The sequence below is a fragment of the Microchirus variegatus genome (genome assembly GCF_963457635.1).
Source record: "Microchirus variegatus genome assembly, chromosome: 3".
Classification (NCBI taxonomy): domain Eukaryota; kingdom Metazoa; phylum Chordata; class Actinopteri; order Pleuronectiformes; family Soleidae; genus Microchirus; species Microchirus variegatus.
In genome coordinates, this window is record NC_139804.1 from 29383552 (window position 1) to 29446824 (window position 63273).

The window sequence follows — 63273 nt, forward strand, 5'->3', positions numbered from 1 at the left end:
CTGAACTCACCAACAAAACTAGTAAAAAAAAAAATATTTGCATTAAAAAAATATTTTCCGCACCGGAAAGTTTGTTTATGTTTTGAAATTATGTTTTGGCATGATGATGCGCCATCTACCAATCATAGCAGTCAGTAGAGTCTCAGCTGCTGGGTTGCCAGTTACGTAGCTACAATTGAAATGAAACGAAAGAAAATCCAAAAGACCTTGGTATGAATGTCAAAAACGCCAAGATAAAGTTTGCGGCAAAGCGAGGGTCTATATATACGGAAGAGGATTAGGGCCACGGAGGAAAAAAAAAATTGAGTTCTGACTTTATTCTCAGAATTCTGACTTTATTCTCAGAATTCTGACTTTAATCTCAGAATTCTGACTTTAATCTCAGAATTCTGACTTTATTCTCAGAATTTCTGACTTTAATCTCAGAATTCTGACTTTATTCTCAGAATTCTGACTTTATTCTCAGAATTCTGACTTTATTCTCAGAATTCTGACTTTAATCTCAGAATTTTGACTTTATTCTCAGAATTCTGACTTTAATCTCAGAATTCTGACTTTAATCTCAGAATTCTGACTTTATTCTCAGAATTCTGACTTTAATCTCAGAATTCTGACTTTATTCTCAGAATTCTGACTTTAAAGTCAGAACTACGGGTACACCGTAAGGACCACTTCGCGGTAGAGTCCCTTTTCATGCAGGTGGGAGAAACACAGGGTGGCAGAAGATGTCCATCGGCGACTTTTTGCGTGTTCGGGGGGTCCCAGAGGAAGCTATTTCTTTAATGGAAGACCAAAAGGTGAGTGAAAATGAAATACTTGTTGTTTAGGTGTTCGGAGTAGCACGCCCAGGTTATCACCCGCTTACACATTAATGATGTTAGAAACAGTAAAGACCCGACGCGTTTCGTACGCTGCGGTAGTCGGCTAATTTCGTCTTTGTGCAGTCAATTGATAATAATGCATCTATTTTGCATACGGACCAAAACAACATAATGGCATGGTCACGTTCATGTAGCAATAACATACTATCCACCACTTGTAGCTTAGCTTCCGAAGCTACTACTCCCGTTTGCCAACATAAACAAACGGATATAAACTAAGAAAACACAAAATCGTGTGGCGCGTATGTACTTTTCTCAACTAAGATCTTAGTGATAAAGTAGTGATTTGTAGCGTTTGCTGGGCTGCGGTCAGTGCCGCTTACGGTAACACTGCTGTGTTAATTTCTTCTTTGTGTGGTCTACTACAGCGTCCGTCACTCATATTTCACAGCCACTACTGCCCCCTATTGGCGGAAAACGGTATAGCACTAGTTATTTCAGGAGATTGCAGGGGAGTTTCAAATACTAGAAATGTGACAGAAACCCGTTTGAATAAGAACAAAACTATACATATACAAAATACCGTTCATCTGTTTATCTAAATAATTACACAGGCATGCCCCTCCTTACAATCAATTGGCCTGTCAATTTGTTGTTTGATCCAATAACAGAACATTGTTTCGGTGTGTTAAAGTTTTATTTAGAATGATCCAGCCATTTAGCTCCATTCACCCTAATTCTCTCAGGTACCAGAGGGCTGGTCAAATAGCCATGGATTTCCCACTATGAAATGGTTTGACAGAAATAAATTAGATAATATCAGGTCTGATTGCAGTATTCAGATACTCATAATAAGTCAGTGAATGTGTAGTCTCACATTGAAAGGGTTATCACTACCTAGCTTGACACCAGTGTACTGATTTAAGGGGCTTAACCTCAACATTATGTTTGCAATGTGTACGTAGAAGAAAATAATTGTCTTTTATTCATTCTTCTTCACAGATTGACAGTGACGTCATTGCACTGATGGATGATGTGACTCTGGTTGACCCATGACTGGAGACCAAATTGCCCTCTCATGATTATTAGATAGATAACAATGCCTGCAATGACAGAATTGGATAACTTGATTAAAATGGAAGTGTACTCCCAAAGGCCAGCTTACATGTGATGAGACTGTTTTTGAACTGTGTTGTTTGCTGATGGAAGAGAAGAAGGGATGGGATGCTCCAGCAGATCCTCTATCTGCAACTGAACTATACATCATGTTAAGAGAGGAACTACTGAAAATTATTTGATCAATGGACAAATTCAATTTTAACGAAATACAACTTTAGCCCCAGTGATATAATTTAATAGTATTTGTCTTATCTTGTCAGTATGGACAAGTATGGCTATACTGCAGGTGTTTTAAGAATGTGAAGTAATAGTAATTAAGTAATAAAGTAATGCATTTTGGGTGCAATCAAACACAATGCCTCCTTTTTGTTTTATCATCTTTCACTATTGTTTTTCAATCCAGCTGACAATGAAATAATTTGTAACATTCTATTAACACTGTATTTTAAACCTTATTTACCCCATCACTTTTTACAAATGGATAGGGAGCTTCATCAACATTCAACTGAAGAACTTGATACAAATGTGATTGAAAAAGCACTAACCCTAACCCAAAATTTTTTATTAACATTAAAGTAACATTCCAATGCATAAAGTAACATTTTACAGTCAACGAGGCTTTACTAGAGATCTCAACTAAAGTAATAGTCATGAGCTAAAAGCAGTTACTGAGTGAAAAGCATACAATTTAATTTTGATGGAAAAAACTTAAAACTTTAGCCTTAGAGAGTCTCATGTAGCCTCTTTTTCATAAAATATCTTCTACATCAATGACCTAATGTAACATATTAACATTTCAGGTAATACCAGCTACTCAACTAGGGTCTGTAGTATCACAAAATACCTCCCATTTCATCCATAAACATGGTGTAGAATAAAGGCAAGTGTTAATGTGTAAGAAGATGTGCATACAGCTATACTAAAGCTATACTCCAGACTTGCTTATAGCAACAAGGAAATACTTTCTGTTATTGTAATGATAACAAAACACCTGAAAATATGACAATGTGGAACAAGGAAGACTCAACAATTACAGCACCTGCTATTATCAAATTGGTTGACACATTAAGTGTGTAATATAAGAACACAAAATTATCAAACTGAATTGTTTAGTGCTTGTGCAATAACAATCATATTGTCCAAAATTAGAAGAGATTACATCAGTTTGTGGTCTGTTAATATGAGATCACGACCAATAAGGACAGATGCAGAGTAGCTATATCTTCATAAGATTCAACTGAGACGTGGTGTCACAAGATACTGTAAGACCATCATCATTTTGGTTGATGAACGAACATGTGGTACCAAGAAAATATGACATATACATCAGAATAGCTTCAGTATTTACTATATACACTAATTTGCTTTTGCTATCTAGTGATATTTTAGCAGTCATCAGCTAAAGTACCTGCATGAAAAGGGACTCTCCCGCGAAGTGGTCCTTATGGTGTACCCGTAGTTCTGACTTTAAAGTCAGAATTCTGAGAATAAAGTCAGAATTCTGAGAATAAAGTCAGAATTCTGAGAATAATGTCAGAATTCTGAGATTAAAGTCAGAATTCTGAGAATAAAGTCAGAATTCTGAGAATAAAGTCAGAAATTCTGAGAATAAAGTCAGAATTCTGAGATTAAAGTCAGAATTCTGAGTTTAAAGTCAGAATTCTGAGAATAAAGTCAGAATTCTGAGATTAAAGTCAGAATTTCTGAGATTAAAGTCAGAATTCTGAGAATAAAGTCAGAATTCTGAGATTAAAGTCAGAATTCTGAGAATAAAGTCAGAATTCTGAGAATAAAGTCAGAAATTCTGAGAATAAAGTCAGAATTCTGAGATTAAAGTCAGAATTCTGAGTTTAAAGTCAGAATTCTGAGAATAAAGTCAGAATTTCTGAGATTAAAGTCAGAATTCTGAGAATAAAGTCAGAATTCTGAGATTAAAGTCAGAATTCTGAGTTTAAAGTCAGAACTCAATTTTTTTTTTTTTCCGTGGCCCTAATCCTCTTCCGTATATATAGGACATGCTTTTGAACGGTGGAGAGAGTTTAAAGCGGAGAGGAAGAATGGGCTCTTATCCCAGACAGGTAAGTTCAGCTTGGCTAACTAAGTTAGCATCATAGCTCGACTGTCGAGTTCTGTGTTTTGAACTGTTCCCTCGGTTCCCTGGGTATGGCAGGTTCTGCCCGGAGCCACAACCCCCGCCGAACTGCTTCCAAACAATTCACGCTTCAAATAAAACTCTTGTTGAGTAATAATATAGCGGCCAGTCACATTAAATTATTTCAATGACGAGCCGCTGTAGGCTAAACACTAAGGGAGCCATAATGATTCTCTGTGGTTCTCTTTTATTATACACGCTGCACATTAGACTCCACACCATTCCGATTGTACTCCTAACAAAACGGGAAATAATACACAAAACACTAAAATACGCATTGATGCTGTAAATAAAATATTTCGCTCCTCTCTGCTCACCCTTGGGTGAACTGGGGACGTAAGTCAGTTCGGTAAAGTTGGAAAGATATTCACAGATTCGGACTATAAACACAAGCGTAGTCTCTTCTCAATCAGAATTGTGTACTTAATGAGCTACAGTAACATTTTCATCCAACAGACCTGAATTCCGGGCTGGAAGAATAACATTATTCTCTATGCGCAGCGACAGCGAGACGAGTGTGAGGCGAGTGCCCAGGGACCGTCTACAAATTGCAACACAAGAGCAAGATGCTGCAAACAAAAATCAATAACTCCTCATGGTCATACTACAACAGCTTTTTTGTCAAAATGTGCATTTTTAAAATTTTAGTGATTTTTTATTGGTATAAATTGTTAATATTTACCAATATTAATCAATAGCTCCACTGTTATACAGTACAGAGACTCCAAAATCACTACACAAACCAAGGGTCGTCCCATAGTCATACTACAACAGCTTTTTTGTCAAAATGTGCATTTTTAAAATTTTAGTGATTTTTTATTGGTATAAATCAGTAATATCTAACAATATTAATCAATAGCTCCACTGTTATACAGTACAGAGACTCCAAAATCACTACACACACCAAGGGTCTTCTCATGGTCACACTACAACAGCTGTTTTGTCAAAATGTGCATTTTTAAAATTTTGGTGATTTTTTATTGGTATAAATCAGTAATATCTAACAATATTAATCAATAGCTCCACTGTTATACAGTACAGAGACTCCAAAATCACTACACACACCAAGGGTCTCCCCATGGTCATACTACAACAGCTGTTTTGTCAAAATGTGCCTTTTTATAATTTTTGTGATTTTTTTATTGGTATAAATCATTAATATCTAACAATATTAATCAATAGCTCCACTGTTATACAGTACAGAGACTCCAAAATCACTACACACACCAAGGGTCTCCCCATGGTCATACTACAACAGCTGTTTTGTCAAAATGTGCGTTTTTAAAATTTTGGGGATTTTTTTTATGTGAAATAATTTTCAAAAAGTTTGCTACTGTACATTGAAGAGATACATGTGTGGCTTTTTTTATGTATGAACTAATATTACCAAATTACATTGAACGAGCAGTCATCATATCACCTAAAAAAACTGTAAATGGCTTTTTAGGGATGGGGTGGTCAATATTCAGTCAATATTCATTGTTAAAAGAGGACCACTACAAATTACCAGCTGTTTGTAAAAATGAGTGGCAACATGTAATCATTACAGGGTTGACAGTCAGCTTACCCAGCTTCGTAATTGACAGTTTATGGCTGTACTAATTTAAATGAATAAACAAATTCAATTTCTGTGCTTTTTGATATAAAATGACCCATGGGTACAACTACATTATCTGTACTTACAGTATATTACACCAACAACCACACTGAACATGGACAGAGACAAAAACACTTTTATAGACTGATAATGGTTTTGGCAATGCATTTCATTATTTTTAACGCATGGGAATGCAAGTCCAAAAGGCTGCAAAAGATTGAGGCACAACCATACCATCCTCTTCACTGTATGATTTAAGCAGGACCCATGCATGCTAACCAGACCACAGACCTTCCTGGGGCATATGTACAAGGACAAAAAAAATGATTATGATTCATTTTGTCCAAAATAAGAGGTGTAGTGTGACCACGGGAAGGTCATCTATGACTGATGTGAGTTTGGTGACTCTACAATGTACAGTAGCAAAGTTATTGAAAAAGATTTCACATAGATTTCACCAAAACTTTAAAAAGGCACATTTTGACAAAACAGCTGTTGTAGTATGACCATGAGGAGACCCTTGGTTTGTGTAGTGATTTTGGAGTCTCTGTACTGTATAACAGTGGAGCTATTGATTAATATTGGTAAATATTAACAATTTATACCAATAAAAAATCACCAAAATTATAAAAAGGCACATTTTGACAAAACAGCTGTTGTAGTATGACCATGAGGAGACCCTTGGTGTGTGTAGTGATGTTGGAGTCTCTGTACTGTATAACAGTGGAGCTATTGATTAATATTGTTAGATATTACTGATTTATACCAATAAAAAATCACTAAAATTTTAAAAATGCACATTTTGACAAAAAAGCTGTTGTAGTATGACTATGGGACGACCCTTGGTGTGTGTAGTGATTTTGGAGTCTCTGTACTGTATAACAGTGGAGCTATTGATTATTATTGGTAGATATTAACAATTTATACCAATAAAAAAATCACCAAAATTTAAAAAAGGCACATTTTGACAAAACAGCTGTTGTAGTATGACTATGGGACGACCCTTGGCGTGTGTAGTGATTTTGGAGTCTCTGTACTGTATAACAGTGGAGTTATTGATTAATATTGGTAGATATTAATGATTTATACAGATAAAAAATCACTTTATTCAAAAAAGGCACATTTTGACAAAACAGCTGTTGTAGTATGACCATGAGGAGACCCTTGGTGTGTGTAGTGATTTTGGAGTCTCTGCAATGTATAACAGCAGAGTTATTGATTTTTGTTTGCAGCATCTTGCTCTTGTATTGCAATTTGTAGACGGTCCCTGGGCACTCGCCTCACACTCGTCTCGCTGCCGCTGCGCATAGAGACTCATGTTTCTCTTCCAGCCCGGAATTCAGGTCTGTTGGATGAAAATGTTACTGTAGCTCATTGAGTACACAATTCTGATTCGGAAGAGACTATGCTTGTGTTTATAGAACGTTTCGTTTACAAGCTATTGAACTCGAAAGTCCGAATCTGTGAATATCTTTCCAACTTTACCGAAGTACAGAAGTTCCGGTAGTGACACACCCATCACCAATGTGCCAATCCCAAGTGCGCACCAATTCCGGCATCAATCAACACAAATGAATAAGCAAAAACTTGCATATATGGCTCCTACAGTGATACTGCAGTAACAGTACTACTGTCATGCCTAAAACACTCTTAAAAAGACACGTTTTAAGAGAAAAAGAGCCTGCTGCAACAGGCTGCCACACGGGAGGCGCCACGAGATGGCTGAGCATTGTTTTTGCTGATAACTGAAATAAATGAGCTTTAAAAAAATCAGCAGCCGTTTAAACCCAATGGTCGATGTTTTAAATACTAAAACTCCCAATAAACTTTTTGGATGTGGTTTTATTCTTGCTGATAATTTTAAAAAAGAAATTCAAAAGATGTCAGCAGATGACGCTCTGTGCACTATACTAGGCGTTTGCTGACACTAGCAAAATGGGTAATTCATTCGCTGTGCACGCGTGCGCTTTAAGAAGGGTTACCCGGTCACAAGATCACAGAGCAGGAGCAACGTGGGTGGGTGCGTCGGTGGGTGGGTGGAGGCATGGTTCTGGGGTGTAATAAGAGGAGACTGTCACATGTGACAAGCAGGTTTAGCCGAGGGTTCCTCACGCTGGAGGTGTGTTCTTTCTCTGAATCTGACTGTGTTGGTGATGACGTGCTGTCTCTTCAACACTATATAAGCCTTGGACCCAAGAACTGGATGAGTTGCTTACCTGACCACAAACTCCCACACGGTGACTGATTTATTTGAGCAACACTGTGTGCCTTTGTATGTAACCACCATGGCGTTTTCAGGTTACAGGCTGTCAGTGTGGCTGATGTTCATCATTATGTGTGGTAAGTACATGGGTAATTCATTTGTCTTGATCAATTGATTGGAAACGTCTTTCTTTCTTTCATTCTTTCATTTTTCTTTCTTTCTTTCAATGCATGTGTCCAATCCAATATAAGTCCAGGTCCAGCCTAAAATCTCAAAAACGAGTGCACGTTTTGTAAAAATCTCCATTTAAGTTTTACACATATGCGCATCTTGTTCAGAGAAAGAACATGTGGAACAATGCATAGAAAGGTTTAGGTCCGGTGATCAGTTTTAAAGGTCATTTCTGACTAACTATTTTCTGCAAACATCTGTGCTCAGATCTCCTCCATGACTCATCTTTGATTTACTGTGTCCTTGACAGTGTCTGCCACGGATCCTAATGAGGCGTGTGGCCACCAGTGAGTTTGCTCTGACCCACATTCTTTGTTTTTATTTTGCAAATGATATCACCTTCATAAAGAGACTAGTGTTATAATAACTACTGTGTAATTTACACAACCCTATACGGGGCTTCCCTGCTTTACATTCCCTGTTCGACTTCTTGTTGCAATGGAAAATGTTTACAATTGTATATCAATAAGATGTGCTCTGTTCTATAAAAAAGGAAGAGCGTTTCACCTGTTTAGTAGTGTTTATGCAAACAACCAACAGAGGGCAGTATTGTAAATGGGTGATCTGTATGGTATCACAGGTATTTTGTTTTATTTCTTCTCTGTTTCTTGCAGAAGAAACTGTCAGGGAATAGTGTATGACCCACGTGAGTTTGTATGCTGTGGGAATACACTTCATCAAGGAACGGGACTGTCATGTTGCGGGCAACAACCTTTCAACCCCGATGCAGCTACTTGTTGTGAAGAGGGACAAGGAAGCACATTGACAGGTAATGATCACACATTTCTGTCAAAGTCATTTGAAATAAGATCACAAAGACTTTATTTGTTTCCTGAATGTGTGTGGTTGTATGGATCAGTTGTTGGAATGGAAGTTTGCTAGCTAAAAGTAAAGGCAAAGGTAAAGGTGCTGGAAATATTTGACTGCATTTTGGTATGCATTAACCCATGATATTCAAACAATGGTTGATAGGTATTAATTGGTATTATCCCCACACACTGCCAGGAGCCTGGGCTGTCAAACCTGAATGACTCTGCTGCTTTTCCACAACTCGACGCAACCCAACTCGGCACGGCTCGGCTTTTATTGCTTTTTCCATTAGCGATAGTACCTGGTACGCATATAGTACCGAGACGATACTATGTGCGACGTCATCAGACTGCCGGGCCACTGATTGGTCAGAGTGTCGTCACGGGTAGAGTCGAGTAGAGTCCGACACAAGAATGAAACTTAACAATGCCGGACTCTCGCTCAATTAAAAGGACTTGAAAATCCTGAAAACGTGCGTTAATCTCTGACATGTCTAAAACCTCACTATTTTACAGAGGAGTCTGGTGTTTAGTCTGGTGTATTAGTGACAGCGCAGCTGGAAGCCTGAGATCACAAGAGCATGGCGAGCCGCTTCACAACCCCTGCCCCTGTATTTCAGTTCAGTGACTGTGTGAGACAAGAAGGATCAATTATTCTACATGTTATGGTTATAGGAAATATAAAGCCTTCAGAAGCAACTTGGGGTGAAGAGTCTTGACTCATTAGCATCAAGAGATTTTACTCTTGGGTCTCTTATTCTTCAGTCAAGCTTTGTTTGATGCTCAACTAAGAAGTTTATTTGAACTACCGTCTACTCTTGTACCGTCTGTCACAGTATCCATTAAAGCACTGGCGGAATCTGAATCAGAACAACTTTGGTCCCCGGGGGGAAATTGCTTCCTTCCAGCTTATTAGCTTTTTCCATGTTTCATTGCTGTTGCTTTATTCATCTGTGTTCCTAGTTAGAGAGCTTGTCTGGGACGGAGAGGGCTGTGATGAATTAAACAATATGAGTGAATTTGCAGTAGACCGACCAGACGCAGTAGCAAAAATGATATCAGCCGTGTTGTGACAGACTATGTGCATGGAGCATTAATTACAACTTCCACCAAAACTCCTTTACATCTGGTCAGTTTTCCTTAAGGAGAAACTTTGACTTTGTAAAGGTAATCTTAGCGATTCAAATTTCTGATATGGATCAAAACTGTTGCAATAGCCGGGCCACACGGTTGGTGTAGTGGTTAGCACTCTTGCCTTTGCAGCAAGAAGACCTAAGTGCGCATGTGTGCATGGATGACCTCAGGTGTGAGAGTGTGTGAATGGTTGTTTGTCTGTCTCTATGTGACCCTGTGATGGACTGGCAATCTGTCCAGGGTAAACCCCGCCAATCGCCCTATATCAGCTGAGATTGGCACAGCGAGGTAGAAAATGGATGGATGGATTCTAATGATTCAGTACATCGAAAATATCTGCTTTACAAGTCACTAGTTTGTGTGTCACATATAAACGGAAGTCACAAGCTGTGCTATAATGACTCCGCCCACATTGAAGAGGTACTATAATATTGTAATGGGAAACTAGATAGATAGATAGATAGATAGATAGATAGATAGATAGATAGATAGATAGATAGATAGATAGATAGATAGATAGATAGATAGATAGATAGATAGATAGATAGATAGATAGATAGATAATTATTGTTTGGATGCATGTGTATGATGATGTCATCTCTGTTATTACAGCAACTGTTACATTGGATCTTAGTGAAAGAGTGTCTGTTTGCTGTGGACTGAAGGCCTACAACCCACTCAGTGAAATATGCTGCCAGTCAAGAGTTTTAGCCAAACCTGTGGCAATGGCACAATGCTGTGGCAATGGTGAGCACTATCTAAACTCATGTATTTAAATAATCATATTCACATGATGTATTAAACTACAAACAAACCAATTCCAGTGAGGTTGGGGTGGTGTGTAAAACATGAATAAAAACAGAATACAATGATTTTGACCTATATTCAATTGAATACACGATGAAGACATTATTTGATGTTCAAACTTATAAACTTTGTTTTTTTTTATGCCTGCAACGTGCAACACGTTCCAAAAAGCTAGGATGGGGAAGTGTACCACTGTGTTACATCACCTTTCCTTTTAACAACAAGTGTACGACTTCTGCTGCTCATCAGTCGGGGGTCTCTGTTGTCTTATTTTGCGTTCCATAATGTGTCACAGGACATGAGACACTCTGTTACTGCGAAGCCACGATGTTGTGACACGTGCAGAATGTGCCATGGTATTGTCTTGTTGAAATAAGCAGGGACGTCCCTGAAAAAGACGTCTCTTGAAAGGCACTAACACACCCCCATACAGTCACAGAATTCTGGCTGTTGAACTTTGAGCTTACAACAAATCCTTTTCCTCTTTAGCCCCGGAGGACACGACGTCCACGATTTCCAAACGTGTGGACTTGTCAGATCAAAGCACACTTTTCCACTTTGCATCACTCTCTCAGACCCCTCAGAAGCCTGCAGTGTTTCTGGGTTTTGTTGATGTTGTTGAGTTGTAACTTGCACATGTAGATGTAGCGACGAATGGGTTAACTGACAATGGTTTTCTTGTCCTCCGTGTTCGCACGTGGTAATATCCTTTATAGAATGATACCAGTTTTTAATGCAGTGCCGCCTGTGGGCTGTTTCCAGTTACACCGTTCACCTGTGAAATGTTCTAAACAGGTGTTCTTTGAGCTTTCCCCAACTTTCCCAGTCTTTTGTTGCCCCGCCCCATAATTTTTTCCAAAATGAGTGAATTTTGAAAAAAAAAAAAAATCATCATCTTTGAAGTCTATTCAGTTGAATATAGGTTGAAATAGGATTTGCAAATCATTGTGTTCTGTTTTTATTCAGGTTTTACTTTTTTTTATTTACAAAACAATATCATCTAACATTGCCAGAAAATGGAAAATGTAACGTATGCAGGACGTCTATTGGAATTGGCCTTTGTATATGGGCACACCAGTACCTACTGTAAATATGAAAAGTTTGAAAGTTTTTATTCAACATTTAGGGTGTTTTTTTCAAATGTAATAGCTTTATCGTAAAAACATATTTATCTGTTTTATTCTCTTTATCCCAAAACCTGTGTTCTTATTATATTACGTCATGCCCACCACAGTTGAACATTAGGGAAGCAAATAAATATAGTCTAATATACTATAAATATATATATACACATATATATATATATATATACATATATATATATATGTATATATATATACATATATATATATATTTAAAGTGACTGTAAAGGAGAGTCTCTTTATTACATGGTATGTTGGGGGGAGGGGGATATATGTATATATGTATACATATGTGTATATATATACACATATATATGTATATATGTATATGTATATATATATGTATATATGTATATGTATTTGTTAAAAGAAACAAATACATGCTCTTGTGGATAGGTGCTTATGATGTGGAGAATCAGCGCTGTTGTGGACCCACTGAAGACAAGAAGATTGTGAGGAGGGCATCCAACCACCACGAGTGCTGTGGACACACCCAGTATGACACCATGAATCAGTGCTGCTGCTGGTCAGATGACATTCCTCAGATAGAACCCATCGGCTCAAGCTGCTGTCCAGAGGACTCAGGTGCATCTGAATTACAATTCTTGAAATTGAAAACCGGTTTAACTTAATCCACACTCGGATGAAGTAATAACTCCGTCAAGCAGGTTATGCTTTTTGACATGCTGTATATGTAAGTGTTGTGCAGCTAACTAAATATAAAAAGGAAAATAGGTGGGGTTTTGTGGGCCACACAGAATATTTGTCAAAAGAATACAAATCATAATAATCATTATCATTTGGCTAAAACAAAAGGGGAAAGGGTCTAGCGCTGAGCCAAAGAAAATGAATTTGCCATTACACATGCAAAAGTTAACGTGAGACATTTTGTGATTGACATGACATCGCTTGACTGTGCTGAAATGATGCTAATAGTTGAATAGCCCTGCGTTAGGACTATGCCGCAAAAGTAGCTCACGCTTTTATTACAAATTGTCTGGACTACTGTAATGTTTACAGTTAGTCCAGAATGCAGCTGTTCGACTTTTAACAGGAGCACGTAAACATGAGCACATCACTCCTCTCTCTGGCCTCTGGCTTCCTGTCGATTTTAGGATTAAGTTTAATCTTTGTTTATACATCTTCGAATGGTTTGGCACCACATGCTTGTTGTGCCTAAAACAAGGCAAAAAACAGGTGATCAAGCCTTCTTAAAACTGTTTAAATAAGAATTGTGGTCTTTTGGTCTTTTTTATGTTAATTTAATTCATTTTTTTTCGTCATTTTAATTGGTTGGTGTACTCTACATCATTTAATGCTGAATTCAGATTGGTTGGTTTGTAGCTACTGAGACACACACACACATACAAAGGGAGGCGTTCCTATATCTTGTATATTGAGTTGATTTTTGCCTCTGCAGCTCCAATCCCACAGCACAGTCAGTCAACCCCAAAAGCCAATGTCAATGCACCGCATTGTGGTAAAGGTAAGTCATGAAACATGCAACTAAAAAGGTATTTCAAATAAGTAGCTGCGTGTGCGATTTATAAATCATAATGAAATCATAATTCCTCCCAAAGGTTTCGATGCGAAGAAGCACCTGTGTTGCGGTCGACATGATAACAAGAAGATCCTGACCCGGAAGTCCAGTGATCACCAGTGCTGTGGTCATGCACAGTATGACACCAGGACTGAGTGCTGCTGCTGGCCTCATGGAATCTCTAAGATACGACCCCTTGGTTACAGCTGTTGTGCAACAGAGTCAGGTGTGTTACTCTCAGTGTGTTTTTAATGTTTGTTTACTTTTGAAAAAGTTGTCAAGGAGAATGAAAGTCTACGTGCAGGGAGAGAGAGAAAGAGTGAGCGAGCAGCACTGTGTATGTGTGTGTGAAGAAAGAGAAGCCATTGTACAGCCAGAGTTAGCATTGGTCACTAAGAAAGAAAAGTTAAATTACCATGAAGATAATCATAGACAATTATGTAGTTTTACAATACAGACGGTCATTCCTAATTTCGCATTTTTATGAGCTCAGTTTCAGGAATACTACACAGATTCTAAATTAACATGTTCTAATCCTAATGTGAAATAGCAGAATTTTTCGTTCCAGATACATGTGACTAAATGTTTTGTACCTTTGTAGATCCACTGTGATCTGATCTGATGTGTGTAAATGGTCCACTTAAGCATAACATGTTCAGGTTTTTCATAATATGTTTCGAGAAAAGATTCATTAGATGAAAAGCATTTGAGTTCTTCTTGTTTATAGGTTATTATGCAATTATTTTACTCTTCCGGCCCACTTGAGATCAGACTGCTCTGTGTGTGGCCCCTGACTTACAACAAGTTTGACAACCCTGCTCTAAACAAACAGGACGAGTCGCAGATTAGTCCTCTATAGATTGATAGATAGATAGATAGATAGATAGATAGATCTGTCGCCCACGTGAACTCAAACCAGTTTGTGTTTTATTTCCACAGGTGCGCAACTGCAGGTAAGAACAAACAAAACTCCCCTCTTTAGTTGATTACGTAGTTGCTACTTAACACATTATGTTTATCTAACATTTGCCTATTTGTTGGTTAACAATGAAGGGTGTAGCATCTGCACTGTACTGGTTTGCTTGAATTAGTCAAGAGAAGAACAGGGCACAAACCGAGCAGCGAAACTATTGCTACATTTACATTTTTTTGTGCTTTTTTTCTTCTTTTTAAGACACCCACACGTGAGCCCAACTGGTGAGTCCGGTTTCTTTGCTTCATATGAGAAAGAAATCATTAAAGCTCAATCATTTTGGTTAGACATTCGCAAACAACATTTTACAGCCCAAACAAGTTCACGATGAATCAGTAAAATGATCCACAGATGAATCGATTATGCAAACAATCGCTAATTGCAGCCCTAGATCAGTGGTAGACTATGAAACATTGCACGCTCTGTACATGTGAGTCTTTAAACATACTGGAGGCCCACAAAAAGCTCCATGTCATGACAGGACAACAAACAATTGCTGTGGCCGCTAATATGATTTTCAGTTTGTTGCATGATATTTGTTAACATTTGTGACGTAGACTGCATTTGTATCTGCTTGCCTCTGCCCATCCACAGCCCTGAGCCGCGCACGTGTCTCTGTGGGGCATCGTGTTACAACCCCAATGAATTCCAGTGCTGTGAGAGAAGCGGAACAAAGCAAAACTGGCGCTGTCATTCAGGTATGGCTGTGGGTGTGGGAATATTACATCAGTTTACAAGTGTTTACTGATGGTAACAGATTTCACTTCTGTAAGAGGAAGATAAGTGTGGGAAACATTTCAACAAGGCATTTAAGCTTGCAGAAAGTCTGATCTGATCCTGGAGTACCATCTTGTAGATATTGTCATCCTGGATTTTTCTTTGGATTACCTTTGGAGAACTTGGTTGTCAATTAATTAAACTAAACTAAGCTGTGGTTGCCATGAAAACACAGGGAAAGCTTAAAGCATTTAGTACTTAAATCATCTAGGAATTTCTTGAAATGTCACCTACATGCATGTATACAACCTAATGTTTATATATAACATATATATATATATATTCATTTATTTCTTTATTTTAAAAATAATAATCATATTTTTTCTAATATTCCTATTGGATTTTAGTAGTTGCTTTACCCTCAAACCCACTTTGAGATTTTCAATGACTCATCGTTTGATGCCCCACCTCAGCCCAAACCCCATTATGGGTATAAGCCTGCTCCAGTCGCTCCCTCTTCTGCACCTCCCTGACATCGCATACCAGTTCAAACGTATAAATATGGTTAAGCTGTGTCACTCACCACTCCAACTGTGATACCCGATCACCTTGTTACCTTTCATTACACCTCTGTTTATCTGAGTTACAACATTACAGAACAAGGTGCACCATATAATATAGTTCTTAATCCACATGAATAGACGGAATACAATATTTATATGAATGAAGACCAAATTATTTAAATTCCTTCAATTAATCCTTACAATATTAATCAAAAATGACGCCACAATATCCCAGTTGCAGCAGGTGCATCCTTGGTAAATTGCCACGGGAATAATAAACAACTCCTTATATGGACATCCTGGGGGTGTGAGTGTGTTTATAGATCACATCTTCACGCTTTAAAAAATATAAAAATGGTGAAAGTGAAAAAAATAATATATATTTTTCATCAGATTGCTACGGAGCCCCCGAAGTACGGAGCCCCCGAAGTGACATGAGAAAAAAAAAAAAAAAATTGAAATCTCGAGTTTCAAAGTCGAGATCTCGAGTTTCAAAAAAATGATGAATTTTTTTTTTGATTTTTTTTTTTTTTTTTGATTTTTTTCACAATTTTTTGGAAACTCGAAATCTCGACTTTGAAATGTTCTTTTGACTGGCAGCCGCTCAAACATTTTCAATTGCACCATTTTCAGGGCTTCTTTGTTTCAGCACCGTGGACTGTGGTGAGAGTGAGCGAGAGAGAGAGAGCTGCTCCTCATTAGCAAGAAGCAGTTTGCTTATGCAAAGAAATTCATCTGTGTATGTTTAAACACAAAATCATTTTGTGAACTGAAAAGGAATGACAATGCTGCTTGCTTGCGTATGTGCGGGGTCCTCCGTTGTGTTAGCGGCGTGGAGAGCCAGCAGCTGGATTTACAGCCGAGGTCAGTGTTAGTGTGTGTATAGGCAAACAAACAACAACCACAACGACCGTTACACATTGCGTTATCACAAAATTACAATATTGAAAGTTGAAAGCGCGTTTCGTTTGTAGTAGGCAGTGGCTATTACGTTTCTTGAAAATGTATTACGTGTGTGGGATTATTGCAACACACGTATCTGTAAACACACAAGACATTGCTTCGAGGAGTGAGTGGTCCGTGGGATCGTCTGACGTCAGTTCTGACAGCAATTCAGATTCATTAGTAAACAACGGTATTATCACAATCAAAGTATAGGGCAGGAACATCACCACAGATTAGTTGTTTACTTCACTTGAGTTTGCAAAAAAGTTACAAGCTAGGTTGGCACAGTGGATAAAATAGGAAGATCTTCCACCTCGCGCTAAGACGCCAATGCCGCTGTTCACAACACAGGTGCTGAAAAGTGACAGCGCATCACTCGCCGTGTATCAGGACAAAACAAAGAAAAACGTCTGCACTTTGAGCACTGTCCATACGGCTGTGACAATCACGAGTGGGCACTATCCCACAAACGTAATACATTTTCAAGAGACGTAATAGCCACTGCCTACTACAAACGAAACACGCGTTCAACTTCGAGTTTCCAAAATATTGTGAAAAAAATCATAAAAAAAGTTTTCATCATTTTTTTGAAACTCGAGATCCCGACTTTGAAAGTCGAGATCTCGAGTTTCCCAAAAAAATGAAAAAAAAAAATAATAATTTTTTCTCGTTCTCATCATTATATCACAAACAAAAAAAATGCAATTTTTTTTTTTTTCAAATTTTTTTGGGAAACTCGAGATCTCGAGTTTCAAAGTCGAGATCTCGAGTTTCAAAGTCGAGATCTCGAGTTTCCCAAAAAAATCAGAAAAAAAAAAAAATTTGAAACTCGAGATCTCGACTTTGAAACTCGAGATTTCAATTTTTTTTTTTTTGTCACTTCGGGGGCTCCGTAGATTGCCTATAGTTTTGGGCTGAAAAAATTATATACTGTATGTTACATTCTTACAGTCTATACAGCCTCTGTTTAAATGTTTTAACATAGTAATGCAAAAAAGCTGCCCTTACGGTCTGTGTTCTAAGGGTTAACCCAATGGTGTCAAACTCATTATAAGTCAGGGGCCCCACACAGAGCAGTCTGATCTCAAGTGGGCCGGACGAGTAAAATAATAGCATAATAACCTTTGAAAAACCTGAAAACATGTTATACTAATCATGAGATCTTGATAGAAATAAGTCAGGGTAAGGGTGCACACGTTGTTATTTTTCTGGCCTCTGTTTTCTGTTCCCCCAAAAGTTCGAAGTAAAGCCACAACATGACTCATGACCTCAGTCACTTATGATCTGTGAGATCTCCATTTTAGATGACTAGAGAGTAAGAGTTGTGTGCACTGCAAACATCTAGAGTCCGGGGCTGTCAAACTCAAACTCAAGTGGGCCGAACAAGTAAAAGAATAGCATAATAACTTATAAACAACAAAAACTCCAATGTTTTCCCTTTGTTTTACTTTAAATGAACAATTTCACAAAACATATTATGAAAAACTTAATAATGTTATCCTTAAGATTCTACTATTTCACATATGATTAGAACATGTCATGATCTCGAAACGATTTGACTACACATCTACGTAGTATTCCTGAAACTAAAAAATTGCGACCCCAGGCAACAAATTAGGAATGACTGTGTGTATAACAACATAATGATGATAGATCATATTCATAGATGATTATCTTCACTGTCGTGTTGACTTTCCGGCTCTGTTTCTGGACAGTGGTCGTGGAAGCGCAGGGGAAATATTATTACCTTCAGGGCTGCAGCTGTGACTGCTCCAGGTTAAGATGAGATAAGATAGTCCTTTATTTGTCCCGCAGTGGGGGAAAATTACATTGTTACAGAAGCAAAGACAGTAAAGATAATCTTTAATAAAGATAAGGGTTAACACCCTTACTTCTACAGATAGGGGATGAACAGATGGATCTGAACACAACACATTTTTACCACACTTCATAGTGGCTAACGCTTCTCTCTCTCTTCACACACATAGCACTGCTCACTCAATCTCACTCTCTCACACACACACACTGCACGTACACTTGCCCAGCTCTTAAAGGGGCCGCAGCATTCTCACAACATTAACACAAATTCATCTTGTGTGCCCGGTCAGACCTTCTGGTGGTCTGATTCTGGCCCACAGGCCGTACGTTTGACACCCCTGGGTTAACCCATTAAATCTGAAATGATCAGAAAATACATGAGTGTGTTACATCCGTCATTTTATTGGTCTGTCTGTTCTGTCACTTGACTGCGAGCAGCATAACCCAAAAAGTGAAAGACGGATTCGGATTACATTTTCTGGCGGTGGAGGTCATGACCCACATGACATGGGTAGATTTATTTGTTGATCTGGACCAACATACACTGACACTGTGGGGAAATTTTTGTTAAAAAAAAAAAAATCTAATCTGCTGGAAAATCTAATTTAAACAAACTAAGGTAACGCTTTCTTTTACAGTCCCCTAATTACCAGGTATTTACCTGGTAAATTCATGGTAACACCAAAGTGTTACTAGGTAATTACCAATGGTAATAAGAAAGTAAATACAGTGAAACTGTTGCCAAAATACTGGGCATTTACCTGGTAACTATATAGTTAATTATAGCGTGTTATTACTGCTGTTAATAAGAAGGTATGTACAGCTAAACTATGGCAAAACTATGGTAAATGTAAGTGTATTATTGGGTTATAAACTGGTAATAAGCAGGTACCTACAGTCCCCTAATTACTAGCTATTTACCCAAGGGGTAATCTAACAAACCTAACCCTAAAAATGTGTGTAATTACATGGAAACAAGCTTGGCTTTCTTTTACAGTACAGTTTTACTTTACTTACCGAGTACATTACCGTGCATTACCCAGTATTTTGGCAACGGTTTCACTGTATTTACTTATCTTATTACCCTTGGTAATTACCTAGCAACACTTTAGTGTTACCATGAATTTACCAGCTAAATACCAGGTAATTAGGGGACTGTAAAAGAAAGCGTTACCCAAACTAATTTTAAACAAAAAGTCAAAGAAAAAACTAATGGAAAATCCAGAACCATTTTAACCTTGCACCACAACCAATCGTGCCTACGGTATGTTAGCTTCCATCCCTTCTCAAATTAAAATAAAAGATTCCTCTTCTCTTTACTGTCTTGCGCTGTAATGCTGTAAATGTCCCCACTGCGGGACGAATAAAGGATTCTCTCATCTTATCTTAAATAAAACCTTTACTTTCTGTGAGCTCTGCTCGTGAACTGCTGAAGGCACACACCCAGTTGTCTTGGGTGTGTTCATTATTGTGCTGCTTGCTGGATGAATTCATGGAAAAATTAATGGGATTTTCATTCTACATTGGATGTTTACTGAGGCAAGGGGAGTTTTCAGACAACCAAGTACGGAAATCTGTATTGCTTTCAATGGGCATGGACAGTTGGAGTGTGGCTGTAGGGAGTTGCTAATGACTGAGTACATATCTTTACCTGTCAGGTGACTGACATTTAACTTAGACCTGTATTTCCAGCTGTGGACACACAAAAAAAACAAAGAAAAAAAAGCTAATCTGAAGTGTTTGATGATAGAGAAGAGTGTGTGGTTAGATGAGTTACCATGTCACACTCACCGATTCACAACAAACAAAGTAACTTCAAAGTTTCTTGTGCCCTCAGCAAAACAATCTGAAGTAGGTGTTCAGGTGTACAGATGAGTGAAAGAAAGACATCAAAGATTCCACCTGCGCCTTAAAAAGCCTTATTCGACTGAAAGACCCTATTGTCTTTTGAAATTAAATGTTAAACCCGAAACAAAAATGTGCCCGACACGTTTCTCACATTCTGTTCCTCACCCTTTAGGTCACTGTGATTCCACTCCCACAATCTTTAACCCACGGACTCACATCTGCTGTGATGGCTCTGTTTCCGAGAGGAAGCCTTGGATGGATAAAGTAATTAAATGTGTTTTTTTTTGGTCTTTTCTTTTTTTTTTATTGAAAAGTTCAACATATTTTCTCTGCTTGGAAATATGCAAACCAGACATTCCAGAAAGGGGTTCAACCCTTTTCCAAAATCCATGACAAAAAAAAAAAAAAAAAAAAAACTCAGACAATCAGTTGTTGGCCAGAAAAAAAGAAAGAAAACATACAGAGCTAATTTCTTTAATATAATTGATCAAGTCTTTGTGAGTCTGAGAAATAACAAAAGTTCTTCTGTGGAGCAGAGAGAGCTCGGCGCTCCACCCACATTTTTTTTTAGATAGAAATTGAAGGCGTTCTTGATTCACTAGATAGAAAATATAGACGTTAACCTGCATTTGCAAAAGGCAGTATAAGTGGTAGGACTGAATGAGATATATACTGTATATATATCAGTATATTTGTGTGTGTGTGTGTGTGTGTTTACTGCACGTTTACGGGTGTATTTTTTCCTCTGATTCTTCAAGTGCTGCGGACAGACGCCGCATGGCTTGGCACAGCGTAGAGTTCTCTGTTGTAGTAACACCTTGTACGCGGACAGAGAGGATGGAGAGGAATGTTCAGAGATCAGTTTTCCTTACAACCCAGCTAAAGGAACTATGTGTTGTTCCCAGTTGCATGGCTCACCTGGACAACACTGCTGCGGGACAGATTTGTACCATCCCCATTCTGAGATCTGCTGTGACGGACACAGGTGATTATGTTTGTCGTTAACATTTTTGTTTTGTCTGTGGTAATACTGATGCACTTCAACGACACAGACGCTTGTATTTAGCTTGGCATGATGCGGCGTCTGGTATGGTGTGATGATGTAGCCCTTTGATAATATGTGTATGTCTCTGTGTTAGTGCGAGTGTCTGAATGTTTGTATGGTTGTTGATTTGTTTCCACTTGCAAGAGATGGCAATTCCCACATTCCCAGAAAGGAGTGGTGAGAGGGAAAGACATTCACAGTGAATGAATTCATAGACAGCACCTGCAGCCAAACAACAAACTATAGCCAAAGTATTCCAGCCGCACCCAGCGACTCAGAGGAATGTCTGGACTGTCTTTTGGATTTTCTTCCCTACATTCTCCAGTCTCCATGATAGCAGACATGTACTATAAACCGTAGCATCTGTCTATGTGTCTGTCAGCAATATCTCACGCACTTGTTTTGGGGGGGGGGGCACTTAGAGTGAGCTTAGCACGATGATGTGTCAGGAACAGTTAGCACAGTTTAGCTTACTGCAAAAGTAAGATCAATAGATTGTTTGCGGGAACTTGGATTCACATTTCTAGACCACATTTTTAGAGCAGCCAGACCCCTGTGGGACATTACCACACTAACACTCATATGTCGTGTACTTAATTGTCTATTTCAATCCTAATGGAAGACCAACAGAGACTAAGGCACCTTCTTCCACAGATTAAGAAAAAAAAAACTTTGTAATGTTTTTACTTCCATATAGGCTTTCTGAGGAGAACTGGAACACTACCCCACTTTTAATATACAATTCTATGCTAACCAATGTGAGTGTAACTTAAAGGGACACTGTGTAGTATTTATGGGTTTATATGACCCAAAATCCACTTTTTTATACATATTATGTGCTCCTGCATTGTCTAGTCGCTGTATAATATTCTTTGTTTCATTTTCGTAGTGTTTCAAAAAGTCATGTAAAATAACATGGTCGCGGGCCGCCGTTGCATAGCCACTGTTAGCAGCGAGACGCCATGTTTCTACCGGAGCCTGTAAGGACAAACGCGAGAGAACAAACAGAGCCTCAGTGGCGCTGACGTAGTTTCCTGTGTCTCATTTACATTTAAAGAGACAGGCACTCAAAAAAACAGAGCGTTCTGAACAGGGCTGTTTTGGCAGGATGGTTGAACTGCTGTCGTGATTCATCCTTATGGTATTTTGACCAAAGCATGTCACAGGCATGTTCATTAGGACACCAGGGAACTAGGTTAACTTGTAGAAATAGGTGTACAGTGTATTCTCGATTTAAAATAAAAATGGTTTGGTTTTCGCCAACAAGTTTCACCACCATGATGTGTAATTAAACGTTTTGAAGCAGAAGTTACTGAAACAAAAAACACACACGCACAAATCCTATTTATCAACCGACAAAGAAGAACAAGGAAGCAGGAGAAAGTGGAGTGTGTTTTACATCCTGTCCATTCACTGGAGGCAGGCAGGCAGACTTGACGTCATGGGATGTTTCTGTACACGCACACACAGTGCTGTCATTCAATAACAACTTTGTCTCAATGTGCTTCTCCATGCAGACATCACAGAGAAGAGCACAGTCACTGTTGTGGAATTGGAACCTATGCTATTAATGACCCACAGATGAAGTGTTGTGGAGGGACGCTGTACAACCTGACATCTTTGGGCAAATCTGGTCATGACGCACTGTGCTGCGGAAAGATGGTGCAAAAGGAACTGGTATGTTTTGTCAATAAAAATTGCAATAGCTAAAGAGATAGAAAGTACTCTATAAGTGAAAACTTACAAAGCCGCTCAGTTTCCCACAGTGTCAATATGGCTCAGCAGATGTTGAACTATTGAGTAACATGGAACTTTATTTTGTGAGGTTTTTTTAAAATTATTTTTAGCAGAGGTATTCTTGAAAAACTCTCCTATTTCACAGGGTTAGCCATAGTTTAAAGTGCAGAACCTCAATCACCCCCCTGTGTATCTCTTGAGTAATTATGCGTCTAAAACCTTTGGCGCTTTTCCACTGTACAGTTCCAGCATGGCTCAGAAACGGCACGGCTCGACTCTGCGCGGTTTGGTATGGTTTTCAATTACTTTAGTCCCTCCTCAACGGGGGCGGAGTCATCACTGCACGGCTGCGTGAAACTGCCGTGACTTCGTTATACACGATTTGAGACATTTCCGTGCTAAATGTTGGAGATTAACGCATGTCTTCAGGATTTTAAGTCTTTTTAAACCGATTGTTTCGCTTTTACACTTGTGTCGCGACCCTTCTCTCTTTCAGTGGCCGACAGTCTGTCCATGTCACATATAGTATCGGCTCAGCTCGCTCACCAGAGCAGGTACTTTAAAAAAAAGTACCAGGTACTATCACGAATGGAAAAGCAAACAAAACAGGGTCCAGAGTCATGCCGTGTACTGGAAAAGCACCATGTGGTTGTCATTTGACCGAGTTTTCTAGTTACCAGTATCTCTCTCTCTCTCACACACACACACACACACAGAGAGAGAGAGAGAGAGAGAGAGAGAGAGAGAGAGAAGAGAGGGGAAGAGAACTCATATTTGTCTGGACTTCATCCTGGAAACCTAGAGCTGTAGGTTTTCTCAGACACAGACCCATCAGAGATGTGAGGTCAATTAGCTACATGTCCAGGCTAAAAACAAGACAAACGTGAAAGAGCCTTTTCTGCGGTTGCATGCTCAGTGATTTTAGAACAGTCGTATATTCCAAGTAAGAGTTGCTCAGACCCATGACCATTTCAATACAAAAATTGGTGCAGACCAATTAATCTCACCTGGTGTTAACCCTCGTTGAGCATATTTGTATAGATGGTTTGTACTGCTTAAGTCACCTGAGGTTGTTTTTAAATGTGCTTAACTCATTTACTGTATATTTTAAACTGCATCTCCAACTTTTTTTTAGTGAACCATGACAACAAACACGCAATATTGTTGTCAAAACAAGTGACTCCATGTTTACTGTAGAACCAGGTTTGCTGCTCAAGTGAGGATGCAGAGTTGCTGTACTATAACAAGAGAGGACACCAATGCTGTGGTCATATGTACTATAACGTGTCCCTGTGGTCATGCTGTGCTGGGAAGCTAAGTCCCGTCCAACAACCAGGACAGCGTCAGGACGAGATGGCTACAGGTCAGTTTGTCACTGCCTTACAAGATTAGTTTTTGATATTTGTCATTTTAAATTTGACGCTTATTCCAGTTGCTTCAACTTAGTAAAATGTATGTATTATGTTCTTTTTCAGAATGTACATTTCTGTCGGTGAACAACCTGAACAAAATGGAACTTTGCAACAAAAGTAAGTTAAGTTCAGTAAAGCTAGCAATTTTGTTGTGAATTTGTTAGGAAATACTCCTTTAAATGCATCAGGCTCTGTAAATGTAATACATGTTTAATGTGTCTCCTCAAGTAAAACTTGGGACTGTACAAAGTGTGTCTCTGCACAGCATCGTGTTCAACAATGTGCTCGAAATCCATGGAATGCAGGCAACCGTTGAAGCTCTGCCCTCGCCTTACATCCTGCAAACACCCAACCGCTGCATCTTCCCCAAACTGACCCCAGGCAAGACCTACTTCTTTGACAACGCTGAAGTCTTCACTGATTTCAACCGCGACTCTCATCAGTCAATCCATTTCATTATGACAAAGTGTTTCCGTTCTTAATTCACCACTTATAGATGTGTGTCCCTGTTGGAAACCTTACTTGAAAGAAATTGTCCGTCATTCATTATAATTATGTTATATCACTATTGCATGTTTTACATCCTGTTCTACCTAATGCCCACCCCACACTAGAGGGTAATTGGCCAGATTTCGGTGCCGATCTGGCCCTTCTGACAAATTGGTGGATGCCTTCTGATTTCTGGCTGATTTGAACAGATAATCTAGCCAAATTATCCTGTAGTGTGAGGGGTAAACAGACAAGATTTAAATGTCATTGGACACAAGTATCAACCATGTTTGATATTTACGACTGAACAGCGATTGGGGCGTGAACGAAACCCCGCAATAACCAATAAGACCAGTTGACCGGGAAACGGATGTTGCGTACTTTTGTTTAGAAACGTAACTTGTACAAGCAAAGTTGATTCCGTCTTCTCAGCCATGACTTCATCCACAGTTTTTTGTTTTTTTTGTTGCCTTTCTCAGCACAAAACAAACAACTATTAACTGACAAAAGTCATGTTAAATCACGCGAGTTTCTGTGAGATCCCAAATCCGTGGACTGTCCTCCCAGAAATCATTTGATAAATCGCCAAGTGCGTGTAACTGAGTCTTAACTGGATCATCTGATCTGTGTTTACTCACTGAAAAAAGGTGGCAACGTTAGTTTTTATTATTAATTACATTTATATAGCACTTTTCTAAATAATCACCAACAGAAGTCATTAAGGTCAGGAATGTTTTCCATTCAGGTCATGACGTTATGCTCAGTCACAATGTTGATTCATGATTGCAGCAAAAACTGTATGCTGCAATCATACAGGGATTGTTTACTCTGCCTGTTTTTCACAATTTTCACAGAAAGCAATTTCACAACCCACCAACTTTCATGCTCTATCTGATTTAAATAAAACAGTATGTGGTGTCATTGGCCAGGTTTCCACCAAGTGGAACGGGTTGGTTTGGCTAGGTATGGTAATATTTCTTAGGAATAGTACCAAAATAACCTGCCCCAGCCATTCCGTCTTTGGTACCCTTCCCTTGTTGGCGTACCAGAGTAAAATTGTACAGTATGGTCAGGGTGGAGCTAGACTGGAAAGTCAGCTGATTGGGTGACAGAAAAACATCCCTAACTTGTGATTGGTGTAAATAAATATCCCATGGAAGTCAAGGCTAACAGGGGCAGTCTATTCTCATACAAAGCTTGACGTCTTGTTGAGACACAAACCCAGCCAGAAACGTCATCAAAACGAAAGCCTGATTCAGGGCTTTACCATTCCAAATCTTACTCTACTGTACCAAACCGAACTGTACCATGATGGAAACAACAATCAATGCCTGTCTCGACCAGTGTTTCTTGAGAAACGCTGACATTCCACTGACGCATATGGAAAATTTGCAGCATGACTCAGATCCAAGTCTTTGTCTACAGGGTCTACTTTTGGCAGACGGAAAAAATGCAGACAGATTGAATTTTAATTATTTTATTTGTTTGAACTTATGTAATAATTGCACTTACTTTGAATTGCACTTGACAGGTAGCTCTTCAGTAGGCAGACCATTACGTTGGTAAAATACAATGGAAAAAAGTCCCAAACCTATTTATCAGCCATAAAAAAAAGAAAAGGATTGATTATGGACTCAGCCAATAGCAGATTGTCATTATATTTTGTGTCGATGAATCGTAATGCTTACTTGCCACTCCTTTCACAATCGTATAACACTGCAAATGTCTTCCTGGAGCTACTGCAATATTATAATGCACTATGGTTCACATTTATAGTATTTGCATCTCTGCCTCAGTGTCTTCCTTGCCAAGTCAGCTGACTCCCCAACAGCAGAACTATTTCAGAGTATCATCTGCAGTTTTGTTGTCATAAGCTCACCGTTTTTTGTAATACAAACTTTTTAAGCTACTTTTTTTTTTTTTTTTTTTTTTACACCAAACTACACACAAAAAGGGAACTGTGTGCACATTTACTTGCCCTGTGTACCGTGCCTGTATTGTGTGTGTTTACATGCAAATGACATAATCATGTGACAAATGATAAAGCTAGTAATCAAATCCCCTTCAGCTAGAGGTTTCACCATGGTGCCTTGAATCTGGGATTCCATATAAATGTACTGTATCCTGTGTGCGTGAGATTAACTAAACATGTATTTATGCATACCTCCTCTTTTTTCCCCTTTTTTTTTTTTTTTTACTGTAGAAGCAGCACAACTGGCTTCTGTGTGTTACAAATGTTGTTTACTATTGTTACAAGGCATTGTGGGTGTCTCTTTACTATTCTTCTACTAAATGAGCATGAGGAAAAAGAACAAAAATATATTGTGGTTTGTCTTGTCTATGTTTTTGGCTAGATTTGCCGTTGTTTTTCTGTCGTTTCATCATTACTTTGTGACTTTGGACAAAACACTGTCTGCTCTTCAGTGTCTTGCCTTCCATCTAAAATTCCTGAGATGTGTCTCAGATGCGTCATCATTAAATCTAGGTCCTTACAGTTGGAAGACAGACAAATGTGAATATGGAATGTGTAATGAACGGAAAAAATAAAAAGAAATTCTCTAAATCCCCAGGCTGATAGTGAAGTAAGGCTTAGTAATCTGTTGCCAACGGATGCAGTTTCCAGTACACATACCACCAGGCTTCTTCAGATCTGAATCCCACAATTTGATTCATGTGCAAATAATGCGACATATCTTCTGTTATTTTTCACCCACACACACTCACAAAAAAGTTCAATGGCTAATGTGCATGGCAATCTGTTTTAACATCTAGACAGGATATTCACGACCGATACTCGACTCAACTCAAACTATATTTCATGAGCACATTTAAAACCACCGGGGTTGACCAAAGTGCTGGACAGATTAAAAGCAGATGATTAAAGTGGCCCATACAATGCAGCAGTTACAATAAATAGAATAAATAAATACTAACATGCATAATCACATACAATGAAAGGAAGTTAAAATTAGGTTTAAAATTTGGACAGAAGTCCACTTAAACTTGGTTAAAAGTCAGGCAGAAGAGGTGTGTCTTTAGTGAGGATTTAAAAAACCCCAATCGATCCCTCGGAGCGGATGAGCCATGGTAGGTTGTTCCAGAGCCTGGGGGCTGCTGCCACAAAGGCTTGGTCACCTTTGTGGTTTTTAGCCTCATTTTGGGGGTGACCAGTAGCAGCTGATTGGACGATCTCAGTGTTCTGGCAGGGGCGTGGATACGGAGGAGCTCAGTCAAGTACTGGGGGGCTTGGCCATTGAGAGCTTTAAAGCTCACATAGAGTGGTCCTGTTGCACATGTTAGTTATGGAGGTCTACTTACATACATTAACTTGTTTTTATGGTAAAAAACCTCCTAGTTGCTGTAAACGAGTCGATAGAAATCCATTTTTTCTAATGCTGTTCCTCAGCCGCGATATTTCAGACATTAATCTCACACCCAGAAGACAGAGTGTGTTGTGATTGGCCAGCCAGCGCAGAGCCTTCCCAACTGTCTTGTGATTGGCCAATACCCGGAAGTGACATATTCAGCACACCCGCTCTCGAAACCGCAGCTCCCCCCTCTGGAACGGTGGATGCACTGCTACTCATTATCAAAACATTGTGCTAACAATGTTTAAAAATAGTTTTTTCATGACTCCCCGCCGCAGTCCTTTTTATGACTTTGACCCGGAGTCAGACCCAGAGTCAGAAGACACTGTCGCTCGTGAAACACCTCCACAACGGACGTTATTCTTCTTCTGCGGTACAATGTACGCAACCGGATGTGCCCGGACTAGTGCCCGGAGCAGGACGATCTGCTGTTTACAACCGAACCAGGTTTTTTCAGAGATCTCGCTGAGCCCGAGATTACAATAAAACACAGCGTTCTCAGCAATGGCTGAACTGTTTGTTTCGAAACTTCAGGGCTTGGTAAACAAGGTAATGACGCAGATACACATTAAACAACAACGTTAATTGGAACTTCTGGTCTAGGTCCACTTTAAAAACAAACAATACAATTTTAAAATCTATTCTTAAAGCATCTGGGAGCCAGTGCAGCGAAAGCTAGGTCAGCTACATGCTACCGCTGCAGGCGGTGCAAGAGTCAGTGGTCCAGGCCAGCATACAATGAGTTAATCCAGTCGTCATTCTTGCAACATCATTCTTATTCATCAAAACCACAGTTACGGATATCTTTATACTAGTCACAATGAACTGACAACAGTAGTCAACATTAAGTCATAGATGACTGTAGTGGTCATGCCTGACAGTCAAACCTGGAAATTTCATGTTAAAACCGTAAGCCATAAGTGTGTCACTAAAGGAACACGGTTAAAGGAGCAATTCCATGTTATCATCAACAAGTTTAATGGTGGATGCTGTTAAGAATCTGTTCAGCTGAAAAAAATGTAATCCTAAACAAATCTTAAAATCTTTTCCAGAACAAAGACAAAAACAATAATAGGAATAAATGGACTCAATAATAGTAGGGTGTACTTGGAACAAAAAGGCATCAGTGCAGTACACGTGTTTGTGTGTCTTTGTGGCATGCCATAAAATGAGAGTAAAGATGGATTATTGAGCTGGCGATAAGCAGTCACCATACACAGATCATTAAAGTCTCAGTTAAAGCCACCTGCACACTCACAAGATCTCAGACCAGTTACCAGCATAGTTCATGGTAGAAGTGGCATTCTTTCAAGACTCTAGGATAATTAGCTAGAATTGTTTAGAATGCCTTGGACTAACATCTGCCGCGACTGATGGCATAGATCAGCAATGCAAATATTATTTACCTTGCACATGATTGTTTTTATTTTACGTGAAAAAAGAAATCTGCACAAGTGACAATGAAGAAGGATTGCGTTTGCTGCTGCCCATCCCTGATCCCCAGCAGGGAAACCACTCATTTCTATTTGCTCGGTCTGCTCATTGCTCTTTACATGCTGGCTGGTGCGGCAGTATTTTCTTCCTTGGAGAGACCAGCAGAGATACAGGCTCACCAGCTCTGGGAAAAGAGGTTAACGGACTTCAGCCACGAGCATGAAATTAGTCGTGAAGACCTGAAAAATCTGTTGCGGCATTATGAAGAAGCCAGGACAGCAGGCATCAGGATAGAACAAGGCAGAGCCCTGTGGGACATCTCTGGTGCCTTCTACTTTGCAGGAACTGTTGTCTCCACCATTGGTGAGTCCTGGTGCACTGAAAACAAGGGTAAATAAACTTTGGAAAATGACTTCCATATGCTATCTTCTTTAAGTTTGTATGTGTTTTATTTGTCAACTATTTACTTAATTTTCATTAAAACAGAATTTGTAACTTGGGCATGAATTTGATGTGCAAACGTTGGCAACTTCGAACACTGATAAGTACAAAACCATGTACTGGGACATGCCCCATTACTCAGTGTATTCTGCTTCCTAACATATTATGTTGTTTGGGAATAATCCTAACACATGATCAGTCAATCCACAACTATACACAAGTTAAGTAACTAATCATATGAAACTGACTAGACACTAGCCGTATGGATTTGGGGAGGACAACAGGTGAGATGTGTGCCAAACCCCACAGTCTGTCAAAATCAATATTTTAACTGTGTCTATGGTGGACGGACATGCTCTCATCTCCGAGAATCAATTTACAGCCTTATTTTGAAACACAATCTTTTGGCATTCCCCGTCACTGTGGAAACTCCATACACGGCGGCATCGTAATAAAACGACAAGATTCATTTCCTTTCTGGAACAACCTCCGTAATTACTGACTGTGGCCTCTACAAATCCCTGATGTATGGCTCTACATCAGGGAGTTGTATCACTGCTGGTGAACTTTTTTATCTGTTTGTTTGTTCTTTTGTTAATCTCTGTAGGGAAATTCCTCTCAGCACTAAACCGTCCTCTAATAGGAACCGAATTAGCAGTGCACGCAGAGCAATGGGTGCTCAGAGGCAGCCCTTGACCTGTTGTGATTCAAACCTGCAGCCCTTTGGTTATGAGCCAAGTTCAACTTGGCCATGGGCTTAAATGAGTCATTATCATATGCTGCCTTTCCTTCCTTGGCACAAGTAAAGCCCCAAAAATAATTGTTTTAGGATGTAAAGGATGAGTAAAACTTAAGGGACAGGAAATGACATCAGACACAGAGGCTACTGGGAGCTAATAGCAGTTAGCATTTGGAAAAGTGATCATTTGCAGGCTCTAGCAGGCACATTGCCGTCATATATAACATGTATCCACTGGACAGATAAATCCTCTGAGGCTGGAAGTTTGTGTAGGACTCTGTGCTGCACTGTGGAGCCAAGAGTAGAACATTTCGCGGACTTCGGGTTTTCAGATAACGTTGCCCTCACCAGCGCTCTCGCGTGTTTTGCGGACAAAGCGGAGCTCCGCGAGACAACAATTCCAGGCATTTAGCACGTTGTGACGTCCCAATGAGTGCGGAAGTCAACATCGCGTGTTTTATCTCCTGTACTTAGACTGAGGAGGACCACAAAAACATGAGTGAGTCATCTTTTTTCACACTTTGCCGACTGATGGGGCCTCCAGAGTCCCAAATATAAGGATTTAAATGATTAAAAAGTTGATTTTGCATAATATGTCTCCTTTAAATCATCCTTTATTTCTTAATCATGAGATCTCGATAGTAATGAGTCAGGGAAAGGGTGCACACTTCCTTATTTTTTGGCCTCTGTTTCTCCAAAAGATACAACATGACCCATGACCTCTGTCACTTATGATCTGTGAGAACTCGTCTAGACCGGGGGTGTCAAATTCATTGTAAGTCAGGGGCCACACACAGAGCAGTCAGATCTCAAGTGGACCGGACAAGTAAAATAATAGCATAATAGATTATAAACAACAAGAACTCCAATGTTTTCCCTTTGTTTTACATTTAATGAATCTTTTCCAAAGCATATTGTGAAAAACCTGAAAATGTTATGCGTTATTAGATGACCGTTTACATGTGCGTTGCAATGTACAGATCAAAGAGGATCTATTTCACATATTATTAGAACATGTTAAGATCTAGAAATGATTTGACTGCACATCTGTGTCATATTCCTTAAACTAAAGTGGGAGCTGATAAAAATTATGCGACCCCAGGTGACAAATTAGGAATTACTCAGTATATTTTTACTCAGTATGGTGAAAATATATAACAGCAGGTGCTGAAATGTCACCGCAACAAAGTAATTTTTTTCAACATTTACAGGTTTACTTATTCCCAAGAGTCTAGTTAAAAGAAAAATCAATCCGGTCATTATCCTGGGAACATAAACACAAGGAAGGACAAAGGAAGGGAGGAGGTGGGGGTTGATGAGTCTTCTTCACATGCTGGACATAATTCTTTAATATTGTCTACTGGCGGCGGCCAAAATAGTCCAGAGGTACAAAGGTCACATTAAGTACTTGAAAACTTGGAGGAAGCATAAACACATCTGTCACGACCAACACATCCGTGGTTTGAAAAGAAAAAAAATCTCACTGAGCCTCTGAAACCCTGTTTCCTTGTAATAATGATTTCTTACTAATTTACCAATGTATGCAAGGCGCCTACCCATGCTCCTGTCTGTGGTTATATTATTTAACCACAGACAGGAGCGTGGGTAGGAGCTCTGGAGGTCGTGTCACTCAGTCTCTATCAAACGCTATGTTGGCAGCAAAAGATGCAACAAGAAACACACAGAAAAATTATGGGTTAAAAATAATCCAATTTGAGTTGTTTTATAAACCAATGCTGGGTCACTATTGCACCAGCCTAGCAGTAGTTCCTTTAAAGGTGCATTATGTAATACATCTGCTGGCCATAAAACTGGCCATAAAATCCTCCTAATGTGTCACAGAGACTCAGGAATAATGTTCATATAACAAACTGAACTCACCAACAACAACAGTAGAGCCAAAATATTTGCATTAAAAAAAATATTTTGCAGACTGCAAATCATGTTTATGTTTTGAAATCATGTTTTGGCATGTGGCGCCACCTACCGCTGTCTACCAATCATTGCAGTCAGTAGAGTCTCAGCTGCCGAGCAACCACGGGTTGCCAGTTACGTCAGAAAACGAAACCTAAAAGACCTCGTTATTTTGAATTTGAATGTAGTAACCGTTTTTGGCCACATTCTTACATATGGCACCTTTAACCCAACAGACGGGTTACGTATATTATATCCAAATGCTGGGTCAAATTGACTGCAAATCTGGGTAAATACAACTACACATTTGTTCAGTAATCTATCCAAATGCTGGGTCAAATTAACCAATATTATGCCAGATTAACACATTACAGTACAATCTATAAGAAAATAAATTGCAACAGACTACCCATATCTTTAAAACAGTTTAACTACAAACCTATAACAAAATACATGCTAGATTTGGTCATGCAAAGCATATATTACACATAAACACTTAAACAATACTGGAATCTTGGGAAAAAAAATTATCATTGCAAAATATCCACAATATAATATCTCATTCAGGTCACTGGAGAAGTTCATATCAGTGTCAGTAAACAGTAAACGCCTGTCAGCCTCAAGAACAGCTTTAACTTCCAGGCAGTTTGGACTCTCCTCCTGGTATTTCATAGGACTTCCCACACGTGTTTACCTGAAGCAGTGCATCATGCTCCAAAGCATGTCCAGTAACAATGACAAAGGCCTGAGATGCATGGTGATTAGACTTGTTTTTATAATGCCCCGGTTGACTTCCCTTCATCTTACCGCAGAGAGTCAATGGCTCCTGGTGGGAACCAAATGGACGCATTCTGGCTTTGTGACAAACATTCAACTCTGGAGTCTACCGGCTAAGGGTGGAGCCTTTCGTCACTACCTTGCATTCCTTGCAAGGGAGCTTACGGAGCCATACTACCGGGAATTGTGGGAAAAGGATGAAGAGCCTTTGTATAGCCTTTTAAAAATATGAAATGGTGTGGAATTATATCCGTCTGTAGGATCCAGAATAGCTGGGAGGAAATTGGGAGGTCACTGGGGGTTGTCAATGCCAATTTCAGTGGTAATGTTGAAATTCCTTATGTAATGTTATCAATATCTGGATGGGGTTCTTTAACCTGGCGTGTTTTTCTCACAGGCTTCGGGATGACTGCACCGTCCACTCTGACAGGGAAGGTCTTGCTTGTTTTCTATGGACTGTTGGGATGCTCAGCTACCATACTCTTCTTCAATCTCTTCCTGGAGAGAGTCCTAACGTTGCTGAGCCTCCAGACATTCTGGTGCCACAGACGAAGGAGCAGGCACAGAGAACTGGAGCGAAGTGCGGGTGGCAGACATGAAGAATGGAAACCATCTGTGTACCATATCACGCTGGTCCTTTTCGTTGCTGTCCTCCTGGTTGCATGTGGGGCTGCCTCCCTCTATTCAGTCATGGAGGGCTGGACTTTCCTGGAGTCACTCTATTTCTGCTTCGTGGCGTTCAGCACTGTGGGCTTTGGGGACTTTGTAAGCAGCCAGAGAGCACAACATGAGGACATCCGGGTGTACCAGGTGGCTAATTGTCTCCTTATGCTATTAGGAGTGTGTTGCACTTACTCCCTCTTTAACGCCATCTCTGTGATCATCAAACAGGGACTGAACTGGATGCTGAAGACACTGTCCTGGATGTATAGGGGAATCCGCCACTTTAAACTGCAACTCAAACGACCAGTCAAACTCCACTTCTCTGACTCCGAGCAAACTATATGCCGTGGTGAAAATGACACTCTACGCAGGCAACAAGTGCAAACTTTTTCCAGCTCGGCCCACAGTTTGCTGTGGCGTTTCTGTGCTCCCAGCGCTATTGGTAAATGTCTTTGTGATGAGGCTACAGTAAAAACAGTCTGCCACAGAAGCTATGACAGGATGACACAAGGCGAGAGGAAATATGAAAATAACATTGTCTCAGTTAAGTGAAACACGGCAGATATACTCTGATTGTCTTGTAAATAAATAGTGTCCTACTCTGGATAAGCAATGTATTAAAATATGGAATATTCTGATCTTTTCACAGCATGTTTTTGGATTTTTCACAGCACTCAACACATTTAGACTAAAGTCATAATTGGACAGAGTACTCTGACTGGAACTTGTGTAAACAAAACAAAAGTCAGTTTCCTGAATGATCTGTGTGTCATTGTGCCCCTTTGTCTGCAGTCAATTGGAACCAAGACGAAAAAGTTTTGATATGGTTCAAGATAATATGCAGTTTAGAGGACAACACATCACCGAGTGGGACACTTGCCAGATAACCTGGGGCCATGAGTGGGTGTGTGATTGGTAATTATTTGTAATTATCACATCATCATGACACTGAGTACAGTACATAAATCTGGAACTGCAGCTGCACAGGAAAATGAGGCTCTGCTATTTCCTACCTATATTTGTGCTGAACAAGCACCACTTTATTGACAATCATCAGCTTTCAGATCCCTCTTTTTTAATAAAAAAAAAACAACAATAACATAAAACCTCAAATGCACTATAGTCAGCTTAACTGTCAACCGCAGACACTCTGTTCACATTGTTGAATTTTGATTCAAAAGTGATCAGATTTGAATGTTCACACTGAGAACACAGTGTCTTGCATCTGAACTATCCTAAAACAGCATGTGCTCCGCCATTGTTTGTCTTTGCTGCACTGATGCATGTCTAAGACAGCAATGCTCAGTGGATGCATAGAAGCAAACTGCACTGCCCACGAGAAAGTTAGGCCTGACGAGGCCCGAGTCCGACAGAATTTGACCCGAGCCTGACAAGTACATTTTGATTGACAGCGTTTTAAAAGCCTGAATCTGTTGACAGCCTGACATTGTTCAAAAGAGCGCACACACACAGGTCTTGTGCCTTTATTAAGAATGAGTCATTGGCTTGCAGCCATGCCATGGGAATGCCTGACACCACGCATTCTCATGCCTGACACCATTATTTTTGAAAGGTTCACTTAAATGAAAAACAAGTTTTCACTTTTCTTGTCTCCGTCTTATCTTTTGCACTGCAAAGATGTGTCTGTCTGCGTGTCTCACTGTGAGCTATGAGAGAGACATGTGCACCCTAAAACCGGAATTACACCACTTGAAGTTAACAAGTTAACAAGTTAATCTGCATTAAATTTTAATGCAGATTACACTCGATAGTCACGGACTGTACAACATGTAGCACATTTATTTACATTTTCCATGTTTTTATTAATTATTTTAGATGATTCCTATCTTCTTCTTCATGTGAGACTGGGGGGCCGGCACCCTAGCGCCCTCTATCGACGAGCCTCCACTGGTCTTTAATCACTTTAACCTGCTGCACATGCTTTACGCCTCACTTTACGCCTCACTTTACGCCTCAGTGTACGCCTCACTTTACGCTTCACTTTACGCCTCACTTTACGCCTCACTTTACGCTTCAGTTTACGCTTCAGTTTACGCTTCAGTTTACGCCTCACTTCACGCCTCACTTTACGCTTCACTTTACGCCTCACTTTACGCCTCACTTTACGCCTCACTTTACGCTTCACTATACGCCTCACTTTCATAATTACCCTCTGCCTAGACTCTCATTACTTCCCTGTACTTCCTCATTCCACCAACAAGTTTCAGAGAAGTCTACACTGTTTCAGTGTAGACTTTAAGATGCTGAATTTGTTAACTCCATTCTTACATTTGTTCTTGTCCCATAGCAACCTCTTTGTCATGTCTGGTGCAGATGATGCTGCAAAACCATGAAATACTGGAGCCCTCTGCTGGAGGGCCTTGTAACCTGCACTTATTTAGTGCAAGCTTTCAAATACTGTCACTGCTTCAATAAGACCAACAACAACTAATAACAACAACAACAATAATAATATATTGTGCATCAACACTCAAAATACAGGTTACAAGTCAAGTTAATGAAAAACAATATAAATCCTTTAGTCTTTATATTGTTTTTCATTAACTTGACTTGTAACCTGTATATTCCCCGTTTTTATGAAAAAAGGGCCTATGTTCCACACGTTGTATGTGACAGGGGTTAAATGGGACCCTTTTTTTGAAAAAGGGTAGGGTTAGGGTTAGGGTTAGAGAAAGGGTCTTATGTTCCCCGGTCACATACAAATCGGGGAACATAGGACCCGGGGAACATAGGTACGGTTCGGTTACATGTATTCTGTATGACAGTTACATCTGGCCCTTTGAGTGTAACCATTATGCAGATGTGGCCCTCAGAGAAAATGAGTTTGACACCCCTGATATAGAGGCTCTGAAATTCAGGGCCAGGACTTCAGACGTGCCTGCCTAAAGCGTAGTAGTGGTGTCCATTTAATTAGCCCCTGCCCATCCAAATATCTGTGCACGCCACTGTGTTCTCCAGCGTGCTGTCGAGATATCTTTGCGTGCGTTCGCTTTTACAGAGTAACATTATGGTTTTTGTTATGTGTTGAGTCAAACTCACATTATTTAGTTAACAGCGAATGTGTATTCACATTTAAATCACTTTCATTTGTACTGTCCGGTAAACTGGCAAAGCACCCTCGTTGAACAACCGAACAGACACGCGTCGCGGAGGGATATATACGTGAAGCGGCACACACACACACACACACCGTGACCGGCGTCTTTGGATTGAGGTTTCCGGGCAACTCTGCTGCTAAGCTGACACACATTCACGGACCCGTGTATTTTAACACAGTTCGGTATTATCAAGTATTCCTAATCCTATCACATATCTCCACTTAAGCTGTGTGACAGAGTCGTCTTCACTGAAGTAGAACATTCACCAGGACAATGGTGAGTAAAGGCTAACGTTAACATGAGTTAGCGCTATGTGGACTTGCTAGCTGTGACAGCACTGTCTGGAGCAGAAATCCTCTCCATGTCGCCAGCCTGTTATCTTTATAAATACACATGGTGAACGGTTATCTTTACCTATCCATGCGATAAACCAGTAAACGCTACCCACTAGCATTTTTTAAACTTGGCTATAAAAAAAGAGCAGGGGGACGCTGCGGTGCTTTGTATTACCGTAAACTATTGAGTATATATATTACTTAATCTGTCATCTTGGCGCAGTTATTGAACGCTATTCAACAGATAATAACAGTAAACCGCCTATCTTTGTGGCATTAGCATACGTTAACTGCGCAGCTTGCACGTCGTGTAGTGAGAGGAAACGGGTAATTTGTTCCCTGCTCTTAAACAAGCCATTTAATCTTACCCCCCCCCCCCTCTCTTTAAGTGAAAATACGTGTGTTCTGTGTCTCGATCACGGTTCGCTATGTGTGAGTGTTTGTAACCCTGAGCTTTGAGTCTTGAGTGGGCGTGGTAGTGGTGCTGGTGAAGCTGTGTAAAAATAGACCGTCCAGTGTAAACGTGATCTTGGAAACGCATCTCGTTAATCTTGCAAGACAGGTATTCTGAGCATTTTAGCTAACTACCCTTTTTGCTTAGTTGCCGCAGCACTGGTCCTGCAGCAAATAAGCAAGAAGGGTAGTTGGCTAAAATGGGTCGATATTAGTGTGACATGCGCAACAAGCGATAAAAGGCCAACAGATGTGATTACATAAGAATATAAAATGCATCTTTTTGGGGGTGGGGACGGGGGTGAGGCTGTCTCCTCGCAGCACCACCCTGACAGCATGTCCTCCGTTACGTATTGCGCCATAACGTTGAGCCGTCGCATTCTGCTCCCTCTGAATGATCCTGTTTGCCCCCCCTCCGCCCCGCATTGAACCAAACCATGCTTGGTGCAGTAGGCTGCAGGACCCGCAGTGCACCCTCCAAAAGGGGAACTAACCATCATGTAAAAGCCCCCTTTTTGGCACTACTTATTAACCCTCTCCACTGCACTCTATCCTCTTACTTTCACACCACTGTTGTTATCTGTAATGTAACATAACAGACCTGTGGTTTGTGATAGTCTCCCACAATGGAAACTTGGCTCATGCTACACTGATCTTGCTGCATCTTTTTCATCTTCTTTCAGCTGATCCGGGTTGATGGCTATGACTCATGCTACTTTTCATTCCTAATATCGATATTGCAAACCTAAGTGTTTTCCAAGACCAATATCAGTCCAACAAATTGGGCTACATCATTTCTATTTTTTATTAAACAAAACAACATTTGTTGATAGAAATGTTCTGCCTCCAGGTGAGGGTTTTAATTTAACGCACACCATGTGACCCTTCAAGTGCACCGAGCTGGCCCCTGCCTGGGTAAACAGGAAGTTGATCCTTTTGCTCTGCACTTGTTTGTGGCATTTCAGAAAAAACAGCTAACGAGAAACACAATTGTGTAAATGAAGGATAAAGTTTTGTGTTAACAGCTGATTCATCAGAAAGTAAATTAAATTAATTGTGTCATTGTTTCCAAAGGACTGTTTCTCTCCATCATAACCAGCCGTTTAGGGCTGCAGCTAATTATTTGCATTCTTTTCTCGATGGAGTACTTGTTTGGTCCACAAAATGCCATAAAATGTTAAACATTTGATAAGTCTGTCCCTTACCTCGAAATGATGTTCTGAAATGTTATATTTTGGCCACAAACCAAAATCAATTAGTTTTGATCATTTAATTTCATCATCGTTCGTTTTCATTATTAAAGAAAACAAAACCGGAGAGACCGAAGAGATTGTCAAAATAGCTGACAATTGATTTATTAATCAATCAGTAACCAATTTATCATTGCAGCCCTACAGCCATTTACATAATACTTCAACAGTCAAGCAGATGTGGTGGTGCATACCTTTCTTCACAACACATTGCCTTTGCTTTAATGAAGCATTTATGTTTAGTGCAGGGGTTCTCAAAGTTTGGATACCTGAGGGCCAATTTAGGAACCCAACGTTGGACTGAGGGCCGCCAAAGGAAAAAAAAAAGGGGAAAAAAAACAGAAAGAAATCCCATTTGTAATCATTTTAATGACCCGATTGCAGTTGTACAGTTTACACTAATTGGTCTGTATCCAGTAATGTCCAATATTTCACAAGCTTAGTAGCACCTGGATTAAAACTATCAACTGTAATTCATTGCGGGCCGCCAGAAATGTTTCTGCGGGCCGACATCGCCCCCCAGGCCGCATTTTGAGAACCAATGGTTTAGTGTGTACAGACAGCTTTGACTTTTCTCCCCAATATCTGTTTAAGTGATTTTGACCAGTATTGGATTTATAAAGTTACAAGGTATTGAATTGGCTCATATCTACAAATTATAAGTCAACACATTATTTTGACTTATCTTTCTTATCCTCATTGTTGATTTGGGATAGATCTTATGCCGTTTTCAATTTGAAATAACATTTTTAGCACATTCTCTTTGGGCAGCATGCACTCAGGGTTGCGTGATCAGTCTAGAAGAAACCATCAACAAAAGCCTCAAGCACATAATTTGAGTAAATTATATGATCTCTTGTGATATTGCCAGGTGGACACTGTTTTGGGCCGTCCCACTCCCACATGAAAGAAGACAACATGAAACGATCATAGCAATTCTTTGGTCATGGCTCCCAAACAGTATTCAGAAAGAGGTTCAGGCTGTTGTCATGGTCATGTGACTAAAGATAGCCTGCAAAACCTTACTGGCAGTGTCAGAAATGTTGTAAATGCAACATGAAATGATAATCGTCCCTCTCTGTAATTCACTGCTAGCATGTGCTGTTTTATGACGCTTTCTTTCATGCAAATATTTTACAATAACTTGCTTCATAGCATTTTAATAAGTGTTATCATATATTCTACATACATTATACTTGATATCATAATCAAATTAATTCGATCCACAGCGTAATTTGTAATGATCTTGTAAGACTGCTGAAAGAGCCTTTCGGAGGAATTGCTGAGCTCTTTCCACACTCCTATTCCTCAAATATTTAACTGTGCTCTGCTCTGATCCAGACACTGCCTGGTTCAGCAGCACCGACTTGGCTGACAGAAAGAATACTGTGCAGTCTGTCTTCTTTCCTTCTTTTCACCCCCCCCAAAAAAAAACAACCAACACAGTGAGTCATTGAAACATGCTGTTACCACCACCACCACCATCGCTTCTACAGAGTAACATTATGGTTTTTGTTATGTGTTGAGTCAAACTGACATTATTTAGTTAACAGCGAATGTGTATTCACATTTAAATCACTTTCATTTGTACTGTCCGGTAAACTGGCAAAGCACCCTCGTTGAACAACCGAACAGACACGCGTCGCGGAGGGATATATACGTGAAGCGGCACACACACACACACACACCGTGACCAGTATTGGATTTATAAAGTTACAAGGTATTGAATTGGCTCATATCTACAAATTATAAGTCAACACATTATTTTGACTTATCTTTCTTATCCTCATTGTTGATTTGGGATAGATCTTATGCCGTTTTCAATTTGAAATAACATTTTTAGCACATTCTCTTTGGGCAGCATGCACTCAGGGTTGCGTGATCAGTCTAGAAGAAACCATTAACAAAAGCCTCAAGCACATAATTTGAGTAAATGATGTGATCTCTTGTGATATTGCCAGGTGGACACTGAAAGAAAGAAAGAAGACAACATGAAACGATCATAGCAATTCTTTGGTCATGGCTCCCAAACAGTATTCCGAAAGAGGTTCAGGCTGTTGTCATGGTCATGTGACCAAAGATAGCCTGCAAAACCTTACTGGCAGTGTCAGAAATGTTGTAAATGCAACATGAAATGATAATCGTCCCTCTCTGTAATTCACTGCTAGCATGTGCTGTTTTATGACGCTTTCTTTCATGCAAATATTTTACAATAACTTGCTTCATAGCATTTTAATAAGTGTTATCATATATTCTACATACATATGATATCATAATCAAATTAATTCGATCCACAGCGTAATTTGTAATGATCTTGTAAGACTGCTGAAAGAGCCTTTCGGAGGAATTGCTGAGCTCTTTCCACACTCCTATTCCTCAAATATTTAACTGTGCTCTGCTCTGATCCAGACACTGCTTGGTTCAGCAGCACCGACTTGGCTGACAGAAAGAATACTGTGCCTTCGTTGAACAACCGAACAGACACGCGTCGCGGAGGGATATATACGTGAAGCGGCACACACACACACACACCGTGACCGGCGTCTGTCTTCTTTCCTTCTTTTCAACCCCCCCCCCCAAAAAAAAAAAACCAACACAGTGAGTCATTGAAAATGACTCAAAGAAGACTGCTGTTACCACCACCACCACCACCCTGAGCTACAATAATGCTAGCTTTGATCACTTTGATTCGTAAAAGAGGCTTTTTTTTAATATTAATGATATGTTAATGTGCGTTACTTAAAGCTGCAGACTTGCCAATCATGACAACATGCACACAGACACAAAGCAACAAGCATTATTAAGCAATAGTTGACTCAGCTGATGATTGATATTAATGAACTCAGTCGTGTTTGTTCAGTTAAAAAGATTCAGAGAGGTGATTAGTTGCGGTGATATTCTGTGTGCTGCATTGGCGACCCTGTTCATGTCTCACTAATTATAGCAGGCGTGAGTATTTCGGGCGGTGGAATATTTATACCCGTCCCTCATCACACTTTCTCAGCCTGAAGTGGGCATGTTGAGTGACTTAGACAGGCCTGGTAAGACCTCATGAGGATGACGGAAGGACATCTCAGAGGAATTTGAGAAATGTCTCTGGCTGAATCCAAACATGTCTGTGTTGTTTAACTCATTAAAGAAGTGCAGCAGTTAAGGAATTGTGTGTTTTGCTTTAAATAAAAAACTACACCTGACTGCAGTAATCCAACAAGTTTAATATTTTAAAATACAGACAACACAAAAGGCCAAATCTAATACTTTTTTGAATAATAAGTTTTGATAGGATATAAGTTATTCAACTAACGATTATTTTCATAATTGATTGATTATATTTTCTCAATTGTTTGGTTTGTAGAATCTCTAATGTGTTTACCAAACCTGGAAATTATGATGTTATGATGTAAGAAGACGAAAAAATCAGACGGCTTGTATTAATTATTGAAAAAAACACTCATACCGATTAATCGGTTATCAAAATAGTTGATGAATAATTGATTAATAATGGATTAATCGAATAGTCATTGCCGTCCTAAATATAATGCACTCTAGATTACATTTCTAATTATACTTAAGAGTTCTGTCACAGCAACCATCAGCTCTCATATAACAGTCTTGAATTACCTTTATGTACTCATAAAGGTAATGTGTACTTATGTGCTGTGCTGATAAGAAGTTCCTATGGCTCTATTTGTTTAGTACATTACAGATATTCACTCACACTCTATGTAAATAAAGTCTATGCTTTATTTCCAATGTGACCATGACAGACTGGGACAGTATGTGTTTGTACAAGAGATTGAGAGAGATGTGAGTCAAGGAAACGGGAGCGATGCAGCAGTAAGATTTTACTGCTTTCAAGTGGCAAAAAAGAGATGCAAAGATATAGCAGTAGGACTTTATTCTTTTGAGATGTAAAGAAATAAAAAGGAATCAGTACGTGGTTCATTAAAATTATTCCTTATCATTCTGAGATACTTTTAGTTTTTTTGAAGAAAGTCAGCTCACTGTCAAAGTGCATCAGGGCAAATGGATCTTTTCAAGAATTTCAAAAATTCCTTAAAATTATTCCTTAAGAGGTTTGCAAATATTTTCAACGGATCCTTGTTCAGGGCGATGCCGACTATTATGATGGTGAATTTCAAGTCATTCTGAGATACTTTTTGTTTTTGAGACTGAAGTCAGCTCACTGTCAAAGTGCATCAGTTCAAATGGATCTTTTCAAGAATTACAAAAATTCCTTAAAATTATTCCTTAAGAGGTTTGCAAATATTTTCAATGTATCCTTGTTCAGGGCGATGCCGACTATTATGATGGTGAATCTCAAGTCATTCCAAGATACTTTTAGTTTTTTTGAAGAAAGTCAGCTCACTGTCAAAGTGCATCAGGGCAAATGGATATTTTCAAGAATTTCAAAAATTCCTTAAAATTACTCCTTAAGAGGTTTGCAAATATTTTCAATGGATCCTTGTTCAGGGCGATGCCGACTATTATGATGGTGAATTTCAAGTCATTCTGAGATACTTTTTGTTTTTGAGACTGAAGTCAGCTCACTGTCAAAGTGCATCAGTTCAAATTGATCTTTTCAAGAATTTCAAAAATTCCTTAAAATTATTCCTTAAGAGGTTTACAAATATTTTCAAGGGATCCTTGTTCAGGGCGATGCCGACTATTATGATGGTGAATTTCAAGTCATTCTGAGATACTTTTTGTTTTTTTGAAGAAAGTCAGCTCACTGTCAAACTGCATCAGGGCCAATTGATGATTTCAAGAATTTCAAAAAATTCCTTAAAATTATTCCTTCAGAGGTTTGCAAATATTTTCAATGGATCCTTGTTCAGGGCGATGCCGACTATTATGATGGTGAATTTCAAGTCATTCTGAGATATTTTTAGTTTTTTTGAAGAAAGTCAGCTCACTGTCAAAGTGCATCAGGGCAAATGGATCTTTTCAAGAATTTCAAAAATTCCTTAAAATTATTCCTTAAGAGGTTTGCAAATATTTTCAACGGATCCTTGTTCAGGGCGATGCCGACTATTATGATGGTGAATTTCAAGTCATTCTGAGATACTTTTTGTTTTTTTGAAGAAAGTCAGCTCACTGTCAAACTGCATCAGGGCCAATTGATGATTTCAAGAATTTCAAAAAATTCCTTAAAATTATTCCTTCAGAGGTTTGCAAATATTTTCAATGGATCCTTGTTCAGGGCGATGCCGACTATTATGATGGTGAATTTCAAGTCATTCTGAGATACTTTTTGTTTTTGAGACTGAAGTCAGCTCACTGTCAAAGTGCATCAGTTCAAATTGATCTTTTCAAGAATTTCAAAAATTCCTTAAAATTATTCCTTAAGAGGTTTGCAAATATTTTCAAGGGGTCCTTGTTCAGGGCGATGCCGACTATTATGATGGTGAATTTCAAGTCATTCCGAGATACTTTTTGTTTTTTTGAAGAAAGTCAGCTCACTGTCAAAGTGCATCAGTTCAAATGGATCTTTTCAAGAATTTCAAAAATTCCTTAAAATTATTCCTTAAGAGATTTACAAATATTTTCAAGGGATCCTTGCTCAAGGCGATGCCGACTATTATGATGGTGAATTTCAAGTCATTCTGAGGTACTTTTTGTTTTTTTGAAGAAAGTCGGCTCACTGTCAAACTGCATCAGGGCCAATTGATGATTTCAAGAATTTCAAAAATTCATTAAAATTATTCCTTCAGAGGTTTGCAAATATTTTCAATGGATCCTTGTTCAGGGCGATGCCGACTATTATGATGGTGAATTTCAAGTCATTCTGAGATATTTTTAGTTTTTTTGAAGAAAGTCAGCTCACTGTCAAAGTGCATCAGGGCAAATGGATCTTTTCAAGAATTTCAAAAATTCCTTAAAATTATTCCTTAAGAGGTTTGCAAATATTTTCAATGGATCCTTGTTCAGGGCGATGCCGACTATTATGAAGGTGAATTTTAAGTCATTCCGAGATACTTTTTGTTTTTTTGAAGAAAGTCAGCTCACTGTCAAAGTGCATCAGTTCAAATGGATCTTTTCAAGAATTTCAAAAAATTCATTAAAATTATTCCTTCAGAGGTTTGCAAATATTTTCAATGGATCCTTGTTCAGGGCGATGCCGACTATTATGATGGTGAATTTCAAGTCATTCTGAGATATTTTTAGTTTTTTTGAAGAAAGTCAGCTCACTGTCAAAGTGCATCAGGGCAAATGGATCTTTTCAAGAATTTCAAAAATTCCTTAAAATTATTCCTTAAGAGGTTTGCAAATATTTTCAACGGATCCTTGTTCAGGGCGATGCCGACTATTATGATGGTGAATTTCAAGTCATTCTGAGATACTTTTTGTTTTTTTGAAGAAAGTCAGCTCACTGTCAAAGTGCATCAGGGCAAATGGATCTTTTCAAGAATTTCAAAAATTCCTCAAAATTACTCCTTAAGAGGTTTGCAAATATTTTCAATGGATCCTTGTTCAGGGCGATGCCGACTATTATGATGGTGAATTTCAAGTCATTCTGAGATACTTTTTGTTTTTGAGACTGAAGTCAGCTCACTGTCAAAGTGCATCAGTTCAAATTGATCTTTTCAAGAATTTCAAAAATTCCTTAAAATTATTCCTTAAGAGGTTTGCAAATATTTTCAAGGGGTCCTTGTTCAGGGCGATGCTGACTATTATGATGGTGAATTTCAAGTCATTCCGAGATACTTTTTGTTTTTTTGAAGAAAGTCAGCTCACTGTCAAAGTGCATCAGTTCAAATCGATCTTTTCAAGAATTTCAAAAATTCCTTAAAATTATTCCTTAAGAGGTTTACAAATATTTTCAAGGGATCCTTGTTCAGGGCGATGCCGACTATTATGATGGTGAATTTCAAGTCATTCTGAGATACTTTTTGTTTTTTTGAAGAAAGTCAGCTCACTGTCAAACTGCATCAGGGCCAATTGATGATTTCAAGAATTTCAAAAATTCATTAAAATTATTCCTTCAGAGGTTTGCAAATATTTTCAATGGATCCTTGTTCAGGGCGATGCCGACTATTATGATGGTGAATTTCAAGTCATTCTGAGATATTTTTAGTTTTTTTGAAGAAAGTCAGCTCACTGTCAAATTGCATCAGGGCAAATGGATCTTTTCAAGAATTTCAAAAATTCCTTAAAATTATTCCTTAAGAGGTTTGCAAATATTTTCAACGGATCCTTGTTCAGGGCGATGCCGACTATTATGACGGTGAATTTTAAGTCATTCCGAGATACTTTTTGTTTTTTTGAAGAAAGTCAGCTCACTGTCAAACTGCATCAGGGCCAATTGATGATTTCAAGAATTTCAAAAATTCATTAAAATTATTCCTTAAGAGGTTTGCAAATATTTTCAATGGATCCTTGTTCAGGGCGATGCCGACTATTATGATGGTGAATTTCAAGTCATTCTGAGATACTTTTTGTTTTTTTGAAGAAAGTCAGCTCACTGTCAAAGTGCATCAGGGCAAATGGATCTTTTCAAGAATTTCAAAAATTCCTTAAAATTATTCCTTAAGAGGTTTGCAAATATTTTCAACGGATCCTTGTTCAGGGCGATGCCGACTATTATGACGGTGAATTTTAAGTCATTCCGAGATACTTTTTGTTTTTGAGACTGAAGTCAGCTCACTGTCAAAGTGAAAATGTTGATGTTAATACCTTGAAGAATGTAAAAGGAATTGCATACAGCATACTCAAGAATATAACAACAAATGTTCAGAAAAGAAAATTCAGCTAACAATTGTATGAATGTGTGAAATCTGTCAGGTAGTACTTGGGATGATGGAACTGAATCAGACCAATTCTTAATGTGCCATACATTGACATACAAAGTTTTAGTTCTTCACAACAGACAGTGATATGTACATCTCGAGTCGACAGAGCACTAAAGTAAACAAAATATTCAGTGAAATGCTGCTCTCTTTTGTGGGAAAGAGTGTTTCCTCAGTGAGATTTCCTGGTTGAGGTGAAAAGACAACATTTTGAACATTATGCTGTCTACTCGGTCTTCGTCTTCATGTTTGCTCACGTTCAAAATGTATTGAAAAGGGAACTGTGAAGTCATAACCTTTTGTTTTTTTTTGCTTTGCTAAGAGTTCTATTGTTGTGATATGCTGAAGAACCAAGAGTGCTCTAAATACTGGTTATGGTTAAAAGGCTTAGCTTAGTTTGCTTTAGCTGGTTGAACAAAAACATTCACCGAGTCTTGTTCTTTTGTTCACAGGCTGACCAGTTGACTGAGGAGCAGATTGCTGGTGAGTACATACCTTTACCAATGTTTATTAGTAATTATTCAATCAGCCAATTATTACAAATTACAAAATATACAAAACAAAATGTTGCTCTCACAAACTTGATAAATTATGCTCAATAACACTTTGTTTTTTATTCCAAGTTTTTGCCAACTTGTTTCATGTGATTATTGTGTAGTTTACGCATTCATTTTGTTGAAAATATTGTACAGTGAACATTTCTTTTGTATTATTTGTTATCATAAATTAGTTAAAGTGTATCAGGTGGGGGAAGGAAAAGAAAATCGGTATCAATAATCTGCCAATGGCTGCACTGATCTCTTAAAAATTGGCGTCTGCCATAGAAAATTCTATATTGGTCGACCTCTGCTATGAAGCATGCAGTGTCTGTATTGACCCAAATTGTCACTGAATACTCGTACTGTTATTTCTGTGAATGTACAGAGTTCAAGGAGGCATTCTCACTGTTTGACAAGGACGGTGATGGTACCATCACTACTAAAGAGCTTGGCACTGTGATGCGCTCTCTGGGACAGAACCCCACTGAGGCCGAGCTGCAGGACATGATCAATGAGGTGGATGCTGATGGTGAGGAGGAAAAATACAAACATAGAGCAAAATTACACTTGTTGAAAATTTATATTACTGCCATCATATTCTTGTCAAATGATCCTCTTCCTCTGGGGAGCTGGAAATATTTATGGAATCAGTACTTTGTTTTAAATCGCTACGAACTGAACAGTTTCCATTGTTTACCTGAAATTGGTATTACCACCAAATTAGGAGTGTTTCCTCCTTGTGTCATAACCAATTCCCCTGAATCCAGACCTATCCTGTGCTTTTTGAGTTGCATTGCTCACAAACTTCCTTGGCAGATGCAATAATAACACTTTGTATTTCGAGCCCAGCCAAATACTAAATGTTTATTTGTTTTGTGTTGATGAGGATGCTGAACACTTGAAAGGTACACTGTGAACATGTTTGTACTGGACCAGCTGTGAAATGGTTCACATGTGTTATGACAATTACCAAAATAAAAGCCCCTAAAGTTTTTGTTTTTATGATCGTGTAGGTAATGGGACAATTGACTTTCCTGAGTTCCTGACCATGATGGCCAGGAAGATGAAAGATACAGATAGTGAAGAGGAGATCAGAGAAGCTTTCAGAGTCTTTGACAAGGTGCGTTGGAGAACATTAACTTTTGCCACAGCTCTGTGTTTGCCATTGAGCAGATAAAGTATCCACTGTATCCTTGTGATAACTCGACGTACGTCATAATATACAGGTTTAGAGAGACAATGTTTATCCAGCTGTTTTGTGCTTGATGATGATTGTCTCAAAAATCTATTTTATTAACTCACTTTTTCATCCGTACTGGACAATAATTTTCAATTGTTCATTAATAACTGCCACTGTTAGTGTAGAGATTGTACACAGAAAGTGATATTTGATTTCATATAAAATTGAGAATAAATACAATAGCGGAACTCCTCTGTTGCTGCCTGTAGGACGGTAACGGCTACATCAGTGCAGCAGAGCTACGGCATGTCATGACCAACTTAGGGGAGAAGCTCACCGATGAGGAGGTGGATGAAATGATCCGCGAAGCCGACATTGACGGCGATGGTCAGGTCAACTACGAGGGTGAGATGTTTGATTGTGTACATATTGTTGGATTTTAAATGTGCCTTTTAATCACAGATGTTAAAATGAACAGTGATTGTTGTTCAAACGCGTTGTTCTCTGCTCTGTTCACAGAGTTTGTCCAGATGATGACTGCCAAGTGAAGACAACACTGACATTTCTCTCAGCATTGCTTGTCCTTCCTAAGATCACCGTCTTCAAACAAAAAACATTAAAAGGAGCAATTATCAAATGACAAACTAACTTCCCCTCAATATCACTTACATGTAGAGTTTAGCATTTTCCAACTACTTCAAAGGTATCTGTTTAGCAAACACCAACAGAATAATCCCTGGAGAAGTTAATGGACCAAGCTTTAAGAGGGTGGAAGCCCTCATTGTTCAGACCAAGATTTTGCTTAGTCACCCAAGCTCTTGATTAATTTAGAGGAAAGAACGACACTGAAATGGTAGCAGAATAGGAGCCCATGCCACAGTTTGTATAGAGAAGCTGGCTATTTAAATCTTACCAAATAATCTTGATCATAAAAGCTGAATTGAGTACTCCTCTTGCATGCACCCTTTCTGTGACAGTTTTCTTGTCGCAACAAGGAGGCTCTGATCCATTCAGAGGTACTGGTCAGAGTGTGTACACTGGAGGAACATGCATTAATATATATATATATAGAGTTATATATCTGTTAAAGAATTGTGTCACTATTGATTACTGCAAGAGCAAATGGTTGCAGTGTTGGGTGTTCATTGGTGCTCGGGTTGAGATGAGATTTCTTACACCTTTTTAGAGTTTGGACAACAATGGGAGAGGCGAAAGTGCTGAAGGCTTTGTTCCCTCTGGGAAAGTCGAATTGTCTTGCTTTGAGTCGCGGGCTCTGCCTGCAGCGACTAAAGACGGTAGTATGTTGTATTGCTTCAGGACGATTATTGTGAATACACAACTTGAAGGACTGCAGTTATGACATTTGTTCTGCAAACAGATATCCGGATGATACAATATTGATGTAATGCTTTATAAATGTCTTCTCAAATATTAATGTATTGATGACAAACCTTGGTCACAAAATATATCTATAAATAAATATATATATATATATATACACATATATATGTATATTTATGTGTGTGTATCGTAAAGTTTGCATTGCCTATTGTTGTAGTAAAATGACATGTTTTCTCTTTGGTTTTGAAATGTGCCATAATACGCTACACTAAAAAAAACACCTCAGCCTTTATGCAGGACTTGTAGTTCATTAGAAAATAATAATAAACTATTTAATGCAATGGCATATTACATGTAGTTAAACATACTTGGTATAAATGATGTGGCTATAACAAAGGTTTTATTCTCAAAGAAGAAAAAGAAACCAAATGTCACATACATACAACAACTCATACAGTTTTGTTTCACTCATAACTTGTCCTTGGTGTCTGATCTTCAGTTTGTAGTTCAGAGATTCAAACTTCACTCTGCTTGCTGTTTTAATGAACATGAATATATACTGTATATCAACAAATATCTACATGTGATGGGGGGGGGGTGATGTTATTTTGGCTGTTAAAATGGGACGTACAGGTGGGCAGTAAATGTAGTTGTAGCAAAGAACTTTGCTTTAGATGTGACCGTGGATCCAGAAATTTGCAAAGCACGTTAGCAGAGATGACTTGGATTCCTAAAATAAGTCTAAATATTAAATGCTGCTCAGTTTGAGGCGTTGCAATTGATTACCTTTTTGATTCTGATGTATGGATGAAAACCGTGACAAGACTGTTTATTTCTGGAGGTATCAAATATGTAAAGATGTGATATATTTTCCATAAATCAATAAACTGACTGAGCATTACTCCACCGACATGTCATTTTCATCTTATGTGTTCATTTTACACACACACACACACACACACTGAAATGTCTGTCACTTTTACTGTGAGCACAATAACTGCATACAAACATGTCAACAGCTGAATAAGAACACAGTTACAAAACAGAATATATTCCCACCAAATGTAAAATCATATAACAACATTAAGGCGAAACACACTTTCTCAACAGATGTAAGACATACCGCACAGTTTCTCCTTTTGTGCGCGTAATGCAAGTGTGTATTATTGTGATGCATGATACACTGCTGGTGTTAAGCCTATGACCTACAAACAAACTAATTCTTCTCGTTATCCTCTCTGTGGCAGAAAGGAGCTCAAATCTCATGCAGACTGGGTCAGAGCAGGTCACTCCAGCCTTCACTGGAGAAACCATCCCAGGTGCAGGAGCTATGTTTAGCACCTCATCAGATTGTTATAGGAGCTTGTGGTAATCCAGGTCAGCAAGGGTCGTGACCTCTCGCCCATGCATTCTAAATGCAAACAAAAGAGCGCTCGCCTTCCTTAAGGGGGGCGTACGATGTGATTGGATATGTTCTCACACAGTAATAATGTGGTTAAGTAGATGAAGTAATGACTTTAGGTAACCAGTAAACACAGGATAATGGCAGGAACAGGCAGGTGTGATTGTCCGGTTATGTCACTCCATCAGTTCTTGTCTTCATCAGCTGTGCTTTAGATATAAAGCAGGCATTTAAGATTGCAATGGAGTATAGTACACTTTTATTTATCCCCATTTGGTGTAGATACTGTAAGAAGTTAGGCAATGGAAGCAAAGCAAATTCACCTGCCAGTATGTGCTCAGATAAGCTAACACTGCTCATCGACTGCTTGATTGGTTGCTCACAGATCTTAACAATACTGTTCAAACTGTGCAACTTTAACATAGTCCAACTCTAACATAGTCCAACTGGGCTTTGAAACATCCACAACACACATGATCTGGTCACATGTCACCATATTTCTTCAACACCAGATGGTGGTGCCGCATCAAAATGTAACTCCCTCAACAGGCTGCATCTAATTTAGTTCAAAATCTGAACCAACAGCAAGCAACAGTGTGGCCAAGACAGATAGGCGATAAGATGCGATAACTGAAAACGGCTGCATGAGCGTTTGTGGAGTTTTTAATTAAACGGGGTCAACACAGGCTCACTGAAACTGTGTGTATCATGCCCTTATCGTCATTATTGTGTACACTTGTGCAGTTTTATTATGCCTGATGGAAATAGATTAGTAGTGTTGAGTAAACAGTAATGTGAACACTATAATATTAATAAAACTAGAACAGTTTTATGGATAACACTTTTATATAATTCGTTCATCGTCGATGCCAAATCATTCCTCTTTCAAGGATATGCTCAGTAAACACAGAGTCTCCCTTTTTGTCTCAGTCGCTCGTCTACTTCCTCTGAAACTATCTTATGATGTTTGCCGCGATTACTCATTCAACATGTGACCGAACTAAGACTATTCACTTTTGCTTTTTCCTGCACGCAGTGTTAACTTCCTCCTGTCTCGTCTAAAGCTCACTGCAGCCGTGCAGCGTGGTTTAGCTGTGAACATTTAGACAACAACAATGCACAGCAATGACTCAGACGGGAATCATCACAGACTTTTACTGAAACAAACAGCAGTTTTTCAATAGTTCAGTGCTAGCATTCGTCTCTAAATGCATACTTGATCTGGATATTTGCGCAACAAGTAATATTTTCTAACATCAAAACTGAGCTTCTTTTTTTTTTGCTTGTGACCCTGTAAATGAATGCTATGTCCACTTTTCATGTGTCTGCACTTTTCCCCCTAAGATGTGTCAAAAATAATAATGACAGAAGAAGAACATACAGTATGTGTCTTGAATTGTAGGACATGTTCTCTTTTATCACGCAGTGTGTTCCCTAATCAGTGACTCTGCCCAAAATCTTGTGTTTTGCTCAGACTCTACAAATCCTCTCTGTGGACTTGTATGCGTGTGGTCAGGAAGTTAGGAAATATTAATCAAAGTAGACAGAATCAGCAGGAAAATTTAGAGTCAGAGATGAGTTCATTAATTCCCAGGCGACATTGAGATGGAGTTTGCTGTTGTTCTCTGTGTGTGTGTGTGTGGGTGGGGGGGGGGGGGGGATGCGTGGGTTTACTCTCGGTTCTCTGGTTTCCTCCCACAGTTCAAAAACATGCAGATTTGGGGATTAGTGAACACTCTAAATTTACCATGAGAATGTTTGTTTGTTTGTCTCTGTGACCCTGTGATGGACTGGCAATCTGTCCAGGGTGTCCCCTGCCTTTTGCTTTAATGTCAGCTGGGATTGGCACCAGCGACTCTCATGTGGAGGATAAAGTGGTCGAAGGTGGATGGATGGATTGGACTTTGAGATTCTGTGTATTTTAATTTTATGCAGACAAAGAGCATCACAATGGAAACTATAAATGAAAGGATAGAGATGAATTCTGTCAAGCAGGAGTCCAGGGCATTGATGAATGAAAACATGTTTGTATGATGATAACTGGGTTAATTAAAGGAAAGATAAAGAGGTGGGTTTGGAATTCAGACATCAAATTGACAAGTAACAGCAGGTGGAGGAGGAGGAGGAGGATGAGCTGGGGGTCACTGCAGGGCAGTGGGTAGGAGTGACGGGGTCAACAGTAACATAATGGGTCACCATCTCCACGAGAGTTCGATAAGAAATGTTCTTCATGTGACTTTAGCTGCACTGGTCTCAATGTTCTGGGAATAATAATATCAGGAGCATGTTCTTACGATAACTCGACTGATAGTGTGTTATATATTGTTCTTTTAGAAACGGACATATGCTCGTCTGATGAGTCATTATTGTGTGATTTTATTATGTAATGACTGAATCGCACCATAATCTGATAAAAAATAAAATCCCTCTACGGAATGAGGTTGTTAGAATATAATGTATAATAAAAATTTAAAAAATGATTGGCTTTAAAAGTTGAGATTATAGATGAGTGAAATTAAAACACAGAAATTGCGGGACGCCCCAAAGAAACTATTATGCTTTGAGAAAATCCTCTCTTGGCCTTAAATGGTTTGTTCTCAAAACTCACTTTTCAATAAAAAAAAACACATTCATTTTTATTTCTATATACAAACTGTGGCATCTGCCCAGTAAAAAACCACCCGGTGTATTTTTAATCAAAAAATAACTTGGAACTGGATACTGAAATCTTGTGGTCATCTGGCATGGCTCGTGTCGTCAGAGCAATAATAGCTGTATGAAAGGTTAGATAGTTCACATGTTTTGTTTTGTGTTTTTTTTGTTGAAGTGTGAGTGTTTGAGGTACAGACACACTATCAGCACTGACTCACCCGCTGGGCTGGGAACCAGCTTTAGACGCAGCTGCTCGCTCTCAGACAAAAGAAAGATTGTCTAAATACAATAAAATCTACCTGTGCTTCACTCTTTTGCATCTTATGAAATAGTTTGCTGCAAAAAAAAAAAAAAGTACAAATACTCTGTTACTGTACTTACAGTAAGTAAAAAAATGCATGTATGTGTACTTTTACTCCACTACATTTCCTCTAACTGTCTTTGTTAACCGTTATTACCAAATAAAATCAGAAGAAGAAGAGTTGGTAATGGTTTGTACAGAGCAGATCATATCATCTACATTCATTCACACACGTCAACATTAAGTTAGTGTCTTGCTCAAGGACACAGACGAAAAAGACTTTGTAGCACAGGTGATTTCTTCAGCCACAATAAAGTAAGCTTTCACTGCCGCTTCGTTTTTGGTTATGGCTTTCGTGAACACATTCTGCTTTTTAATTCTTTGACAATTTGTTGTTTTTCTCAAAGGCTAACTTTGGCATACTTGGCTCCTTGTTTGGTGTCAAAATGTCGACGTAGTACTATTGTACTCTTTGGCGACTGACACAGCCTCATAACACAAAAGACATACCGGTTTTTCTCCTTGAAGCACAAACATGTATTCGCCTTCCCATCATACTCAAGTATCCCTTTAAAGTACTTTATGTAAGACTGTAGACAGGTTTGCGTTGCTTTGTAAAAACTGTTCGCTCCCCAGACCAAAGTCCATCAAGAAGATCAGTGATTTTACATCACAGCACACAGGAGTTAACGATCCTCTGCGGCCTCCACCAGTAAATTCAAATGTGTTATATATATATATTTTGTTACTGCAGTTTTTTTTAAATCCTTTATTCAGATTTACCTCAGTGGCACTCACTCGTCACATGAGACAGCAGCGAAACAGCAGCTCCTGTGTCCCAGCGAGCTAAAATGACTGATTTTCTCTCTGAAATGCAGGAGTAAACAGTTCAAAAAAGTGGCTAAAATCATTTTTTTCTGTGTGTGTGTGTGTGTGTGTGTTCCTGCAAGCAGCCATGTTTACAGTGAGGGTGAGCGTTCATGTTTCACATTCCCAGAACAGAGGGCGTAAACGGCACTCGTGTGGATGTAAATACAGATGATATTTTCTCGATGCGAAATGTGGCCGTTGGAAACGTCCTTTTGCAAGAGAGCCTTTTCGTTATTATGTGTTTTAGTTGCGACGTGTCACTCAGCACCAAGGCTGGCGGTTGTTTGACAACGGCGGCACATGGAGGGACAGCAGAGCCTGTGTCAATAACTGGCTACTGGTAGGATTAAGTGAAAGGGAGCTGGAAAGTGATGTGAAAATGTCTTGTTTCTATAATAGGGAGGGGATCTTCCCAGAGAGACTGAGGTGAATGTCATGCTTTCACTTCATGGTATGTAGCATATGATTCCTGTCTACGTGTTTGTAGGTGTTCTGGATTTTTCTGGGTTTCATATCATGGCGTTTCATTTTCTCCATGACTGTCATGCTCTCTCTGTGCTTCACACAAACACAATTAAAGCGTCTGTCTGGCCACATTAAAGTGTTTAGACTGTAAGTAACACACAAATGGGCATCCTCCATTATCAACCCTATCTGTTTCCGAGAATTAGCCATATTTTGTCTTTGGTGGTTTGGATGCAATGAATTATAAACATGTGGGTGTGGGAGCCTGAGGCCTCTATCTAACAGTAGAGTAGCATAATATTTCATCCATCCATTATCTACCGCTTTATCCTCCACCAGAGGGTCGCGGGGGGTGCTGTGCCTATCTCAGCTGACATAGGGCGATAGACGGGGTACACCCTGGACAGTTCACCAGTCCATCTCAGGGCCACATAGAGACAAACAATATAACCCTAACCCAAGATATGGGGATTAGAGTGACCAATTCACCTAATCCCCATATCACATGTTTTTTGACTGTGGGAGGAAGCCGGAGAACCCGGAGAAAACCCACGCACACACGGGGGAGAACATACAAACAGCCCTGTAGAAAGGCCCTTGTTCTGAAGTTGTTCCAACCCAGGAACCCTGGTCTTCTTACTGCAAAGGCAAACGTGTGCTAACCACTACACCAAGCGTGGGCCCTATAGCGTAATATTTGTTTGTTGACAATCCTTTACTACTCTTCTATTTGTGTATGATTTGTTTAACCGTGGTGAAAACCTGTGTTTGTTGCTCACTTGATGTGTGGGATGTATTAACCCGAGATGATAAGGCCACACCAGTCAAGGCCTGTTCAGACCAGTGAAGCTCCTGAGAAAACATCTTTAAATTCCATAGTTTTGAATTACATCAAACAAGGTAACCCAACACAGGCCAGGCTCATTATTTCTGTGTATTGTCTGCAGGATTGGGGAAAGCCAAGTTTCTCTTCAACTTGACCTTGATAGATAAATCTGTGTGTGTGTGTGTGTGTGTGTGTGTGTGTGTGTGTGTGTGTGTGTGTGTGTGTGTTCTTGTCTTTCTATGCTTGTGTGGACCACCCCCTGGCAAACTACCTTTTTTGTGGGGACATTTTACCTTGTGGGGACAAAATGCCCGGTCCTAACAAGGATAATGCTAGGATGAGCTCCTTTGACCCTAATGGATGATCTGTCAAAGTTTCAGCAGAAGTCCTCATAGACTTAGAAAACTCAGAAATGTGTGTGTTTAAAGTTTGCCATGTGGCCACTCAGTGTTACTGCACCCAAAAAAATTTTTCGAATGGGTGGAGTGAAGACAAATTTTGTGATTGGCTGAAGCAGGGGAATTTTGTGATTGGCTATTTCAAAGGCAGACAGTACATTTCAAATGAAAAACAATGCAAACAGAGCTTTGACTATTATTATAATTATTACTATTTACTATTCACAAAAACTTTAGCAATAATCCAGAGCACCACAATTAGAGTTATAATAATAATAATAATAATATTATAATAATAATATTTAAACTGGAAATAGTCAATTTTAGCCACAGATTAATTAAATAATGATTCAAATATATATTTTTGAACCACTTTTGCAAATCATGTGTATAAATCAGTGTATGAGTGTAGAGGATAGGCTTATTAAGGAAACTGAAAAATTGTAGTAAGAGTTTCATGTATTTTAATTGTAAGCACACTCAGGTAATGTTTATGAGATGTGCTGTACAAATAAAACAGATTTGACTGCATCAGTATAAATAATATACACTCAATGTTATTTTGATTTACCTTTCAGAGACGTTTTCATTTGAATCTATAATGTACCGTAACCAAAAATAAACTGAAAAATTAGTTTAATTTACATGAATTACATGAATTTTATTATATTTTAAGTAAAGTCATACTTGAATTTCACAGAGGGGATTAAACAGGTTATCTGTCAATCTTAAGATCACCATCCTAACAGTAGTTTTGCTTTAAACTCAGAGTTTAACTGAAAACTTAATTTTATTGACATTTTGCTTTGAAACCACACATTTGATAATTGTCAGCCTCGTCATCATCTTCTCTCTTAGTTTGACTCCACAGTTGTTTTTTTCTTTTTCTTGAACCATTCTTTTTATGTTCTTCCAGTCTCTTTCTGTTTACTGTCATTGTCTCCTTTTCTAAATTTCTTATTCACATGACAACTTGTGACTGCAGTCTAGGCTGTATGGACCAGGCCAATGGGCTAGATGCCTTGTGATGTATTTTCAGTCTTAAATTGCATGTCACTGTCGTATCTGCACTGCACTTTTCCCTGTTTGTCCAGATAGAAAATGCTTTCCATCTGAAATACGTATTTCGTTAAAAGACAGTTTCAATAACTACTTAAGATATATAAAAGCACTACATCAACAACATAAAAGCTCACATAATCCATACAGCGATTGTTTTACTATGTCTAACATGCCTATGTTAGATTTTGTTCCCGTCATAATGCTTATGATTTTCTCATACATGATTATGTCTGAGCAGAACAGTACACAAGTCTTTGTCTAATTTAATCAGTCGTTGCCGTTTGAGGTAGTAAGAGGGAACGGTGTGGGATGAGCAGACCTACAGCAGACTGACAGCAGATTAACATCAGTCTAACATCAGACTAACATCAGATTAACAGCAGATTAACTCCACAATATTCAGCTCTTCTCTTCTCTGAACTTCAGGCCTTTACAGGCTAACATGCTTACAATAAAACTAAACTGAAGTATAGGCACAAGTAGAAAAGTGTATTTGTTTTTCAACATGAGCTTGACACAGCAGACACAATGACGAAACACGGTGCATAAACCAGGCATGTGTGAGTAAAGAGAGTGGCCAGTTGAACTGGACAGTCCCAGGAAACAAGAACAGCACATGGACAATAACTACTGAGATAAACATAGATTTAAACAGGCTCACACGGGTGCAATGTTGGTCAAACTAGGTCATAGGTCAAATGCAGCATGAAATTGCTTTTTCAGTCTAACAGAATTAGGGACAACTAGTAAATAATCCTCTGCTTAGGGGTCGAGATCTTAAAAATACAAGTTCTGATTCATAGATGATGCTGTTAGTGTGTGAAATAATACACCATTAATCTGAAAAATACTACATTACTTGCACTTTTAACACAAAAAGAGCCATTATGCATGACTGTATAGTCGCAGCCTTGGCCTCCACACTCTTGTCTCAGGCTCAGGCTGAGACTCTCAGGTTGATTGAGAACAGCTCAGAGTTCTGTGATGTAAAAATCATTTTAAATTGGGCAGATCTTCACCGACTGTTTTGTGAGCATGACACGTCCTCATCACAAATGACACTCTACCTCTCGTCTCACTGACATATAGAAATAAAGACTGAAAGGCTGTAAACACAAAGACAGGTTTGGACTCACTGCCTTGAAGCTAGTATATCCAGTAAATGATGACATTTTGGTTGTACTTTTGTGTTAATACACCCATCCTGTCTCACACATAGTGGGTCTCAATTATCAAAGGTGCATTGAAACAGATGCAGATCCAGGAACATAAGACATTGTAACCCAGATTTCACTTGTAATTTATAAAACATTCATATTTCTCTAGTATTAATGTACATCTGATCAGGTTGAACTAATGGAAGAACATGTTTTTCACTTCTGAGAAATATTGAGGACGATCAGAACTCTGTCAATCTCTAACTGCTGTTTTGTTGCACACTGAGCGGTAATGCTAAGCACAGGGAAAAATGTTCATCAAATTTTTTTTTTTTAAATGTAAGGTTGAAGATTCACTGTCATTTCTCACAGTATAGCATTCTCATCAGTATTAGACAGTCGTTAAAAGACTTATTAGAAAATCTCTACTCTAATCTCACGATTTAAAAATATATATAAAAACACTACATCCACGACATCATGTAGACAAGCTCTCATAATCCATACATTGTATTATATTATATTTTATGGAGTCAGATATTTCAGGGTGGATGTGTGTGTGGTGAGGAGGCACAGTTTTTTTTACTATGTGTAACATGTCTGTATTCTGAGCAGAACAGAACTTGCAGTTTGAGGGAGTAAGAGAGAAAGGTGGGGGATGGGCAGCATCAGATTAACAGCAGACTAACATCAGTGCAGGTGCAGCATGTCCCCCCCTCTCCCCCCTCCCTCTGATGGGCCATCAATGAAGGCTGCACTGAAAAGTGTTAATATGTTCAGAGGGTCACAGTCAGGTCAGGCTTTCCCGCCTCTTCCTGCACCTGCAAACTATGTTTATTTTTTTTAGAATGCTGCATTCACAGGAAAACAGACATTTCACTTTTAATGACCCTAACAAAACATGTTTTATGTTTAAACTAATAACTCTTTAAAATCTTAATGCTACATAGAAACTCAGAACTATGACTTAAATAATAAGTAATTTATATAAATAAATAACATTTATGAGCATCCTTTCACATTAAAGTCCAGGTTTCCAAACTTGCATTGAACGCGTCTCCAACATGTCTGACCGAGTTCAGAGGCTGCAGCAGCATCATCACATGTGTCAGAAAAGATTGGAGGACCAATTAACTGCAAAAAACGTTCAAGAACACCAAAAAACTTTACAATTATTGGAGGTAAGTCATTTTTCATATGTTTTTGAACTGTTTTAAAACATTTCTAGTTTTCTGGTGCATTTGAAGTATTATTATAGAGTCATATGATTTCTATGAAATGTATTTACACATGAAATCAGTCTGTAAAGTCAGCCAGCTCATTTATTTTGACTAATTACCTTAATACATTTGAATGACGGTCACCAAGTGTTTAAATTTAAACCCTAAGATTCTGGGGGCGTGTCCACTCGAGTGCATGACACACACAGATAGACAGACATTTTTTGTGGGGACCAAAGTATAAATATGATATTCATCATGGCTGCTTCTTGGTGTCCATGTCATCACACACAGGACTTGTTAATCGACTTTTTTTTTAAACTTTGCTGTATGGAAAATCATTTGTGTTAGTAAACATTATCAGTGTACTTTTTTAATAAAGTGAACAGTGTTTTTTTTTTTGCTTCTTGTTAATTTTACAACTTATAACTTTTCAGATGATGAAGCGAAGGAAAGTTGAACAAGAAGAGGGACAGGTATGTTTTCCTCTTCCTTTGTTTCTTATATTGATGTCGGCTGAAAGCCACTAACAAAGTTTCACACATTTGACATAATTGGAATATAATTTCAGTAAAGCTTAATTAATGTTCCCATAATTTGGAGCTCATACAGTTTTTACTGGTTTGTATGGATGAAACATTATATATAAATATATATTTTTACGGTATAATGAAATCATAATTTGAGACAATGCAATATATAAATCATACAGGCTGGTTATTAATTCTTCTATTTTTTTCTTCTAGTTCTATTGTTGACTGTTATGTCCTATGTCCTATTTATATGAAAAGGTTATTCATACATGTAGGAAACATTTCATATTTTCAGGTGTGATAACATTCCATTATATTTCAGATGTTATTACACTGTGAATATTGAACTGAACCTTGTTTTATATATATATATATATATATATATATATATATATATATATATATACATATATATATATATATACATATACATATATATATATATATATACATATACATATATATATATATATATATATACATATATATATATATATATATATATATATATATATATAAACACACACACACACACACAGTACTGTGCAGAAGACTCAGGCCACCATTAGATTTGTTGTTTTAGCTGCTGCTATAACAACAATCAAGGATAATTATTTCTATTTCACTTCACTGGAACACATCCAGAAAATATGTATGCAGTTTTTTATTTTTTTATTTATTTTTTTTAAAGAAAAAATCCTCTACAGGTGTAGGTCTTACACTTGAACAATAACACAGCTCTGTCAATACTGGAGTGGAACCTTCATTAATGTTACTGCTAAATCCTGTGTTTGTCCTACTATTTCATTTATAGAAATATCTGCTGTAAAAAATGCTGTTATGCTGTTACATACACATGTTGCATGAGTTAAACTCACTGACAGCTCGCTAATATATAAGAGCAGCTTTAAGTCGCATCACTTCATTCACAATTCATATGATCACAGAAAAAAACAACAGAGCTGCTGGAGACTGAAACTTTTGCACAGTACTGTATATATGTGTATATATAGCAGATTAAATCAAAGTACCGCAGTCTGTCAGATGCTAATTTTCCACCAACCATTGGGCCTTACTGGTCTGTAATGACACATGAACACAGTTTTTACATTGTGAACTAAACTTAGCACAAAAAGTAAGGAAATGTATGTTTATTGGATCATTTCTTGTTGTAACAATAGAATTTATACTGTTGTAAACTCTGTTTATTTCCCTTTTAATAAGGAAACTGATAAATTGAAGCATTCCAAATTTTGCAATGCAACTGCAATTATTATTATATTTGTATTATTATTTAATATTTACATAGTTATTTTTGCACGGATCACAGTGCTGCAAAAATTATCCATTTGTCAATGCGTGAACTTATAATTGTTCATTGTGTTTTTTCAGGAGGACTGTGATGCTTCTCTATCAGAATCTAGCCATGATCTGGAAAGTGATCATGTGCCATCAGCCTCAGAGACCTCAGACAGCGGAGCCACATGTGAGGTTCTTGAAAATAACAAAAAATCAACACTAAAAATAAACCCTAAACTTCAAGATGAACCTGCCAACAACTTAAGTGACTCAGACGACAACCCCTGCAACTCCAATGGTGACGAAGACTGTGGCACAAAACACAATAGTGACAGGTACAGAGTATCGTTTGAAGTTTTTTATGTTGTGATGTGTGTTCTATCAAAACAGTTCCTCCAGCTTCACAAATAAGTGCTGAACAGACGTTTGAAGACCAATCTTCTGAACCAGAAGAAGAATACGATGGCAAGTTATTTTAGTTTTTAGTTATTTTACACATTTATTCACTTTATCCTCCATATGAGTATCACATGGCTGTTGGTGCCAATCCCAGCTGATTTAGGGTCACATCCTGGGGCCTGGGGAGTTAGTTAACCCTGAGATGAGGGAAACTCTGTTTTTTTTGGTTTCAAAATGCCAGTTC

General features: G+C 38.7%; 4 protein-coding genes across 4 annotated transcripts; all 4 read left to right on the forward strand.

Annotated features, from left to right (window-relative positions):
- Window positions 1-7888: 7888 nt before the first annotated feature.
- Window positions 7889-14167, forward strand: LOC310925079 (uncharacterized protein; the record flags this gene model as incomplete). The annotated part of the gene is made up of 8 exons (XM_083886949.1): window positions 7889-8029; window positions 8374-8410; window positions 8738-8892; window positions 10679-10813; window positions 12412-12600; window positions 13436-13501; window positions 13596-13781; window positions 14157-14167. The coding sequence occupies exons 1-8, from the start codon at window positions 7975-7977 to the stop codon at window positions 14165-14167; spliced, it is 834 nt and encodes a 277-aa protein (XP_083743075.1). The 5' UTR covers window positions 7889-7974.
- A 972-nt stretch (window positions 14168-15139) lies between these two features.
- On the forward strand, window positions 15140-26200 carry LOC310924797 (uncharacterized protein). The gene is made up of 6 exons (XM_083886634.1): window positions 15140-15226; window positions 20592-20683; window positions 22982-23141; window positions 24399-24564; window positions 24677-24730; window positions 24842-26200. Exons 1-6 carry the CDS (start codon window positions 15170-15172, stop codon window positions 25093-25095), a joined length of 783 nt encoding a protein of 260 aa, XP_083742760.1. The 5' UTR covers window positions 15140-15169; the 3' UTR covers window positions 25096-26200.
- A 3730-nt stretch (window positions 26201-29930) lies between these two features.
- LOC310925080 (potassium channel subfamily K member 13) lies at window positions 29931-34990 on the forward strand (the record flags this gene model as incomplete). The annotated part of the gene is made up of 2 exons (XM_083886950.1): window positions 29931-30267; window positions 34173-34990. 2 exons carry the CDS (start codon window positions 29931-29933, stop codon window positions 34988-34990), a joined length of 1155 nt encoding a protein of 384 aa, XP_083743076.1.
- Window positions 34991-37702: 2712 nt separating this feature from the next.
- Window positions 37703-51277, forward strand: calm3a (calmodulin 3a (phosphorylase kinase, delta)). Its single transcript, XM_083886141.1, has 6 exons — window positions 37703-37833; window positions 47838-47868; window positions 48310-48453; window positions 48938-49044; window positions 49374-49509; window positions 49624-51277. The coding sequence occupies exons 1-6, from the start codon at window positions 37831-37833 to the stop codon at window positions 49650-49652; spliced, it is 450 nt and encodes a 149-aa protein (XP_083742267.1). The 5' UTR covers window positions 37703-37830; the 3' UTR covers window positions 49653-51277.
- The last annotated feature ends 11996 nt before the right edge of the window (window positions 51278-63273 follow it).

Excerpts from the sequence above, each read along its gene's own strand:
- LOC310924797 (XM_083886634.1), top strand. The coding sequence starts at position 15,170 with ATGAATTCCAGTGCTGTGAGAGAAGCGGAACAAAGCAAAACTGGCGCT. Across the intron at positions 24,565-24,676 it reads TCAGGACGAGATGGCTACAG|AATGTACATTTCTGTCGGTG; the intron begins GTCAGTTTGTCA and ends GTTCTTTTTCAG. Across the intron at positions 24,731-24,841 it reads AATGGAACTTTGCAACAAAA|TAAAACTTGGGACTGTACAA; the intron begins GTAAGTTAAGTT and ends TGTCTCCTCAAG.
- calm3a (XM_083886141.1), top strand. Across the intron at positions 48,454-48,937 it reads CAATGAGGTGGATGCTGATG|GTAATGGGACAATTGACTTT; the intron begins GTGAGGAGGAAA and ends ATGATCGTGTAG. Across the intron at positions 49,510-49,623 it reads TGGTCAGGTCAACTACGAGG|AGTTTGTCCAGATGATGACT; the intron begins GTGAGATGTTTG and ends CTCTGTTCACAG.